The sequence below is a fragment of the Protomyctophum parallelum genome, assembly GCF_964188405.1.
Source record: "Protomyctophum parallelum genome assembly, chromosome: 5".
NCBI lineage: Eukaryota > Metazoa > Chordata > Actinopteri > Myctophiformes > Myctophidae > Protomyctophum > Protomyctophum parallelum.
Genome location: NC_139702.1, coordinates 41555658 through 41625879, shown reverse-complemented (window position 1 = coordinate 41625879; position 70222 = coordinate 41555658). Strand labels below are relative to the sequence as shown.

Genomic DNA, 70222 nt, shown 5'->3' with positions numbered 1-70222 from the left:
GCCAATTGACAATTTAGGCATTCAGCAGGCACTCTTGTCCAGAGTGCAAAATCGAGTATCAAGTATAGGGTTTGAGATGCAAACGTGGGGATGGACTTGAGGAGGACAGTTGGGAAATGAGATGGCAACGGCCGGGTAGGACTTAATTAAATGAGTTAAAAACATTGTAATGATATACACAGCTACAAATATCATCCAAGCATGCAGTGGTGCCATGTCATCAAAATACAGAATCATCTATTAGCCTCATTGCACTGTTTTGGTTCTTGATCTCTCTCTTTCTTTTCTACTACAGGTTGCTTTCTATGGTATCATTGGAGGATATGGGGTGCAGACCTCCATTGGCGTTGAGTCTCTTGGCACGATATGTTTCATAATGAATGTTGTGGGTGACCTCCTTTAGGTCTTGGAGGTGAGACCTGAGAGACGGATGGAGAGAATATCAATCGGTTATTGTGATAATACAGCTTCATTGTTACCATATATTGTGGGATAAAATTAAAGGGGGTGTAAGTGATATTTTATTTGTTCAGTAACTGGGGGTTTTTTCGGCTTCGGGGGGCGGGGTAAGGAGATCAAGGCAAGAAAATAATGAAAGTTTGAGCCCTTTTACCACAAAAAGTACAGGTAAAGGGTTTTCTTCTGTGTGGGTTCTTAGATAATACGTTTTATTTAAGCTTTTGCCACAAATTGTACAACCAAAGGGTCTCATAGCTTTTCCACAAAACAAAAATTACACATAGTACCTGAGATAAGATACATGGTGTGTGAGCATAGCATCTGCTGTGTACTTGTGCATATACTTAAGGACTTTATTCAAGGTGCTAGGACATGAATTAATTTCACTTGTCAATCCTGTATCTAATAGTCGGATAATTGGAGTTATCTCTCCTGATTGGATGAAATGTGTAACCCAACCTGAAAATGCTGTTAAGGGAAAATATCACTTATACCACTACCACTTTTAAACTACAGTTTTACCTGATCAGGAAATCTCTCAGTTGAGAAAATTCACAATGGTTGGGGTTCTCAACTGCAAAGATAAAACATGAACAAAGAAATCAGGGCGAGAAACTGGCCAAGACACTGAAGGCCTAGATATATTACACCCTTTTACAGATTATTTAAACAATAAATGTCTGTGATAAAGGGAGAGTGACTGTCACCGCTAACGGAAGCCAGGAACCTACCTTCTACAACTCCCCATGGTGTCTTCCTGCCCAGAACTCGTTTGTTGTTCACTTGATACTCTTTGTCACTGCCCACCACAGCAAAGGGCACCGCCTCCTACCAACATTTAAACAAGGTTTGATATACCGTGGAAAATAGTACAATGTCTACTACGGGGTGCAACAACTACATGGGGATCACATATTGCACTGCAAAGCACACACATATTGCATTACAGTAAATAACCATTATGCCCCTTGCACACAGAGTGCATTTTATTCGCAAAGGGGAAAAAATGTAGAGGACATTTAAAATGACTGCACAGCTTTGTGTGTTATGAGCACAGAATGTGCTCAGCTGATTGACTGAGGACGGAATGTGATGTATGATGATGTATGATGATAAGAGCGCCCCTCACTTCACACACACACAAGTGTGATTTTGTAATATAATTGTTTGCCTGATGAAATGCCAAACATCACACCCGTGTGAAGTGAGGGGCACTAATATATTAACCCATTAGATTCTGAAAAAGCTATGTTTCTATGTCCAAAGCATAGCATAATGCTAACACCAAAAGGGGCTCCCGCCAAAAATGGGTTAAAGTCTAACTCATGTTGATTAGGTGATGTAATGGTGATGTAAAACAAACGGTGCCAACACAAACATTAAATGCCATTAACACTAAAGAGACAATATGATGTAAATGTCCCCTTCATTACGTTTTTAAAACAAACATTGAACTAAAAACAAACATTAAACTGTATAGACGCCTGACTGAAACGGGTTAATATATGAGCAATAATTGTGCTCATGCTAGGTGAATAGCATTATGAATATCATAATGCATCATTTAAGGCTGTATGTGGAGGAAATACAATCCCTTACCCTGATCTTGTCATTTTCACTCTTATCTTCCATGTCGTCGTCGAACTCTTTCTGTGGATAATATTCAATACCACCCATTTCCAATTCCTTTCTTACCTAGACAGCACAAAGAAAGTGAGATGTGAGAAATAACAATCTACAGTTGTTTGCAGTTACTTTCAAGGCTTTCCCCTCATAGTCGATTAATTGGTCTGTTTGGCCAAGACTGTTTGGCCAAGACTTTGTTTGATTAGTTTTTTTTTTTTTTTCATTCACATCAACTGTAAACTCTAGATATAACCATTTAATTCTACCAGTCAACATTAGAATGTTCATTTCTCAACCTCACCAACCCGAAAGAAATGTGGTTTCTGCACGATTGTATGCAGCAAACATAATTTCACAGATTTGCTAAATCAACAAATGGATTAATCGACAAATTCTTAAAGGGATATTTCACTTTAAAACAAACTTTGTCATTTCATCATCTACTCAGTCTTATGTGAACACCCCAGGCAGTTTTTAAGTTGCTTGATTCAGTAATTAGATATTTGATATTAATTTTAGCTGCTCCGCCCCCTCCCTATACAAACCCATTATAACTTAAAACTCCCTTTTAACCATGATAGATTCATCAAAAACACCTAAACTTTTTTCTGTTGACTGATAATGTCCTTCTAATACGTGAGAGGGCCGTGGTTTGTCATTTACTGTTTTAATTTATTTTTTATAATTCAGCTAAAATGAATATCAAATATCTAAATACTGAATCAAGCAACTTAAAAACTGCCCAGGGTGTTCACATAAGACTTTTTGAAAGTGAAATATCCCTTTAAGACTATTAATCAACTAATAATTCCTTTAGCCATGCATGGACAGCCCTAGTAACTTTGATGAATTTAAATGGCAACTCTCTAACCCTCTGTTTGAAATCCTGCCTCTCATCAATGGTCATTGTGTCAGCCTTGGCGATGACAGGGATGATGTTGACCGAGTGACTCAAGCGTTTCATGAACTCAAGGTCTAGCTGCCGAAGACTGGAAGAGCATGAGTGTGAGACAGAGAGGCAGAGAAAAAAGAAAGCGCGTAAAACAGTGAAAGTACAATCAAGATAATGCTGTTTCATTTCTTTTAAGTCTTTGGGGATGGTGACATGCCAGCTAGGAAAGATATTCTGCTGAATACAGTGCTGAGTGGTCCTTCCAAAAATATATTGGGTACCCTAAGCTGTAAAGTCTTTATCCATTAATCTGTTCAAATGCAATTTCACACTTGTCTCGAACCAGAATGGAGCTGTTCAAAGCAGTCTTTATTCTGTGTTGGAATACACAGTGGCACACGGCTCAGCAATGATGACAATCTGTTCCAAATTCCAATCAGTGTCCTTCCTCCCAGTGTCCTGGATGTAAATTGATGAGGCTGTGCATGCATACATGTGTGCATCGATGTTTTTGTAAATGGCAAATTATGCTGCTGGATTCGTTTGAATGAATTGCTAAAAACAAGAGCTCCTCTGATCGGGCACTTGAGAATCCTCTGTGTGATTACTTTACTAATCTCCCCAGTGGTTCCCAAAGTGGGGACCGGGGGTGTACAAATGGAACCAAATGGGTCCCTAACGGGTCCATTTGGTTCCATTTGTACACTCTCAGAGTTAAATTAACATTGATTTTACAATATAAATTTGGGGTCCCAGAGATAGAAATGCCATTAAAAGGTGGTCTGTATAATATGCATGTCAAAACTGGGGGTCCTTGAAATTAAACAGGTTGAGAATCAGGCATAAAAAAAATCTTCTCTTATGGGGGTCTCTGGCATATCTCTTCAAATGGGGGTCCGTGGGCTAATTAGTGTCAATTTGGGGGTCCTTGGCATGAAAAGGTTTGGGAACCACTGTCCTATATATATACGATAAGAAGGTTTAACTCACGAGTGTCCAGTGGGTGAGATGAAGTAGAGACAGCAGTGCACTCTGGTGTCAGGGATGCGCCTCTTTCTGGTTATGTTCACCTCCTCCTTGAGAAACTTCTCGTACTGCTCGTTGATGTATTTGGAGATGGGCTCCCAGCTGTGAGAGTATTTAAAAAAGAAAAAGGATTGAAAATTACAAAATCAATAAGAATCAGACTAGAGCAGGGTTTGATTTGCTACGGGAGATGGGGGAAATGCCTCTGCTTTTGATATTCACCTTCTGGTTATCCATTTTACATGTACGGTAGACGGTCTGAAGTTTCATAATGATAATCTTTCATAATCATGTTTGATAATATCACAATTTAACATTCTCACGTCTCAATATTTGCCATTGACAATGAACGGAGAAATGACGTCAGAATTCCACTACATATGACGTAAATGAAACATCAACACATTAAATGGCATTGACATTGAAGGGAAAATTTACATCATATGTAAACGAGCAAATTAGGTAAGAGCTAACCAATCACAGGCAACAGGCATTCTGATTTGTCGACTAAATCAACTGTAGCTTTAGTCAACTAAAATCTTATGATATTTAGTCGACTAAAACTAGACTAAAACATAATTGATTGAACACTAAAACATTCCAGGTGACTAAAATGTGACTGAAACTAAATGAAAACTATTGAAGAGACTCAAACTAAAATCAAAATTTGCTGCCAAAAACAACACTGCATGTAATGTATCACACATAGCCCACCAGTTGTCATTGTTGATCAGGTCGCCAAAGCCTGGAGTATCAATTACTGTCAGCTTCATCTTCACACCACCCTCTTCAATGACTGAAACAAAGCCAATCACAACCCAAAATGTTGCTTTTCAGAATCAGCTTTATTGACATATTATTCGTTTTTGTGCGTAGTTCCCATAGTGTTGTTTTTCCAAGAAGAAAGGAAAGAAGGGGGTGGGGGATGTCAAGGAGATCAAGGCAGAAAACTTTTACCACAAAACGTACAAGTAAAGGGCTTCCCCTCACATCAGACATTTAAGCCTTTGCTACAAAACAGAACTAAGCGTTATAATTTGAAGTTGCATACACTGAAGTACATCCAGTACATGCAACCAGTGGTAAAGGTTTTTACCACAAATTGTACAAGTAAAGGGTTTCTTCTGTGTGGGTCTGAGATATTTACAAACTTTCAGCTTTTACCACAAATTGTACAAGTAAAGGGTTTTCCCTGCATGGGTCCTTGTGTGCTTTCTCACATCTCACAGTTGTGCGACCTCTCCTTTCTGTTTTAAAGTTAAAGTTAATCTCCCGTGGTCAGCACCTCCCTACTCTTGGTGTGCGCTCCTACCATTTTGTTTGCTTTGCTTTCTCACATCTAACATCAATTCATAGCAAGTTGAGCATAAACAAACAGAGATTGAACCACTGGGCACTAAGCTAAGGGTATAATGCCATCATTACGATACAGCCTGAAAATATATAAATAAAAGTTAGATTTCCCTGTAGGTTTGTATTGTTTTTACAAAAAACTAAAGAAAAACTCACCGACAAAAACCCCCGATCTGACGTAAAATCGGGCTTTGATCGGCGAGGTTTTGCTCACTGAATGTGAAAGGAGCTGCGAGAAGATCCAGCGCTGATAAAAGCGCACGCCGACGCCTCCCCGACCATTTCTGAACATCTAGCACATTTGATATTTGACTCTGTCGCCGACTGGATATCATACAGTATGAACTGGGTTGCGACTGCCCCGATAAGGCCTGTATTAGCCTACAGCCAATGAGAGCACACTGCTCACAGCACTGCTGTCTATCTGTCTGTCTGTCGACTGTATAGATGATCAGATATATATACCTATATATAACCTTCATTCCGTCTGTAAATCCCTGTGTCGTAGGCCTACATATTGGTAGCCTATATTAGCTCAATATTGCCGTTACGCATTTGACTTGAATAATGTTGATATAACCGCATTGGAATCAACTTTTGGTCCTCGTGCGCTGTGTGTGTGTGTGTGTGTGTGTGTGTGTGTGTGTGTGTGTGTGTGTGTATAACGTCCTGTCTCGCTATAGCGCTATCACAAACATCGCCCTGTGTAGCCTGGCAGCTATTCCTGTGAGTGTGGCACCGTGCACGCAGAGAGAGAGAGAGATGCGCCCTGTGTGGGTCTCACGCTTGTATCACGGCATCCTGCACATGCATGTCTAAATTAATTGGAATAAAAAAAGAAATGATGTAGCTGCTGCCTATATGTATCGGGTCTGGATCGCATCTTGGTGAACTCTTACAGTGTGTGATCCCTGGTCGGCGATCAATCGTTTAGTGTGAAAGCCACAAAGATATAATGACAGCCGATTTTAAAAAAAGACTCCTGCAGTGTGAAATGCACAACGATCTGATGACTCGCAGACAACTTCAAAACTCCTACACTGTGTTGGGGCCATAAGAGAGTGCCGACACTAGCGTTGACTCCCATTTAACAATGGAATGTGGAAGTGCTCAGTCTATCTCAATGGGATAGTTCCAGCCATAGGAGCAATGTTTGGAACATAGGCACCCGCTTTGTGGCGAGATCAACGAGACAGACAGACAGACAGACAGACAGACAGACAGACAGACAGACAGACAGACAGACAGACAGACAGACAGACAGACAGACAGACAGACAGACAGACAGACACTGACTGACTGACTGACTGCCTGCCTGCCTGCCTGCCTGCCTGACTGACTGACTGACTGACTGACTGAACACCTCCACATTGTCCTCTCATCGACATTACACATAGTTTAATGACCAGAACATTGTACAACCCACATCTCCACATCCAAAAGGCACAATAAATACCCAGGGGTCATTACAGTACAGTACATACAGTACAATTTGTCCTTTAACCATCCAAATTATGTGGAGCAGTGGGCAGCCATTGGGCAGTGCCAGTGGGGAGTATAGTTGGGGAGTTGTGTGCAATATATGGTTGAATAAACATACATTAAAGTAACATTGACACTGTGTGCGTGAAATGAAACTGCCTTCTATCTGCAAAAAAAAAGATAGACCGATAGAAAAAACAGATAGGATAATTCAAGCTTTCCGTACAGCTGCAATGTGGTGAGTTTAACATCATTTATACAATATTAATATATACAATCAGATAGGACTTTTCTGTTTAGATGTATGGGGTGTTCAAGGCCACAAAGTAGTTTTTTGCCACTCAGTAGGCATTCCCAGAAACTTCCCACGGGTACGTCCGGGTACGATGATGTCACGCACATACTCTCTATTTGCCAAGTGCCTTTGGACATACCTGGAATGTGTCCTCTGCATTTACCCATAGGAGCAGTGGCTGCTATTAATACAGTCATACAGTACCCGCCTCGCTCAAGAAGACTTCAACACAGACTGGGCGGACAGAGGGTGGAACTTGCGACCTTCCAATTGTCAGACAGATGGCCTCTGCCCACTCAGCTACGGCCGCCCCAAACAATCAGTGCTCTCAACTGTTCGCTGTGTCATCATTGGAAATGAATGCATGAATGCATACTGACCTGACGAAGATCTATCAAGATCGTTGTCGTTTGTTAAAATAAAGTAATTCTTTACCAAAGGAATGGTGCCCTACCTCCTTCCATCATTAGAAATGCACAGAGCCACTGGAAACTAAGACTGTACTCAATACAGGGGTTTACAGTATAAATATAGCCTACATGTTAATACATACACTAGCATGAATCAAATTAAATATATATATCCATAAATAAATATATGCAGAAAGATCCAAATGAGATGTCATGTCAGTATTGGTTCATTGTGCTCTAGACTGGATATCCTATAGGGAGATTTAGAGTCGGTGGCCTTTAAAATAATTATCACTCCGGGGAAGGTTAATATGCTAAGACAGTTGTTCTTAGTTTCCAATGTCGTTACAACATCCTGTGTGTGTGTGTGTGTGTGTGTGTGTGTGTGTGTGTGTGTGTGTGTGTGTGTGTGTGTGTGTGTGTGTGTGTGTGTGTGTGCGTGCGTGCGTGCGTGTGTCATCAAATGGATCCATATGTTAACCTTATCACTGCCACCTGGTGGATGAAAATGCCAGCGCTTGACTGCCGACCTGGATCTACTTGATTTTAGTGTAATGCATGTCCGTTTTGCCGGTCCACTTTAGATGCTAAATATTTAATGTCAATGCTAGCGAGCTAAAATGAAGCCATCCTTGCTCTAGAAAACGCCAATGTTCCAATTGGGATCACCGGACAATCACAAAAGACCTACGAACATTGCACGTTTTCAAAAACCATGGAGAGCTGCGTAGATATAGTTATTCAGCTTTTCAGTCAGCCTGTATATGTAGTAGAGTGGCTCAGAGCCTCTGCCTGATGGCGTCAAAAGTCTAATATCTCCCCCGGTCCATAGGGATATCACTTTGGTCTAGTGGTTAATATGTTGGACTTTCATGCGGGAGGCCTGAGTTTGAATCCCAGACGTTACATATACAAGAAGTGAACGGCAGTGCGCATGCGCGAAACCGGCCTAGGATCGCTGAAGAAGGAAAGGCCAAGCAAAAAATAAAACAGCGATCCCGTTTGATATCAATAATAAAGCTTATATGACAGAGCGTTCCACCAGGAGCAGTTGGATTTTAATTGGTGGGCACCAGGGCCCACCATGAGCACCAGGGCGGTACTGTATGTAGTGTACTCACAGTGGGCCACTGATTTGATCTCCACAGTCTTAGGGATCTTCTCGTCGCGAGCCCAGCCACCACTCCTCCTGCTGATCTGGGACTTGAACAGTGTGTTCACCAGAGTCGACTTCCCCAGTCCACTGTTACCTGCGAGGGAGGGAGTGTGAGAAGGGAATTATATATGGTACATAGAGGAGAGAAGAGCGAGAGAGAGAGAGAGAGAGAGAGAGAGACCCATTTGTGCGTCATGGACACATTTTTATGGGTCCCTTTGGGCCTATATTTTGTTTCCAACATTGTGTTGTTAATCATTAATTATTTCAAAACATTTAAAAAAAACAAGATCTGATATTTTTACTATAGTTTGGGTCCCGGGCAAACATAAAATTTATTTTTTGGGTTTCGGGCTACAAGGTTTGGGAACCACCATTTTTCTCCCTGGAAATAAAAACGTCTAGGGAACCACTGACTTGGGACTTACCCACTACCATGATGTTGAAGTCAAATCCAGACTTCATGGTCTTCTTCCTCATCTGCTCGATGATGGTGTCGATACCGATATATCCCAGCAGTGTGGATCCACCGCCAGTGCTGTGAGAGCCCCCCTGGCTGAGAGCTGCATTGTGAGCCCCGCTTTGGCCCGGGGCATGAGTCGGAGCATGGCCACCGTGACCCCCGATCAGAACTGGAATGGCACTGGGGATTGGGGCCGCACCCCCAATCCCTGGCCCCTGGGGCGGGAAGGGGCTTGATGGAGACGGAGCCCCCACATGGGGGGGCTTGGCAGGGACGGCCGGTTTGGGTTTTACCTCAGGGGGTACAATATCTGACATGTCTGCAGGGGAGGAAAGGAAACGTTCATTACTACTTCATTACTACAAAATTACGTTGCTTGGATGCTTAAGACTTACTACATCATCATATCTAACAAGATTAACTTAAGAATGTGTTGACCGTGGTCCCCCCTGGGCTTTTTACTTTTCCCCTCTCTTTGCTGAAATTAGAAGATCTACAAGCATGCCTATTTTCGCTGAACTTTTGCCTTAGAAGCAGAATAGGGATGTGTGGGTCGAGGCATTTTATTTTCTGCTATTCTACATTAAAGAGGTAGTATACTAACAGCTCAGTGGCCTTGTGGTTAGAGTTCAATCCCCGGCCGGGTCATACCAAAGACTCTAATAATGGGACCAAATGCCTCCCTGCTTGACACTCAGCATCAAGGGTTGGATTGGGGGTAAATCCCTGCGACATACTAGCGTCATGTCCAGGGGGTGTACTTGTACATCAAGCTGCCTCACGCTACAGAAACAGGAGATATGGGCCTCATGGCTCTGCAAGGCTACTTACTTATACAGCAGAAGGTTTAGAAGAAGGTAACATAGCAGCCATAAGGCTGAATCGTCCAAACAGTGGGTCGGACTCAGGACCCATTTGTGGGTCACAGGCCTTTTTTTTTTTTTTTTTTTTTAAACAAACAAATAAACAAATCTAAAAAAGTCCACGAATGAATGAATAAATGAACAATAAATACATAAATAAAAGATGAATTAGGGTTTGGGAACCACATGGAATATACTGATATTGTGCTTGAGGTAAAACAAATCATTACAGGTCAGTGAGGTCACAGATCTCACAGGGCACTGTGGCAGTCCATGCATCAGCTTAGCCTTGATTCACAATGACAGTAAGTGGCCATACAGCCTATCTGTTCTAACAGCATGTGCACACGCACACGCGCGCGCACACACACACACACACACACACACACACACACACACACACACACACGCGCGCACACACACACACACACACACACACACACACACACACACACACACACACACACAGTTAGTTGCACCCAAGGAGCATAGCCTGGCCCTACATGATAAATCGCCAGATTTACAGAACTAAACCTCTATTGTAATAGACAAAACTGTTGCCATTTCTGAATTCTCAACCATTCCATTCTCTGATTTCTCTGCAGGGCTGAATGAATCCCAGCAGGCAGATCACTCAGCGCCCTTGATTAGATAATAGCTGGCCATCCTGTGCTGTGGCCATGGGGCACTGATGATGAGAAGCTTGTTTCCCAAAGGGTGTCAAGTTAAAATAAGCCTTTACTCCTGCATGCCTAGGTCGCCATACTGACTACAGCATGCGAGTCAGAAAGAAAACCTATGTTCAACATCTATATGCGTCACACACCAGCTAATTAAACCCCCGAACCTATCAAGACGACCCCATTGTCTCTCTCCATCCATCCATGCCGTTATAAACTAGACATCGTTAGCTAGCAGGCTAGCGCGCTATACGCGGCCGTACACACTGCAGTGAGTGAGGAGGATGTTGAACGCACTAACGGAGCCGCCCGACTTACCAATGAATTTAACTAGCAATTGCCTCGGAGCAGAAACGCGTTGTTCGGGGCTCGCTGATATGTCGTAATAATGTAGGATGATAGCGACGGACGTCCGCACGGTGAGGTAATAATAAGATGTGTAGACACACGGGGGTCATGTGATGATGATGCTGTCTCTGGTACCTCTTCTTCTCTCTCTCTCTCTCTCCCACTGATCCAGTCGGAGAGAACCCCCCTTTTCCGTTACCAAGGCGACAAGAGGAGAGGGTCCAGCCGGCGGGGGGATGCAGCGCGCATGCTCAGTCAGTGTGACTTGCTCAAAGGGACATGGTGGCATCTTGGCAATATAGCTTCTATATTATGGATTATTTTAGGAAACGTTTGCGATTTAAATCATGGTTTGCCTGGAAATTCACTAAACTAAACGTATAGCTAGATCATAAAGGATTTTATTTTAATATATATATATTTCTTTTACAAAAGTATCTGTCCAGTGCAAGTCCAAAATGTAGCCTATAGGTCACATTTCTCTATTTCTTAGTCCTATATGTCTTTACTTTATTCTACAATTAATTTATTTAACTATTATGCTGATTTAAGAATTTATTTACTATAGGCTACACTAGGCGTGTGAAACAAGACATGAGGTTCAGTGAATAAAAGCAACGCTTAATAATTTATATATAGGCTTAGTTCAAAAAGCGAAGCAACCGAACAACAGCACTCACATGTTAGCTCCTTATTGTAGTTTCTCCTGTGTTCTTCTCTCGCTTTCTTCGGTGCATGTTTCCTTTGTATTTGTGTTTCTCTGCGGAGCGCCGTTTTTTGTCCCATACACGTCCCTCTTACCCATACTGTACCAACGCATGTTGTTTTATCTCTTTTCAGCATGTCTGTTACTGTTCTGATAAGGAGCTACAGTCTGTGATCAGGCCCCCCTAGCTCTCCGAGTACCTCTCTTTCACACATATGACTTTCCCTGCAGAGTAAATGAGTAAAAACAAAAATATAATAAAAAAAGAGAGAGGAAATTACCCCCAACACGTAGGCAGCCTATATGTTTTCATTTCAAGTGTTAGTGGTCACTGGGAGATAGTGCATGGCAGCAGATCTACAACAAGGTCACAATGTGGCCCTGCATGATCACAACCCGTTGTGAGCTTGTAGACTTCACAAGCTAAATAGACACTCCACATTGTAGAGTCTACAATGTGGAGTGTCTATTTTTGCTGCATGACACCATCACACAACAAAGTAAAATAGAGCTTGAGTGTTTTTTTAGTTTTTTGTTTTTTTTGCAAGTATTCTTGTACTCACCCATCGACACATACACTGATGATCCAGGGTGATACATGGTGACATAATATGGATCCTCCGGGTCCTCTGCGATGTACACCCTGCCTGGCAAAGGATGATGTGGTGTCTTTGATGGAAAGGTAACTGTACTTGTCATCACCTCGTTCACGTTCTGGCAGTCTATGACCTTTGGTTGGAACGGCAATTCAAAGACCCCCTTTGAACCGGTGCCAGCTCCTGTTGTGTTGAACGAGTTGTTGTGCCCCACCGTGGATGGTGGCCAGCTTACGGTGCATTTTTCTAAGGAATATTCTCTTTGTGGCTTTGTGGATCCCTTGTTGTGGTCAGGTGGTGCTGCAGGCAGAGCCATTTGATTCAGTTCCAGGTCACCGGGATTCACACCTTTGAGGTTTGTGTTTTGCGCAGATTGCTCGTAATCAAACGGGTGTTTCTTTGGTACACTGCAAAGTTTTGAAACTTTTCCATTTATTGATGTGTCAGGAGGAGCAGATGCCCGTGTCTGTGAAGCCTCCTGCATTCGATGCTCCACAAGGCCCGGTTTACATTTATTCAATCTAGGTAACCCATACCGAGGAGCTTCAGGTTTGTGATCGCTGTTTTTCGACCGGCTGCCGTAATCCAATGAATTGCAATCTGAATGGCTGACTGCAATCTGGGGGTCGATCTGTGAATTGTGACACTGAGCTCTAGACCAGAATGTAGGTTTCTGGTGGACACCGATGGCCTTAGCGTTTCTTGAGGTGCCAGTCTGTTGAAAATGTTGGGAAGAGGATTCTGTTGGCATGGTATTTGCGAACCCTTCCACCTGACATGCCTCATGGTGATCGCTCTTTGAGAATGTTGATGCCCTACTTCTCTCAGAGTATAAGTCATAATTCCTTCTCCTGGTTTCTGTAGAGGGTGGAAGATTTGACTGGCTCGAAAGTCCTGTGGAAGGGTATACCTTAGGGTCTGTGGATAGATTTGTACTTCTGTTTGTCTGCATGTCAGTACAAGACTGGTGATCGGATACACTTGCGGGTTGGAGCTGAGTGTAATACTTAGGAAAATAGTCTGCAGTCGTTTTTGAGAATCTACGGTTCGACTGAACTGCCAGTTCGTCACTCACTGACTTGGTTTCTCTCTGAGCATGCGTGACTGTAATCCCACCAGACACACAATTACTTTGTCTACCTGTCACTCCATCGGACAGAATTCCACTACTTTGTCGCTCTTTGACATTTAATTTGGCTTTAGACATTGTGCCAGTGTCTCCTTTTCCAACAGGAGGCATTGGTATTGCAGAATTCCCAGTTTTCCTTAAACCAAGCTTGTCTTGTAACACACTGGAAGTCTGATACATATCTCTATTCAGTATATCCTTGGACGATCTTCTCATGTCATGACGAGTAAAGTCCAGTAAAATATTTTGATCGAGAACGTCACACTTTGATTCCTTGGAGAACCACGGGATACCAGACTCGGGCTGAGACTTGGAATCAGAGATAGGAATTGATTTAGCCCTTCTTTCCTGGGCTACAGGAGAGCTCCGTTTTGCTCCCTGGCTATCAAAAGGCAGCATCTGGGACATGGCTGTTGGAGATGGACTTAATCTTGGTGTGGGGACTCTCAGAGCTGGCGATATACTTGTCTTATGCTGTAACAATGGAGATGAGACATTTGACTGTGATACAGGAAGATTTAGATAATTGCCTGGCTTTAGTTTCTGAGTGGGGAGAGAGGGAGAGGAATTTGGCTTTGGGGCAATTGGAATAAAGGAGTTGTTGGTCTTTGTGGAGAGAGATGGAGAGACAGGGTATGGTTTAGGCTTGCTCCGGGGGAGAGTTGCTGCTCTCTCTCCATCGTTTATCAGCTGCCGGTAACGCTCACTTACAGATGCCTGGCCTGGTGTCTTGATTGAAACACATACAGTAGGTCCAGAAGGACGAATTGGAGCAAAAGATCTGGAGCTAAAAGGGAAATGAAGTAAATTGAGCAATATATAATAATATAATAATTATTATATATACTCACTCTCTCACTCACTCACTCACGCACACGCACACACACACACACACACACACACACACACACACACGACATTGTTGAACTTACCTCTCAGCAGCTAACTGCTTTGAATTGTTTTTCTCAAAAACAAGTCCTTGACAATCAAAGGATGGTATTTGAATGACTTTCTTTTTGATGACAGGAGAAGAGAGGGAGTTGGGAAATGGCAAAGGGACGGTTAAATGTTTCTTGGGTTGTGGTGAGGAGTCGGACACAGATACTTGAGGAATCAGAGGTGTAAGATGGTCAGAAACACTCATTGTGTTTTAGTAAGGAAGAAAGTCACCGGAAGGCTGGTGATTAAATTGAGGGAGAGAAAACATGAAGGGAAATCAAATGGTTAGTTGCCAATAACCTTTTATTTTCTTCACGTGTCCACAACCTGGCACATTACGGCAGTTAACATACTTGGAGTGTATGTTAAGTGGTGAACTGATGACCAAAATAAAACATTGAAAAGTGAAAGTGAAGTTAATTCTAATGGATTATAGATTTGTTTTTAAAATGTTCACAACTTAAATTCTAGATCATTTTAAAATAATGAAAATAGTCAATCTACAAGGCGTTGTGAGCTTGTAGATATGCCATCTTCTCCATTTTAGACAGATGTTTGAAAACAGTTTGAATTTATCACATGCCAAAAATAGGAACGGTAGGTTAAAAGTGGTAAAACATAATAATAATAATATGAAAATGTGGCAAAATGAGTACTGACCTGTGATTCCCTGCTCTTTCTCTAGACTGGACCACTGGCCAACTAACCTCACGTCACCAGACTTTCCACCTCGGAGGAAACTGGCAAACTGAGTGAGAGAAGGACAAAGAGCAAGGCACACAGGACCCTGGAACAGTTGGAGCTAGTGGGTACAGAAGCTACATTCTCTCCATTCCTGTGCACTATGGCAGCACTGTTTCACTCACCCACTCGCTGCTTTTGTTATCTTATCTTCATGGGAATCTCTGTCTGTAAACATTCATCACATGAACCCTAGTGTCCCTGTTATGGTCGTGGCATAATAAGCAAACATTGGGTGAGAAATAGCAGACGTATACAAGCTCAAAACGTGTCGTGACAGACCGCTGGGGGAACCCCGGCTAAGGAATTAAAGGGTTTAAGTATTGTTAAATATGCAGATAAATTCTAATGCTTCTATGTGAAATATTTGGTTTTGGTCTGGAATAAGGTGCAGAGAAAGCAATTAAGAAAACGGCAAACTTTTATTCATTTTTATATACAGTATTTTATATGAATATGAAAACAGATTGGTCATTAAGAGTATGATATACTGTATATGCAATTTTCTCACACAACTATCCAGTAAAAACAGTAACAAGAACAAAAAACATACTCGACCGCAGATGCTCGGTTGCTGTTGTAGTATGACGGTTGCCCCAGGGCCCCCTCCAACGAGCTAGCATTGCAGCTGTCATTTCATTGTGCTCACTCACACACACTATAAACGTAAACAGCACAGCGAATGTAAAGTGATTGTCGAGTTACAAAACATCAGTAAAAATTGGACGGCATGAAATCAAATGTGTGTGCATGTAACAAAATTACGACACATTTCTAATGCATGACATCTCCTCCGTGCACCTCACGTGTTCTTTTGCGTACTGTACATTTTCCTCCATCTAGCCGTTGGTTTCATTCAAATTCTTTAAAATACTGGTCTGTAATTCTGTCAGAGAATGTACTGTACCCTTACGAGTCCATTGTGTGCATTCTCACAGTTAAATTAACAATTCAAATTTTACAGTGTAGATTGGCATCCTCAAAAAAAGGTTCCATTTGTATACTGTCCCAGAGTTACAGACCCGTAAGTGTCCATTTGTGCCACTGGTCGAGTCTCTTCATTAATCTCTATCATAAACACCAATGAGGCAAGTCAAATGAAAGTTATGATGGAAGGAGAAGGACAGAACTCCAGTCAGTCAAAATCAGTCACATCAAAACAGTCTTTCCTCTCTCTCTCAAGGTGCTGGCTTCTTCCATCTATCCCACACAGGTGTCTTGGCAACAGAGCCAACCAGATGGCCTGTTATGCACTCCTCATCCTAGTGGTCATATGATGAGGGCATTGCTATCATCATCTGTGCAGTTCACACTGGCCACCAGTGGATGGTGCCGAAACGCCTTGTTGCTCCATTTCGGGGTGTCCTGGTGCCCAGGCTCGAGGAAGTAGAGGCAAGCTCCAAATCCTGTCAGCACCAGAACAGACACCAGCAAATAGAGGGGGACAAACCAGTCCAAGAACAACCACGACATGCTGTCGTAAAAAAAGAAAAGAAAAGAACAGAGGAAAGCAGTGTAGTTAGAAGGTTGGAAAAGCTGGTTGATAAAAAAAGGACCCCCAGAATAAAAAAATATATTGTTCCAGAGACCCCCCCCCCCCCCCCCCCAGAAGGAAATATTTATTTATTATTTAAAAACGTTTGCTGTGAAAGAATATAGACCGGTATTCAAAGATTTGCGCCACGTACATTATCGCGATTTTTCTAAAATAGCAGATCTACAAGCTCGTAGTGCAGCACTCTGTGCCGTGCAATGAGTTTGTAGATCTGCAATTTTTCAATAGCTAAAGTATAACATATAATGCTGAAAACACCAAAAGGGGTTCCCGTCCAGAATGGATTACGGGGAAAGTGAGAAAAAGAAGAAAGGGATAAAGGATGAGAGTATGTTGGTGGGCGGCTGAGATTTTGAATGGAGTAAACTTAGAATTGTTCAAGGCCATTTAAGTCTTGTTCACACTCACTACCAAGTGAGATGAGACTTATACTGGCACTGCTGTATCACAATGTCACATTATCTCAACAATATACGGTATATTCATATGGCATTGATTGTATTAAATCTTTACTCAAAACAATGCAAATGATTTGTTTTTATATATTCTTTTCATTTTTTACATTGTGCCAATTGATTTCATGTGAGGAGGATCTATACTCTTTGAAATATACCATTTTACAATATGCATATTAGTCATGCTACAAACAGCATATATGTAGCGAGTATATATGTAATGTATACCTGTATTGGTAGCGGTTCAGCTGGTCCCTAGATGTGGTTAATCTTACCTAATAAAAGGAGTAGCAGGGGCTTCAATAATTAGAGACCAATTCCAGGCTGTGGCGCTGTCCTGCTGCTGCTGACTGTTGCACAGAGATGGTCAAATCACAGGTGCTCTATCTCAGAAGGCAGTAGTAAGAGACTCGAGCTGCATGCGGGTTCATCATCCAGAGCTCGCTTCTGACGTTCAGAGGAGGGGGTGGGGGTTGCTATGGAAACATCCCTGCTGATGGGAGAGAGAGGGAGGGAAACTTATATAACTATTATCTTTTTTGGGTGGGGGGGGGCTAGCGAGGGCAAGCCCTTCAGATGCCTCTGGATGCTTGCTAGCTGCCTTGCTGCGTAAAATCAATTCCACCCCATTTAACACGGAGGCCATCACACGGTTTATGACATTGAGAGAGGGGGGACAAGTGAGAAGTGCCTCTCACAGCAACTTTCCGTACAGCTGCAACATTTTATGGGGTAACTCCCATCAGTAAAATAATGTATTTTATCTCAGTTTCCAAGACAAGGGCTGCATGCAGTTAAAACCAGAAGAATTTTTTTTTGTATATCATTAAACAAAAAAGCACCTGAATTGAATCTAGAATTTCTACCAAAAGAAAACACTTCTTTGGCTGTTAGGATTTACCTCTCAGCTGTCACTTCACAATCTTGATGTCATCTTTGATATCAAGCTTAGTTTAGACAAATTATGTTCCGTTCTAGCCTGGCTCCAGCCCTGAATAATTCAGACTGAGGTTCAGGCTAGGTTTGTTCTCCAGTCTTCAACTTTCCAAAATTATATACAGTATTTCTGGGCAGCAATCTGGAAGCCGTGAAGGTGAAGGTAAAGGTTTTTGAGGAGTGCTCGCATTTACTTTGCAGACTTCTAAGTGGAACACATTACTGCAATGTTCTCGTCACTTAGCTTTTAAAGTGTATTCAGGGCAGTACCTTTTGAAGTTGAACACAGATACTCTGTGAGGGCTTGACTGGCCATTCCACAGACTAGACCATATATGTCAAACTCAAGGCCCGGGGGCCAAATCAGGCCCGTGAATGAATTATCTTTGGCCCGCAGGATGATATTGAATTAGTATTAGAACTGGCCCTCTGGTAATATTGTAATAATACTACAAGTCCCACAATGCACTACGAGTGCATTGTCACGTATCGAGGGCCCGCAAGCGCAAGCATGCGTCTTCTCTCCACTATTGATCAGCAGTGAAAGTATATCACTTGTGGTCAACTTTCAGCTACCCCTCTACACAAAAATGGCCCGTGTGTTGAAACACAGTCCGGCCCTCGACTTGTACCAATTTCTTTATTTTGGCCCACTGTGTATTTGAGTTTGACATCCCTGGACTAGACTGAAGACTAAACCACTTCGTTCAACCCTAGCATCCCTATATTTGTAGCCATGGTTCATGACTCTCGTATTCATACGAGAGTCATGAAGTAACTGCATCCTGTTTTTGGCGCTCGCTGCATTTACAAGATTTCAAATATAAAGTACTCACAATTTGTCCCACGGGTGTTAGTTAGTAGCAGCTCCAGCGATTAGAATTTCTGCATCCCGTGTTGTTTAATAAAAAGCATTTTTATCCGAGGTGTTATTTTGCCATTGGCTTTCAACTACGCGCCCCTATCGGTCGGGAGGAGGGTGGCACTCGGTGTGTTCGATATAGGTAGGCTGACCGCCCTGCCAATACAGACTAATAGGCGAGTGCGCTCCCGGTGTGCAACTGTGGATTTCCCAAACGAAACTCGTTTGAAAAAAGTAGCCGGGGCGCTCGGACAAAAATGCTTTTATTATTTACACCGGGGTTATAGTATTAAAGGTATATTCAGTGATTTCACTCAAAAAACCTTAGGTTTCGTTTTTGGCTGTGGGACCCAGGCTTTCGTCCAATCAGGATATTGAGTCAAAAACTAAACCTAAGTTTTTGACCCCCAGGGGTTAACTGGGGACAGGGAGGAACTCCTTATATGGCCAGCACACTATAGTAGGGAGGATTATCACAACAAAACAAAAAAATAAGTGATATTTGAATTAAGTGAAATCACTGAATATACCTTTAAAAGGATAGAGACTAAACTGGCGCGAAGCTCCGCCCCCTCCGCTATTCATGTCAGTGGAAGTTGCTCAGTGGCGTTTTGAAGCACCCGGAAGGCTGCCGGAAGTACCGTCTATTCCCGCATTTTTTCGCTGATTCAGCATTTGGACACCAAATTTTGGTGTCCAAATCAAGGACTGTCTAAAGAGGACAGGACGTGAAGACCGTAAGGGTGCCGCCATGTTGCTCACATGGTGCTCCATGGAAGGAAAGAAACATGCTCAGTTGAGACCAAGGAAGCTGAAGGAGGAAGTGATGGCTGCATAAAGCCCATTGCGCATGTTTCTTTCCTTCCATGGAGCAACATGTGAGCAACATGGCGGCGCCCTTACGGTCTTCGCGTCCCGTCCTCTTTAGACAGTCCTTGGTCCAAATGCGGAAGTGTAGCTGGGCTTTAACATTGAGCGCTCGGTTGCACGGGGTTTCCTCGTCAAGAATCCACGGGTCCGCCTGCAGTCCTTCCTCTTACCACTAGGGCCCAGCGCTTCAACATTGGAGTGCCTAGCTGGCCCCTTGGGTTATATACACACAGTTGATAGGCACTTCCGGTCTGGGTTACTTCACAATAAAAGGTTTCATATAATATAATAAAGATCACATTCCAACAATATTCTAGAAATAACAAAAAATCACACCCGTGTGAAGTAAGTGGTGGGGGTCCCCGGGGGGGAGGGGGGTTCCAGACCCATAGGAACGCACCCAGGCTGCCGGCCCGATTCCGGCGAGCCGCCCCGCATCCGAAACGGTTGAGAAATGGCAGTTACCGTGTGGGGGTCCCTCTACTGTACCCTCTACAGTACTGTACTGTACTGTACTGTACTGTACTGTACTGTACTGTACTGTCACACCTGAAATCACCATATATACAGTTAATATGTGCGTGTGTGTTTGTGTGTGTGTGTTAGGTTGCGCACAGGTGGTGAAAAACAACCATGCTGTTTTCGTGCTCATACCTACCTACCTACCCAGCCAGGCAGGCAGGCACCCACACACATACTCACTTAAGGAAGTGGTTTGCACCACTTAAAAAATAGCCAGTCTACAAGCTCACAGGAGTGAAGAGCCAATCGTATCCCTGTGGATAATCTCATCCCCATTAAAAACTACAATTCCAAGATGTTCTCCTTGTTATTTTCCAAGAGGCCACTTACACATTATCAACTTTAGTGAATTGGTATTTTTTGTAATACTGTAATACTAACTCATATACAACACCAGTGAGCAGAATGACTAAACCCGTGAAACAACCCTTTCTTTTAGGTCAGTGAGAACACCACAAGTTCCTTCCTGGTTTCAGCCACATCCCTTTATAGCACCTGTCAATTAACAAAACAGACAGTTTCGCACAAATGGTCTATCGAGCATCAGCCTCTAATCTGACAGGATGTTGACATAAACTCTCCTATCAAACTGGCCCATAAGGCATTTTTTTTAAATGGAGCGGAAATTCAAAATGAAAATTATTTTATCTCTTCTCAGTAGAAAGCAAATAAGAATAAACCTACTTCACAAGACATGTTGAATAAGACATGAGTTAGCAATTTCTGGTTTTACACAAACAAGATTCCGTGTCAGCGGGGAAATCAACTACAGACAGACGGAGAGGGCGTGAATGTATGAATCTCCTTGTGGAGATTTAAAACCTCATACAGTATTTACTGTATGAGTCAGTCTCTACTGTCACTGTTCATTGACTTCCATTGTTGTTGCTGTCCCTCACACCCCCGGAGTGTGTCCCTGGCAGTTCTCTCAACAGTCAAATGGTCACAGATCAGATACTATATGTATTATCAGATCTAGAACGTGAACAAAATAGAAATTTGATTTGGGCCTTGTATGCTTGTAATGTGAACAAGTGTGTTGGTATAGTCTGTCTGTGTGTCCTCTCAAAGGGGTGCCTGTGAAGGGACTTTCTGCAGGAATTCAGAAATGAAGGGGGCAACACATTCAGGCCTGTTCAGGTGGATGTGATGATCGCCATGTACCGTCATTACAGAGTCCTGAGAGAGGGAAGAAAGAAAGAGAGAAGGGGGTCGGTAGACTGAACCTGTGATAGGAGTTTCAGTTTGAATGTATTTCAGCAAATAGCTGGTGTGAGAAACAGTATAAATAGAAGCATTTACTACAGTACAGCTGCATTCGACCAGTGCCATATACTGTAGGTAGGTCACTGACGCAGTTTAGAGGTGTAGATATTTTTGCTGCCTGTGCTGTTGAGCCTTATGGGACTAATTTTGCTTACCTAGCATCTATGAAGTAATCGGTTTACAATGTATAAGTAAGTAATAAGTAAGCAAACATTTTTTAAGGAAGCAAACGAACGCACACACACGTGCACACACACACTTTCATCTTACTTGCACTGCGAGTACCATGTAGTTTAGACAAATTGCATACTCACATTCCGATTCCTAAAGCACTGGAGTAGTTCTGAGGAAAATTTCCTTTGATCTGGCTCACTGAATATTCTGTTGAAGCCTTTGTCTGCACTGGAAAGTCAAAGATATTTGGAACAACTCTAAATATGACGATCGGTACAATGATGATATTGTAGCATAATAAGCATATTATGCTACAAAACAGTATTGGTTAGCAGAGGCAGTGCTAACAGGAAAAACAAAACAGCAGAAAAATGTTCTTCGCATTAGATTCTTAGCCATAGTGGAGTGTAGTACTTTGTATTTTTATTAGCCACATTATTCATGTTGTATTTGTCTGTATCGTTTGAGATTTTAAATTGTAATAAAAGGCATTGCAAATTGCAAACAGTTATGACAAGAGACTAGTAGTAATGCTAGCCACGTGGCTCTACCCCGTAAGTAGGCTACTGTAAATGTATACAGAATCTAAATGATCATCCAAGGCATGGAATATCTTACAGAATGACTAGAATTCTGGCTTTTATCTTTGACTGCATCTCCAGACTTTGTTCCATACTGATGCGTACAATATTTTTCTGAAAGAAAAGAATGAAAACAAGAAAGTAAAACATGCATCCGTTACATAACCTGCTGACAGAATATTAAGTACTTTTGGAGTAAGTAATTGGAGGACAACAGAGATTCTTTCAACAATGACTTACAGAATTGACAAGTAAGTCTCGGGAGAATACGACACCTGTGAAATAAACCACATTTAATGAGTATACTTTAAGTATGTACTTTTTTATATTGTTCGTTTGTTCTTTAGGCTGGAGCACTGAGATCAGCAACAACAGACAAGAAAGAAAAACAGGGGGGAAAAATTACCTCCTTCAACTTGACAGAGGCCTCGCTCTAACAGGATGCGTGCAGACAGTTCTGAGAGAGCTGGGTTTGCTGCCATTATCCTGAAAGAAATTAAATACTTTCTTCAACAAGTTGCTATTAGTCAGTCATTTAAAACTGTTTGAAATAGTCAATCACGACGATTGTACTTTACCTCTCTAATGCCTTCTCATAAGTGTAAACCCTCCCCTTCATCTCTTCTTTCTTTTTTTCAAGCTGCATCATCTCTTCTATTCCTTTTCTCATCACTTGGGGAAATTCTTTCTACAGGTTACAAGACAATTTTTTTTATCATAATTTATCATAGTAGTGGAGGGAATAAGGAATTACCAGACAATCTCATATACATGTTAGGGGAAACATGTCTTAACATGTTCTATTAAGATTTTGATTATTTTTTCTGTGGCTTGCAAAACTATGCAAAAATGTACAACAAATTTTGTGAAAGTACAGAATGGGGCATATGTAGCCCTGGCCATCCCTATTGTCACACTTTGAAATCTTCTGGAAGAACATTGAACAGTCAAACAACTTTGACCGTCATACATTAACATACAAAAATGTATATGTTTATTAGCATAAATATAATGAATTGACATACATAAAATACAAGCATTCCGATCAATTTGTCCAGAGCTGTAACTTTAATTACATATCTCATTCAAACCCTGAATGGTCAAATTAATTGTTTCCAAGGGTAAGATACACACAAAACAATCTGGTTCTTCATTGGTTCTTTGGGATAGTTGAGGTGCTATATCACAATCTGGGTTAGGGTTTATTGTGAAAGGTACAATAAATGTCATATAATCTGGTGTGGAAACTGTTCCGTACCGGATCTGTAGGCAAGAATCCATAGCAGTCCAGTAGTATGAGCTCATCCACCATGTCAGGATACAGAGCACTGAACTGAGGAAGACACAAAATGGACCGTATGATAATGCAACATGAAAACATAATACAAAGAAAGTTCTCTCTGTACAATGCATTGATGTAGATTAACAGCATACATTACCATTCCAGCTATGTCACCACCTGTAACAAAACATTAAAATAAATACATTAAAATGCTAATATTTGTGCCCACAAAAAAAAAGCATTAAACACTTTTGATTCATCGACGCTTCAAAAACCAAGTGTTGTCACTCACCCATACTATGTCCTATCATAGAAAACCTGGTCCAATTGAGACCTGTGAATGTCACGCACGCGCGCCGCACACACACACACACACACACACACACACACACACACACACACACACACACACACACACACACACACACACACACACACACACACACACACACACACACACACACACAGTCACACACAGAACTATGGCTATAGGTTCAGCTTGGCAAAACTTCCCAGAGAGCTGAGAGATGATATATGAAGGATAATCATTTACTAAAAAACATGCATAATTGACACACCATCAACGACTCGCCGTACATCAGCCACATATGCAGGAAGGGAGTACAGAGCTCCAGGAGGACGATGGGATGATTTACCATGACCTGACAAGTCCACTGCTACGTATCTATGCTCTGTATGCACACACAGGAGAAAACATTAGATTATATAGTATAAGTAAACAAATAATAGTTAGACAATAGTTTACTTTTTTACCTCTTTATTCAATTCCACTTCTTGAATGTAAAATAACAGCAAAAGGGACAGAGAAAACATAATTATTCAGAGGACTTGCTAAAATGCTAAATTACCTTCCGGCAGGAGGGGAATGAGAGTGTTGAATGAGCCACAGTTGTCAGCCCAGCCATGCAGGCATAGCACAGGACGGCCACTGTCAGGACCCCAGACCTTGCCTCTTATCTCTCCCCATGGCACTGGCGTAATGAACTCTGAAACTGACCAAATTATACAATCTATCATAAGTTTACAGGTCATCAACAACTGACACACAAAACACAGTAGTAATAGGCCAATAATAATAATATTAACTAGAAAAAGTGCCCTTCTGGGCACAGGTCTCCACCAGGTTATCCACAGATACACTTTTCGGCCAGTTATAGCGCCACCTTGAGGTTGAGTTGAAATTGTTCATGTGGCATTTTGTCCTCGGCCTAGTGGGAATGTGGGTGCACAATTTCACGGAAATCACGCGATGTGTTCATGATTTGCAGCATTTTGTTTGAAACTGAGCACTCCTGTGAACTTTGGAAGCCAATCTTAACCAATCAGGATGGAGTGTGAGAAATCTGAAAGACCGGTTTGGTTGAATGGCTCTAGAGAGACTGTGTACCAATTTGCGTGATGTTTGGACAAAATCTGTAGGTGTGCTGTGCAAAAACTTGTTTTGCACAAAGCGGCCTCCTGGTGGCGCTATAACAGGCCGTTCTGGAAGGTTTGGGGCAGAGGTTCATCGTTGGCATCCAGGGAGTGTGTGTGGAAAATTTGTCATCGAGCGGGTTAACGGTGGCCGAGATGAGCTGCTCACGGACGGACGGACACACACACACACACACACACACACACACACACACACACACACACACACACGGACGGACGGACGGACGGAGTGCAAAACATACTCTCTCCCCATGCCTTCGGCCTGGTGGAGACAATAATCCTCGATGGCCAGAGGCATCATTTCCCCAGGTTGTCTGTGCCTTGTGAATGCGCTATCTCAGGAACACCTTGAGGGAATTTTATGACACTTTATGACACCTTGTCCACTTGGGCACAAGGATGAACTGATTACAAGTAGGTGGTCATGGTCACCGTGACCCCTTTTCCACCGGTTGGGAACCGGTTCAGTTCAGAACCCGTTTTTAGTCCATGAGACCTCCAAAATGGGAACGTTGAGTGGGCAAAACCGTCTATATTAAATTGTTTATAGGATGAAGATAAGTAAATTAATATATGATAACCCTTCCACAGTAGTAGCCTTTTCTTTTTTCTTTTGCATATTTTCCTATATAATGCATAATTTGCATATTTTAATTTTTAATATTTGTAATACAATACATCATTGTCTTTGTAATCACAGTTTCATGGTGATAACAATTTAATATACAGTAGGTTTTGCACGCTCAATTCATAATTAACGTTCCAATTTTGGAGCTCTGGCTCATGGACTAAGAACCAAAAAGAACTGAACCGGTTCCCAACGGTGGAAAAGGGGCCTGTGTGTGACCTCATCTGCCCCAACATCATGGATGCCATTATGTCAGGAATGCATTGAGGGAAATCCATGACATTTGGCACAAATGTCCAGTCCACTTGGACTCAAGGATGAACTTAGTAGTAGGTGGTGGTCAAATATCAAAGGTCAGGGTAATTGTGACATAACATTAAAGTAAAATCTGCACACTGGTTCTTTTGCTACTTAAATATTCAACGTTTCAATCTATTATCCATTATTTATAATGTTGATCTGCCGTTTGCCAATCACCTGGAGATCACCTGGAGATCTCAACTGTGCATGACATCACACTACATTCATTAAAGTCCTGCATGTCTTCGTTCACTACATTATGGATTCAGGGGGTGTAAATGGAAACTGGTTGGCACATAACCGTAATGTCTTATTAGTTTATTATGACATATATGTATGAGCTCATCCTAAGCATGCCAATACAGCCAGAATCATAATAAACTAGAAAAAGTGCCCTTCTGGGCACGAGTCTCTCCACCAGGAGGATAGGAGTGTGTGTGTGTGTGTGTGTGTGTGTGTGTGTGTGTGTGTGTGTGTGTGTGTGTGTTGTTTGGCAAAATGTTTAGGAGTAGTAGTCTCAGAGAGAGACTCGCTGTAAGCACTAGACCAGGGCTAATACATTCCATGAACAATTGAACATACGGTAGCCATCGCTTCTTGACTTGACAGACACTATAGTAATGATGAGTGATGACGACCACATTAACATTGTTCACTGACAGACAGACACAGAAGTGAACTCAACGACGGCGGGATTCATTCAACAGGGCGCTCCCAATATTAATAAGCTCCGGGGTTGTGGATCGGTGGAGAAATAAATACCTGCTTGTTTCACAGTTGTTGATGTCGCCATGTGTCTGGCAGCTTTCAGAGTTGTTTGCATTATCCTGAGTCAGTGCAAGAAAGAAACGCGATGGACCCGATTCCCGAAGGAACTACTGCCAGCATAAACAAAAATAATTTAAACGTTCATATACGTCACTCACTGGAAGTCCCTGTGGACTGTGACCTCCATTGCTCCTCCTTGCCATAAACCACCGCGACCTGATTGGCACATCTACTACATTTATGCGTCTGTAGATGCTCAGATGTTTTACTCTACTTTGAACAAAGTTAAAGATAAAGCCTATTTTTAGCAAAACAAGTTGAAGTGGTGTAAAGTAACTATAGGATACATTTTGAGGTATTTGTACTTTAAATTAGTATTTCCAATTTCCAATACTTTTACTTCTACTCCACTGACCACATCATCTCAGATCAAAATATTTTACTTTTACTCCACTACATTTGAAAACTTTACTTTTATTATTACATAGCCCTATCACAATGTGTCGAGAATAGATGCAACACACATTGTGATCTACTGTGATCTGCTATTTTCAAATGATTATTTGAAAACTTGTGAAATGGGACATTCTGCATGATTACTTTCTACTTCTGGTACTTTAAGTACATTTTACCAATACTTTTGTACTTTCTTTTACTCAAGTACATTTTGAATTCCATGATTTTTAACAGAGTATTTCTAAATTGCAGTATTGATACTTTTACTTAAGTCAAAAATGGGAGTAGTTTTTACACCACCGATCAAAACACATTTCACACTGATCCACTCAGCCGAGTAAGGCTTATGGGGAATAAGTCCATCTCATTTATAAAAACGTGCGTCTCACTATTTCGTTCCATTTCACATTGCAGCCTCAGATCATTTGTCTGCCCACTCCCAGCTCCTCCTGTGATTGCCCTTCTCCAATCTCTCTCTCTCTCTTACTTGACCTTATCCATCTCTGTTCACACTTCACAGAGCAGAGAGCACCCACATAATGCACCCAGAGATTGTTCCCCAAGTCTGAAGGTATCTCTCTGGTTTACCTGGCATTATGTTACAGTAAATACTTAAGTTACAATAATGAACAGGTGCACAAACAATAACAACACTTCTTGCGAATGCCAAAAAACAGCTGGTTTATTACAGTTAGAGCTCACTTGAGCATGTATGAAGTCTAGCATAAATACAAAGGTTCAAGATTTTTCACATTACCTTTACCATTACCTTCTCTTCGGAGAACTAATGTAATGATCTCACATGAGCTAAAATCAGTGCTTAAAATGTAATTTTAATTAAGTAGTAGATTTGTAGGAGCACAGCACCCTGGTGGCAGTACTTGGCTGACCACACAACCACAACATCCTGGGTTCGACTATTGGCTCGACCTGTGATGTACAGTATATGGTATCTCCTCTGTCCCCACCTAGTAGCTCTTCATGTTATCTGAATGAAAGCAAAGATTCCACAAAAAGAGGCAAGGAGACACTGTCAAGTGGATGTATGTGTTAGAGAGGTAGTTGGTCAAATACATGTTGAAGTGTTTGTTTGTGTGTGTGTGTGTGTGTGTGTGTGTGTGTGTGTGTGTGTGTGTGTGTGTGTGTGTGTGTGTGTGTGTGTGTGTGTGTGTGTGCGTGTGTGTGTGTGTGTGTGTGTGTGTGTGTGCGTGTGTGTGTGTGTGTGTGTGTGTGTGTGTGTGTGTGTGTGTGTGTTATAACTTGGCTAAAGTGGTGTCTCTTGCAGAACTGTGTGACTGTAACAGGAGGAACTCGGAGACGAAGGGGGCGACACATTCAGGTCTATTTAGGTGGATGTGATGATCGCCTTGCACTGTTATCACAGTATCCTGAGAGAGAGAGAGAGAGAGAGAGAGAGAGAGGTGATAAATACCATAACTGGCATTTTCCTTGAGAAAACTAAAAGTAAATCAGACAAAAGTTTTTCCATTAACTAATAGGGGTAGAAGAGCAACATATAGAACCTCTCAATAGTCGTTGAGAGGTTAAGTATATTCCTTCGAGCCACCGATTTGGACTAAGTGCCAATTAGTCCCAATAAAAGTGATTTAGAAACACAGACCAGGCTTTCCTCCGACATGGAAAGTCTGGTGACGGGGTGGGGTTAAGTCAAAATATTTAGTACTGCCATTGTGATGTCGAGGTTGCTTAGTTAGCTGTCATCTACTGTATGTCATAGTCTGTCTACAATGCAAAACCAAACACCTTACCGTGATTCAAAAATACCATACAGTACACACAACTAAACTAAAACTAGTAAAGGTGTACTGTACACAGTATTTGAAATATCTCAGAGGAGGAATGAGGCATAATGTGTTGGCGTACGTACATAATAAAGACACATACAGATTCTCACAAGTTCTCATGCTGACATAATGACTCCAGGATCGTACTCACATTCCGTTCCCTATAACGCTGGAGCAGTGTTGAGAGGTATTTCTTTTGCTCCCCTTCAGCAAATAGTTTCTCAAAGCCGTCATCAGCTCTAAAGACACATTAAGAGATTGTGAATACACCTAGCATGGTATAAATTGGTATGATATGATTCTGCGTATGATAAATGATGTAGTATGTCATAGTAAAAGGGGAGGAGTGTCTTACAGAATGACTAAAAATGGTGCTTGTAGCTGTGATTGCATCTCCAGACTCTGTTCCAGGCTAACACGTACAACGTTTTTCTGAAAACATTAAGAAACATGAAATATACGGAATACATTTAATATGTATGTGTGTGTCACTTGCATAGCATGAACTGAAAACATAGCATGAACAACATTATAAATTAACAAGGAAGACCAGTAGTGGTTTAATAGTTACTTACTAGATTGATTCGAAAATCTCGTGTGAATACAACTCCTACAAATGAAAATCATGTTAAATCCAACAACACAACAGAACAGGGGAAAAACTACGAAACTGAGATCACTGTACTTAGTAGCGTATGCTCTCTGGGCTGTAAAAATAAAAAAGTAAAAAAACACTAAAGGCAAAGAAACTGGCGTACAAACACCACACCTCCTTCAACTTGAGAGATGCCTCGTTCTAGAAGGATGTGCACCGACTGTTCAGAGAGAGCTGGTTGTGCAGCAAATAACCTGAAATAAATCCAATACACAAATGCATTTTGCACTTAACCAATGCTATGAAACACAAGATGATTCATTAATGCCAGACAGACCAATTGTCAATGAACAAAATGGTACTATACCTCTCAACCGCCTTCTCATAAGTGTAGACCTTCTCTTTCTTCTCTTGCTGTTTTTCAAATGTGATCATTTGGTCCATTCCTTGTTTCATTACTTTGGTCAATTCTTTCTAGAAGTAAAGAGAAATAATCAAAGTGCTGTGGCTTGAAGAGGCAGAGATGCCCCTATACAACCTCATACAAATACAATAATATTATATGTGCCACTGAAGCAATGTGTATTTTACATGTAGTAAAATACAGAACATACAGCATTCTTTCAAAACCACTTCTTGACAATTATTTACCATGACATTGACTTTGCAAAGATGCCAGAATCTAGATATATCATATCAGAATTTAATATTTGACTTCATATACATGTATTACAATCTCACTGTGAAAGTAAATTAAATGCTGCAGTACTGTCTCTGTTGGTAAGAATCCATACGAGTCCAAAAGTACAACTGCATCCACCATCTCAGGATATAATGCACTGATCTGTGTAACAACACAAAATGGACCATAATGTCATAGAAAACACAGGTAATTTTACGCTTTGTACATTGTTTTAGTGTGATTATTAGATTAAGCAAGCAAAGCTGATGTAACAATGCTAATTACCATTCCAGCGATGTTACCACCTATAAAGATAAATGATATAATTATTAATTAATTAACAAAATGCTAATACGGTCATTGATCTTTCTGATGTTGTAGTTAGCCACATCAATCCTATAGCATCCCCCAATTCTGCGGGCATGTCATAATAGACGAACATTCAGAGAATACATTCAAATAATAGACCCCACCTGGTCAATGATGTATACAAGTGGTTAAAGATGGAGTGCCGTGATTTTTGTATTTGTATTTTTTCTGTTTTGTGTCTATGGAGTTAACTCTAATAGATATTAGCTCTAATAGAATAAGACCCCAAGGTGTGGTTAAATTATTCAAAAATGTCTTCCCTGTGTATTTTTGGTTTCTTCCTGAAAGCCTTTGAGTCAAAAGGCCCAATTGAAAATACACCATACAAGCTCATAGCACGAGCTTGTAGATCTGCTATTTTTAATCGTGAAAATATGGCGCAAGTTTTTGAATATATATTCTTTCAGAGTGAGCGTTTTTAACTTTGCTTCTGGGAGGTCCCTGGAACAACATATTTTCAGAAGGGGGTCATTGGCCAAATACATATAATTTCTGGGGTCCTTTACATGAAATATTGAGCACCAGTGATATAGAAACATAGGTATTTCAGAAAACTGTCATGATTTAGGAGACATTTTCTAAATTTCAACGTCAGGCCTAAATGGGTTAAAATACATAAATCTGACACTCACCCATGCTGTGTCCTATAATGGTGAATCTTGTCCACTGCAGTGCTACAAAAAAGAGAGAGAAAGGAAAGGTTCTGGGCTGGGGCCATGATACACAAATCATATTGTTTCACGTTCCAGTCTGAGTGAGATGCTCTACGTCAGTGGTTCCCAAACCACTGACCCAAAAGAGAGATTGCCCAGCCGGGACCCAAACTAGTGAAAATAGCAGATCTACAAGCTCACAATGTAGCGGTTTTGTAGCTTGTAGACCGGCTATTGTCCCGACCGACCCAGTGTTGGTATTGGGGGAACCGTACAGTGTACTGCTCCACTTTGAACTGAACGTCAGGGCCAAAAACATGTAGTTCTTGAATTCATCACACACCTTCAATGACTCGTCGCACATCAGCTAAATATGCAGGAAAGGAATAGAAGACCCCTGGAGGGCGATGGGACGACTGCCCATGACCTGGCAGGTCCACTGCTACATATCTATACTCTGTACGCACGGAAAGATAAAGAGACACGGGGTCAGGGGTCATCAATATCTCCGTACACCAGTAGTTTTCAACCAGTGGTCCGGGGACCACCAGTGGTCCTTGACGGGGTTCAACTTCCAGGTGGTCCCCAGATAATTGATGGAGCCAAATGGACCCTTATAGATCTTTAACTGGACCAATTTGGTTTAATTTTACGCTACTAATCTGCATTACTTAATTTACAAGACGTCTACACACAATTGGAGAATGTAGAAGAATTGTTATTTTGATTAACATTTGCCTGTTATCTCTCCTAATGGTAACAATGATCAAATGTGTCCATGGCTGGCAAAACTTGGCCTTGTCATCTGCAAATTTCACATTTTCTTTTTGTAATGTTCTTCTTTGGTCAATAACATATTCTTCAGAATATGTATGACACTTACACTATGGCACATGGAGTCCAACTAGTAATACTGTTTCTAGTAATAATGTTTTATTTGCAATGACCCCCTTACGGGTCCAGATGGTTCCATTTGTACACTCTCAGAGTTACAGACCTATTATCATGGTCATTCAGGGCTAGCTATTTTGTACGTCTGTGGAAAAAATTGAATTTTCACAATTTTCACAACCCAGCATGGTGATGACCCGCTTGCACAGGGTTTAGAGACGTACAATAAAATGCAGTATACTTTGTTTCATCACTTATAAATCACAACTATTATTAATTGAAATGATTAATTACTAGTACATTCATTAAATACAATAAATAGATAAAATATCCCGTTTTAAATGACCTTTTGGCAGAAGGGGAATAAGGGTGTTGAATGTGCCACAGTTGTCAGCCCAACCATGCAGGCACAGCACAGGATGACCGTGGTCAGGACCCCAAACCTTGCCTTTCATCTCTCCCCAAGGCACTGGCATAATGAAATCTGAAACTGGACAGAAACACGCATCCTTAAAAGTACAGGTTAAAACAGTGTTTCCCAAACTTCTTCATGTCAAGGACCCCCAAAATGACACTCATTAGCCCGCGGACCCCCCATTTGAAAATATATGCCAGGGACCCCAACCATAACCTCAAGCACGGAGCAGCGCAGGATTAAGGTTGGCGAGCAAGTTAACGCATGTTCGCCAACCTTAATCCGGTCGCCAACCTTAACCATAGAGAGTAATAAAAAGATAGAGACTGAACCAGTGTGCTATGATTAAAGTACAGTATACTTATCTATTTCTTACCACCATAGTAGACCTAACTGTTGTTAATTAATAATTATGTATTGTTATTGCTGCTATATAGACTCTATATAGCAGTGGTTCCCAAAAGTTTTCATGTCAAGGACAAGGACCCCCAAATTGACACTAATTAGCCCAGAGTCAGACCCCCATTTGAAAAGATAATTCCAGGGACCCCCATAAGAAAAGTTTTTTCGGCTCTAGCAGTGATTCTCAACCCGTTTAATTTCAAGGACCCCTAGTTTGATATGCAACAGGCTACGGACCCCCATTTAATGGCATTCCTATATCAGGGACCCCCAATTTATATTGTAAAATCAATGTTAATTTAACTCTGAGAGTGTACAAATGGAACCATTAGTTACAGACCCATAAGGATCCATTTGGTTCCAAACTATTATTTAGCTGGGGGCCCCCTGGAACTGCCTCAAGGACCCCTGGGGGTCCCCGGACCCCACTTTGGGAACCACTGCTATATATCAGAAAAAACAACAATAACAATCTCTATAGAGGAAACCGAAACCAAAAGCATTGTTACTATATCATAATAGTATGAGATGTATTAAATAAAACAAATATTGAAGTTGTATCTATAGCTGTCACCTGTCACAACAAATGCAGTCCCCTTTCATTCCCACTTGGCCACTTATTTTCTGCAGCCTTCATGGTCATAACAGTAGTAATAAATGCATAGTAATAACAATCAATGTGAGAGGAAGAGAGAGGATGGGACTCTGGGAGACAGAACAAATGGGGGAGAAATACCTGCTTGTTTCATACAAGTTGATGTTACGAGGTTTCGTACGCCTTTCAACGTGTGCATCATTCTTCTGGAAGATATTTCAGCTCCTTAAAAGCTGCACTATTTCATAAAATAGCCTACAATCAATGTCGATATTGTGAAATGATGTGTGAACAAATCCGAACAAAGGACAATGAAAACCGCGACAACCTATGTTGACATATATGTTGACATATAAAAGCGAGGTTCGAACTCGGCTAACCTTTGTTTAGAGATGAAGATTGTCAACTTTTCGTTTTCCGGGTGTTAGAAAACCACGTGCTTCAACCTTTGGACTGTCATTTGCCGGTTGCTGATCCGGTATTGGTTTACAACGGATACGGATACGGTACAGTAGGCGGGCTCTAGACGGCTCAAGGACATAGGGCTAGGCTCTCGGATCAATGCATTGAGAAACAAAAACGAGGCACTAATAAGGCAGTGGTGGAAAGAGTACTCATATTTTGTATTTGAGTAAAAGTATCAATACTGCAATATAGAAATACTCTGTTACAAGTCAAAGTAACAACCGGAATTCAAAATGTAGGCCTACTTGTAAAAGTACAAAAGTACTGGGTCGGGCTCTGACGTCACTGCAGCGCTCTATTGGTATCAAAAATCTACTTTAAACTAAGTACGAGAAGTAGAAAGTAGCCTACTCTTTATTGTAGAATGTGCTATTTCAAGTTTTCAAATGGCCCAAATGTAGGAGTGTTTAGTGTATGTATATATATCTTTTTATAATAATCAAAATCTACAACAAAGTAAAGTCTAGTAACAAAGGTTTTCAAATAAATGTAGGCTACTGGAGTAAAAGTAAAAGTATTGGAAATACTGAAGTGAAGTACAAATACCTCAAAATTGTACTTAAGTACAGTATACTTGAGTAAATGTACTTAGTTACTTACCGGTAGTCCGGTACTTTCCTCCACTGGTACTGTATGTCGAACTTAGAAGCCTCGAGGCAAGGAACTAGTTTGGACACTGGGGGTCGCCAAGCCACTCCTCAGTCCACACAGACAGAGGTCAGACTACCGAGGGCAACATTGCAAGATTCCACTGCTGCCTATCTCCCAAGACAACACACACGCACTGCTCTGGACTGGTGGCGAGTTCTCTGGAGCAGAGCTAGTGGTTGTGGTGGTGGACAAAGTAGGCTGCCCAACCCTATAGGCCTACTCCTGGAGTCATGGTCAAATGACTCACATGCATTAGTCTACGGACCCTCATTTTATGGCATTTCTATCTCTCGGACCCCCAATTTATATTGTAAAATCAATGTTAATGTAACTCTGAAAGTGTACAAATGGAACCAAATGGACCTGTTAGGGTCCATTTGGTTCCATTTGTACACTCTCAGAGTTACAGACCCATAAGGTACGTCCATTTGGTTCCAAACTATAATTTAGCTGGGGACCCCCTGGAACTCCCTAAAGGACCCCTGGGGGGTCCCCGGACCCCACTTTGGGAACCACTGGTCTAGAGCAACTACACAAGCTTCCACCAATTGTGATTGTATAATTACCATGTGCATGCCAAAAACTCTAATTTGGTCTGTCTTCTCAGTGAAGGGGACAAAACTCTGCATGGAACTCTCAATCTGCACTATATATAGTAGATGTGTTTAACAGAGGACTCAGAGGTGCTGACTGGATTATTGGATTTGATTATGCTGCTTTTGTTTCACAGTCAAAGTGTTGGGTCTTATTTTGATTATAATTCCTTGTATTTGTGAATTAGCATTTATGCTATAACAATCAAACAATTAATTTGGTTTAGTCCAATTGTGACGCCCATGTCAAATAAAAAAAAACATAACCTAAAAGTACAATATTTGTCTTTGAAAGGTAGTGTGGTGAAAGTCAATTATATAGAAAACACAATTGCACAAGTAAAGTAGGCTACATATACGCAAGAAATGTACTTAAGGACAGTACTCTAGTAAATGTACTTCAGTAGGCTACTGTCCAACGCAACACTGCAACGACACACTTGTGATTATACAGTAACCGCACGAGTGCACGCACGTCCTCCTCGCATTACAGACATGCATGACCTCACAGAGTTCAACAGGGTCCATTGTGCCATGAGGACACTGGCAAAATGAACTACAAAACTGTCGCAGTAGAGTTGTATTATAATATAATATAATTATATATTTTATAAAAATATATCATGTCAAAAGGTTTGTAAATGTGTTTGTTTGACCAATAGTGGGCATTGTATATTTTATCATTGGAAAGCCTTCCGTCTCTTTTTACAAAGATATCCCAATTAATTAATGATCATTTGTGGCATGTGCATTGTGCAGGACAGCTGATGTGTTGGGGAGGGTAAAGAGTGTGTTGAGTTTTGATCGACTTGATTGGCACCTGAATGATTGACAACTCAGTAGGCCTACGTGCAGATCTACCAAGGTTACTGTGAGCCACGTTGGCTCACTTGGCTGACCTGCGTGAATCCTTGTGGTGGAATGGAATGCATGCCGATTCCCACCACATCATTGTGTGACCATGCAGGCGTTGCATGTGGTCTGGCTGTCTGGCATGTGACTAGCATGAGGAGGAGGAGGTGCGTATTATTATTATATATGGCTCTTCACTTCAGCTCCTCTGCTGGGGCTCCTGATTGTTATTGTTTAAATCCTGTTTATTCTTTGTGACTGATAGGGAGTTGGTTGCTCTGTGGAGAGAGATTATGGCAATTTTTGGACTTCATATTATGATGTCAGTCACCTATCAGTGCAAGTGGTTCTTCACTAACTTTTACATATCAAGGACCTCCTCCAATTTGATATACAGTAGAGTAGATTGTCGCCAGGCAGAACAGGGATACGCCCGTCCTGTATGTATATAGTCTCTCTGTTTAAAAGGTCTTATTCCTACTCTCAATGAATTGAGCCTCGATTTAAGCTAATTCGCACATAGGAATGCACTCAAGACTATGGCTTACTGGTCCAGGATATTTAGCTCCAGCTCGCTAACGATCTTTAATCATAAGGCCACACCCGTTCTCATTAATAAGCACAATATAAGAACAACCCTTTGACTTATATTAATGCCTGCTAACACCTTATTTCAATGACCGCTACCCTAATTATTAATTAATTATTCACCTTTCAATTCATTACTCACTCTTTTCCAAGTAGCTGCATTCTTGCGCAACTCTGCAGACTGTCTTTACAGCATGTTTCCCCCTTTCTCATGGAGAGGCCTGTTAAAATTAACCCTTCACCTGCCACCAGGCCTAAATGGTCCCGAGCAATGCAAACTCAGCAACCTCGTTGACACTGATAGGGAGTTGGTTGCTCTTTGCATTTTTGGACTTCATATGATGTCAGTCACCTATCAGTGCAAGTGGTTCTTCACTAACCTTTACATTTCAAGGACCTCTTCCAATTTGATATACAGTAGATTGGTTTAGACTAGAGTGACTCTAAACCAATTATCCAGAGTTATGGGGGACCCCCATAACTCTGGAACTCATAATGGCACCAAATGGACCCTTCCATCTGTAAAGGTTCCCATATAACTATCACTATTATAACTATTTAGCTGGGGACCCCCTGAAGGACCCCAGGGGGTCCCCAGACCCCACTTTGAGAACCAAAGCAGTGCACTTGGAGGACATCAGTCGTGACCAGATTGGGGAAACGTTTCAGCCCAGTCTGACCTGCATTGACTTCCATTATAAAACTAAAGTAAAAAAAAACATATATTGGCATGCACAAGAAATTTGGTGCTGATCAGTTCAATGGTTTGTGAGATTAGAACAGTCACATACACAGACCCGCACAAATGAAAATCTCAGAACTTTCCATTTAGAAGTTTTGTATTAGAAGGTAATGTCAGTAGGATAAGGAAGAAAGTTAATTGTTAATTAGTCTGGTATATAGCTGCTGAGGTCAGAACTGGACTGGCCATTGTGGACATGCGTTCTCTCATTCTCCCTCTCTCTCACACACTTGCACGCACACACACACACACACACACACACACACAAAGGGGATGGACAAGTTAAATGTAGATGTGTGGTACGTGTGATTGAAATTTGAATGTGTCACGTGAACGTGATTGACGGGTTGGAGTGAAAGTGGTGAGATAAGGGTATAAAAGGGCAGGGTTGGGGAGGTTGAGGTCATTAATCGAGTAGTTTGGACTTTGATATTTTTCATACAGGATATTTTACCCATCCGCTGGTACGTACCGATTAACAGAGTTTTAGAAATGTTGTCTTGTGCAGCACATAGTTTCAATCATCACTGACTGAACTTGAAAATAGCATACTGAAAGACAGGAATTCTATAATAATAATAATAATAATAATAATAATCCTTCTACCCTAATGGACAGGGGCTAAGCAATAAGCATAATAATACAATAATAATAACAATAACAACAACAACCCCAAATGTATTATATTCTATTAACATACTCTACCATACAGATTGGACATAATTAGATTTTATTCATAAAACAAAAAATACAACTAAATCTAGAAAGCCAAAGCATCACTTTGGTAGAAATCATAACTATTAAAACCCAATCCAAGCCAAGGAATGACAGGTTACGTTTTAAGCACCCTGTGCCAGGACGTAATTGTTTCATCTTGTTTCATCTGCGTTTCTATTGTAATGTACTGTCATGGATTGTGTTTTAATTGCTATAGTTGAAAAGGTTAGAATCAATGGTAAAGGTTTTTGATTGATTGATTACTTTATTAACAGTTTGCAAAAAAGGTAAAATTTAACAAATTGAACGGATGCTATTAAAGAATAAGACAAAAAGCCCAGTGCTTATTTCCATTGAGGTCCTGTGTATTCAATTCATTGAGACATTTAAAGACAAACTCTGTGAGTTTATGAATGGCTTGTGAGATTAAGTAGTTAATTATGCAATGCTATACCTTGAAATCCGTCTTCATATTATGAATGATGTAAGAATGACGACGACAGCTAATGTAATCTAACATATCCTCTTTCTAGCAATGAATATTTCTGACCAGACACCTGGTCCTAAACTGCTGTTATATTGCTGTCCTCAAATGCCCTGCCCTCTACTCCCCTCCAAGCCATTATCTCCACCCTGACGTGACATGCAGTCACTTTCAATGCTCATATGGGATATGCGTTTATACAATGTGTAAAAAAAAGTATGTAATGACATAATTTATATAACTGTACACTCTTTGCATATTTTCTTTTTCCTTTCAATTGTAGGAATAGTGTTAGACTTAATACCCACCCTCGCAAAAACAAAATTATTATTATTTTAGTCATTCAAAATAAAGGTAATTTAGTTTAGTCCTTGCTCAATGTGCTCATTATTTTTGTCACTGTACATTTGCATATAATGTGACATTTTGTCCTCTGCATTTACCCAGCCTAAATATTAGGAGCACCCAGGGAGCAGTTAGGGGTTATAAATGCAGTGTTGCCATGTCTGCTTATTATACACAGCTTTGGGCTTCTTCTTTCATAGACCTAGTTGTTTATTTGTCTCACAATCTGTGTGTGTGAATCTTCCATATGTATCACTATTCATCCTCTCCTCAGCTCATATGGCTGACTTTGATGCGGTTCTGAAGTGCTGGGGCGCTGTGGAGGCAGACTACAACACATATGGAGGCCTAGTGCTGACAGGGTTAGTAAATATGAGATGATAACACTACAACAAATCTGGAAAACAATATTGACACATGGGCCAACCTTACTATGAAACACATTTGTTGAATCTACCCATGGATAGATGTTGGCCAAATCTAAACAGACCTAATCTTTGTCTCTCATTAATGTTTTCTCCGTTCCTTAGTCTGTTCGCAGAGCACCCAGACACCCTGAAATATTTCCCCAAGTTCGCAGGCATCGCCCAGGCTGACCTAGCAGGCAATGCAGCTGTTTCTGCCCATGGTGCCACTGTGCTGAAGAAGCTTGGGGATCTGCTCAAGGCCAAAGGCAGCCACGCTGATATCCTCAAACCCCTTGCCACCACCCATGCCAATACCCACAAGATTCCGCTAGATAACTTCAAGGTGAGTTTACTTCTTGCTTAATGAACCTGAGTAGATGTTGCCTCAGTGATTAATAATTAACCAATGCGTCACGAAGCAACGCGTTTTGAGCTCTTTTGCCGCTTTTGAATTTGAATCCTGAAAAGTAACAGTTTTGGACATAATGAGGTTTCCACCCGACAGAGACGAATCAGACCATATATAATTGCCTACACACACACACACAGTAGGCATATACACATAATTATAGTACATATAGTATGTATGTAAATATAGTATATTATTCGACATGGTGTAACATCAGTTTAAGTTAAACTGATCCCCTGCTTTCTCTTTTCAGTTGATCACTGAGATCATTGCTAAGTTGATGGGTGAGAAGGCAGGACTGGATGCAGCTGGGCAGACGGCCCTCAGAAATGTGATGGGTATAGTCATTGCTGACATGGACGTTACCTACAAAGAGCTGGGCTTTGCCGGCTAAACCTCTGGCCTTGATAGCCAAAGAGGTTGATGAGGAAAGACAAAAGCTGGAAGAGATATCATCCACTGCAAGTGCTGCTATATGAGAATTGTAAAGGTTATAAAGGGGAGATCTAACACATTGTCTTGGTAGTGTTGAATTTAAAGTAATTATTACAATAAACGCCAGTACCTTGCCTTCTTCAGTCTAATCAAAAGGGCATATGATGTAATCAATGTGTACAAGTTATATAACCAATTAACATTTCCATCTGTCGCAGTGCTCTGCAGAGTATTCATTCAATTTTAAATCATGATCTATCCAAGTTGAGTTTGCATAACTTAAAAGCACTATATGATCCATAATAATTTGCCCACATGATTTAATTATTATTTATTTTAATTATATTATTTAGTCATATGTTTGACTCAATATGATTGCGTCATTGAGTCAGTGCTTGTGCGTCTTTGTTTATATTATGCACACAAGCACATTCATAAACACACAAAGAAAGTCTGTTTTGGTATTTTTCTAATTGGTCTTACAGGGTTATAAATCAGTGCTGCTGGGCAGACTATATATAGTATAGTACATCTCCAGCTATAAGTCCAAGCATTCTCAAACTCTCAATACATACAGTACATGATACACCCACTTTTACAACCCTGTCGTCATTCAAAAAAAGGTTCCTTGCCATGGCCGTTATCTGACTCTGTGATGAAGCCAGGCGTATTCTCATAACTAGCTATGACATTTTCATATGGGACAATTCTCTGGCGCTGTCCCTTCTTTCCTCCATTCTAAATTTGACTGTGGACGTGACCCTCTGCAGCTGCACTAAGCATCTTTTGGCAGGGCAGTCACTGGTCCTTCCCACATTCAAATCACAGTTAAATCCATGTTAATTTAAGTCTTGATAAATCACTGTGTACAGTAAATAGCCTCCATGGTGTTCTCAGAGTTGGATTATTACTTTATTTCGCTTATTGAATCACTATAAGACAACAGTATAACAAGAGCCTATTTGGTCAATAAGGCCCCTTGAATAATACATTTTCCATATTCCTTAGCCAGAACAGTCCTTGCTGGGGAATTCCCACCCCATTACCTCACGTTACAACTTACACAAGCTCCTTGAGCTCATATCAAAAGTTGGAACATCCAAATAAAAAGTAGTACTTGAAAAGGTTGGATACCAGTGATTGTTCCAACGATAACAGAACTATTATTAGGGTGTTGCTGTGTCTCTCTGTGCCTGAAATGATGCCAGGCGTTCTAGGATTAGTCACCCTCTGGGCAGAGCATGACAGCATTTATAACCCTCTAGCTTCATTTTCCTTCTCCCTCAAGCAAAGCACTGACAGTGAATGCTAACTGATGTCTGGTTTCACCAGTCATATATATTACTGTAGGCATTGTTCAAGTATAACAGAGTAGGACATATTGTATTTAATATTTAACAGATTTGTGCACTCAGCTGAAAACTAAGCTCAAGAAAACCTTCTCAATGATCCTGTGGACAATAACTATCATGATTAGGGATCTATGGCAGCAACCAAACCTCCATGCTGTCAAAGGTTGACACAAAAACCAATTCAGACCTGTCAAAAAGCATTTTCCACTGGTTGTTATTTGGACTGGTGACTGGAAAGGGCAATGGTGGACTGGTCCGAGATGCACATATTAAAAATGTATGGTCTACTTTGACAAGAAACCACATCTAAAAATATAGATTTGAAAACAATTCTCCTGGGTCGATGTCTGAGGGTACTTTGCAGCAGGACAAGTGAGAGAGGTAGAGTGCAGTTGTCATTGGAACCAGGCCGGCTGCCACTTTCAGAATAGTGAGCAGCCTATCCGCTGCATTGCTGATACCGCCTGGTGTCGTCTGGAAAGGAAAACTAATTTGAAGTTATCTGCTCTGCTCTGTCATTCAGTGGATAAAACATAAAACAACACTGTCCATATAAAAATATTGTGTGGACTGCACTCGTGCTTTTGGACAGTGTTGACTACATTGCTTGTGTTTTGATCACATCTAGTACCTCTGCATACAGTAGGGGACAATGGTGTGAAGCAGCCATGTTTCTGACCTTCTCCAGGCGCTCTGGAGGGACTGAATCATTTCGAGCTAGTGGAAAGTGAGTGGAAGGCACATTATCAGACAAGGATTAAATCAATTGCTTGCCATTTTATCCCAATCAATCACCAACTACTTTTGCTGCCCACCAGCAAAAGTGAGAGAGAAAGTCAGCAAGTAAATTTGAGATTTACATTACTTACCGTTAGTAACCATGAAACAGACTTTCCCAAGGAAATATCCAGGATCCAAGTACTTAAGGGAACCTTCTGCTGACAGGCAACTATGTAAAAAAACAAAAACTGTATGGTCATAAGCATCAAACACCAAGAGTACCCTGATCTGTAAAATTACTGACTATAAATATGTGCAGGAAAGACAGATATTTGAACATGGACAAACAGGTCCCTTTTCCGTAAGAGAGTGAAATAAGATTCATTAACACGTTGAATCCATATGACGAGTATACCTGTCCAAGACGTACCCGACGCTGGGTACAGATGACGAGCAGGCTCGTCTTAAGGCATTTGATATCACTATAGCATTGCCTCGCCGTGTTTCATTTTTTTAACCGCTCCGGTTGCTATGCACGGTTGCCAGGTCCCCGCCCGCACTGGTGTTTTTTCTCAATAGCCATTAGCCTTTGTTTTAGCCCGCGCCTTTGCAGGCTTTTTTCTCTGAAACTAATGCGGTGTCCGTGGTGTTGACCAAAACGGCGATGTTCAGAGGGCTTTTCTGATTATCCAGTGAGCGAGGATTGGCCTTAGTTTAGCTTGGTAGCATTAACGCTAGTACTAGTATTCAAGATGGAAGCCAAAACCTGAAAACACCCGGCACCCATGCACCACCACTTTGTCCACCCACACTGGACTCAATTTGTTAAACATTTGTTTAAACCTCAGGATCACACTGAGGGAGAGCTTCTCAAGTTCAATCAACTTATTACAAAATAAACTTTAAAGGCTACCATACAATCAAAGTTTAATTGATAAAACGTTGTTTCAATGTATTATGTATATTATTGAGACATTTAGACCCAAGTAGCCCTGCCTGAACCCATTAAGACCTGAGGCCAATTCTACAAATGTCTTCTAAATGGGTAGTTCTTCTCACACTTTCAAAGATTTTTCAGAAATGTTCAAAAATAGCAGATGTAGGCTCGTAGCCTGACAGTGTGTTGCAGGTTCTTAATCCCGATGGCCTTTGCTGCGTGTCACTCGCCATATATATAGCAGATGTACAAGCTCATAGTGAGCTTATAATATTTGCCATTTTTGAATAGCCAACGCTAATAGATCTAAAATGACAGATGCTGATTGGCAACAGACAACACAGGTATGAATAGCGTGTGGAGGACAGATCAAACTTTTTGATGGGGACAATACCCTGACAACAGCTCTTACCTGAGCTCCGAGGTCAGGTTGATGATGAAGACCACCAGGTCAATCCTTGGTGTGCCGTCAGATTCGTGCTTAATGCTTAATGGCAGCTTCTTTAACAGTCTCCTGGTTGGCATAACAGACGGAGCATGACATGAGGATTAATGTGTAATGGCAGCTTCTTTACCAGTCTCCTGGTTGGCATTACAGACATGAGGATTATTAGCAGCAGCCTGTAATTATCCCATTTAGACCCGAGGTCGATTCTACAAATGCTTTCTAAATCCTTTTCTGAAAAAGCTCACGTCAAACATTTCCATGTCAAGGACCCCCAAATATATATGTAATTGTCCACCGACCCCCATCTGAAAATATGTTGTTCCAGGGACCTTCCAGAAGCTTGAGTTAAAAATGTTCGCTATGAAAGAATATATATTCAAGGGTTTGTGCCACATTTTCACGATTTAAAAAAAATAGCGTAGTGCGGCACTCGGTGCCACGCTATGAGCTTGATGAGCTGATATGGAAACAAAGACAATGCAAACAATTGAGGTCTCGACTCTCGAGCAGACTCAGGCAGTTATAGCCTTTATTTAGCAGGGTGCAAGTAAAAGAAAAAAGAGACATTTCGAATTTATCTAGAACATCTTCATCAGGTCATAACTTATATCGGGTTTGTGACCCACAACAAACCAAAAACGTTATGGGCAAGTGCCTTCGAGACCTTAGTAGTGTCAACCTTGGTTAATTCACATACCGTCATCATGGTTAATATTATATTTTTGGGTTAAAACAAAGTTATTGGTCAAAAGGTTAAAGCACTATATTGTAACAGTAACAGTCACTATAGAGTGTTTGTTCAGTACAGTAGGGGTCATCTCTGCATCTCTCCAGCTCTTTAATAAACAGAAGTACATTTTCAGGTAGGTAGCCAATCTTTAGCCAATCAGGAGAAAGATTATCAGACATTAATCCGCTTCGATTTCGTAATGTTCCACTTCCAAATTGTCTGCTCATTTCTCCGTGTCATCACTACAACTTTCACTTGTTTAATATTATCTGATGCGCATTCTCTCTCCTGATTGGATAACATTGTTATCCTGACCTGAAAATAACAGATGCATCATCGCTCTATTATTACTCAGTGGTGGAAAAAGTGCTCAAATGTTTTACTTACGTAAACAATGTACTCTGTCCAAATTGCATTGTGAGCGTGTAGATCTGCTCTTTTCAAACGGATGAAATATAGTGCTGAAGTGCTTAATGTATGTTTTGAAATAATAATCAAAATCTACAAAGTAGAAATGTTTTCAAATAATTATATTGGAGTAAAAGTACAATATTTGGATCTGAGATGTAGACAGAAGACAGTAGAAGTAAAAGTATTGGAAATTGGAAATACTCAAGTAAATTACAAATACCTAAAAACTGTACTTAAGTACAGTATTTAAGTAAATGTACTTAGTTACATATTACTAATACCCACACGTTGACGCAGAGATGCGGCTCCCTCTCCACCATGACGACAGCCAGGTCCTGCTGAAACTCCTCTTCCCACTCTACCAGCTAAAAGGCCAGAATTCACAATTTACTTGAGTAGTAGTACAAAAGTAGAAAATACTAATTGTGCAGAATGTCCCATTTCACAAGTTTTCAAATGTATAAAAAGTATACCTGTAAAATAAACATATTTTGAAAATAGCATATCTACAAGCTCACAATGCGTCGATCATGTGACGCATTCAATGTGAGCTTGTATACGGTATATAGGGCTGAACTTGAAGTGGTTAATGTTTTGTAATAATAATCAAAATCTACAAAGTAACTAATTAAAGTTATAGTAGAGTAAAAATACAGAAAATGGAAATGCTCCAGTAAAATAAAAATACATCAAAATTATAAGCAATAATATGTCAAAATATTAAATGAACATTTTTTTTATTTTTTTGTAAATGAGCTTGTAGATCTGATACTGTCTATGAGTGCATTTCAAGGACCGTAATTCACCACTTTTCAACCTATCTTCATATAATTGGTCGTCAGTCATTAATGATCATGATAAAATGACACAATGTTTTTCTACTCTGGCCCCTTTTCCACCGGTTGGTTCCCAATGAGAACCAGTTCAGTTCTTTTTGGTTTTTAGTCCATGAGCCAGAGCTCCAAAATTGAAACGTTAATTATGAATTGAGTGGGAAAAACCATACCTATTATTATCACCATGAAATTTCCCCAATTGAGTACTTACACGAAGACAATGATTTATTGTATTACAAATTTTACATTTTAAAATATGCAAATGAGGCATTATGTAGGAAAATATGCAAAATAGTCGAAAATATGATAAAGCTACTACTGTGGAAGGGTTATCATGTATTAATTTACTTGTATTGATCCTATAAACAATTTAATATAGGGTATAGTTTTCCCACCAATTTTGGAGCTCTGGCTCATGGACTAAAATCCTAAAAGAACTGAACCGGTTCCCATTGGGAACCAACCGGTGGAAAAGGGGTCTCTGTGTCTCATAGGAGGGCTGTGGGCAGTTCAGAAACCCTTCCACCACCAGTGACATCATCGATGGGGAATGCAAGCTATAGAAACTGCAGGCTTTCTATTCCTGAAAAGATGCAATGCGAAAATGGAAGCCATCTTCTCACAATACAATAAAAAATCAAGCGATGATGTCACTGGTGGACGGGTTTCTGAACTGCCCACAACCCTCCTGAGACACAGAGTAGGAAGAAATGGTGCCATTTTATCTTGAACATTAGTTAGGACCAATTATTAATATGAAGATATATTGAAATTAAAAACTAAAACACATCAATAAAATAAATATTAGCATGCATTCATTCAGCAGTGGCTGGCAGTGGTTTTCAACCAGTAGTCCGGGGACCACCAGTGGTCCTTGAGGGGGTTCCAGGTGGTCCCCAGCTAAATGGAGAGTTGGCAACCAAATGGACCCTTAAAGATCTTTAAGTCTTGAGAGTGTAAAAGAAAATCATTTGTGATCAAGAGTTAAACATAAATTATTGTTAAAACATCTGCATTACTTAATTTGAAGTCTACAGAATTACATGTTACAATGTATCTCTCCTAACAGCCAGGTGGCTTAGTAAATTAATAGATACAGCATGGAATTGTGGACAAAGTCTTTATCCAACAAAATAGTCTTTTAGTTTTAGGTCTGAGAGGCTAAATCTCATGGTGGTCCGTGGCTCAAATGCTGAATAAATAATGGACCTTGATATGAAAAGGGTTGAAAAACCACTGGTTTATATTAGCCCAAGATTTAGACTCTCGTAGACGTCAGAGCCTGGTAGACGTATTTATCAATTCTGACGTCATATCTCTACGTCAGAATCGATAAATACGTCTACGAGTGTCTAAATCTTAGGCTAGGTGCCAATGCAAAATGCAAAACCAAACCAGAAAAATACAAACCATAGCGGTGGCCTCATTTAGTCCGGGTAATGTCCTGAATGGTGTCAGAACTGACATGTTGTCAGACGTAGATAATAAGATGAATGTAAACTAATGATTTTTGTCTTATTAAAAACAGCCAACGAAAAGTTAAACGTTAGCATGAGAAGCTACACTGTTCCTGCGCTCATTTTCAAACGTACCTCTGACGTCAAGACCAGTACTACCAGTGTTGCCAGATTGTGTGAGCGAAATACGCAACCAGCAAGTCCATGAACAAGCAGAAAAACGAGCCCAAAGTTGCTTATAATAAGCGGCCATGGCAACACTGGTCAAGACGTGACTGTTTTTTCTCTACATTTGCCACTTTGCAAGCATCTACAAGTGGTAAGCTACTGCCATCTAGTGGCTGGCCTGAGCGATGTACTGCAGAACACTAGGACAGTGGTTTTCAACCTCTTTCATATCAAGGACCATTAGTATTCGGCATTTAAGCCACCACCAAGTTCCAACCCACATTTAGCCTCCGAGACCAAAATGTATATTTTGTTATCGTTGGATAGGATTTTGTCCTCAATTCCATGCTGTATTGATGTACCATAAAAGATATAACGGGCAAATGTTTTGATCAAAATAACAATTCTTCCATATCAAGTAATGCAGATGTTTAACAATAATTTAAATAATACTAAAAGGGTATCTTTTCAAAGACACCCTTTTGGCCAGCACCAAACTTTTGATTTGCATTTTTCTAAAAACTCTTGTGAAAAATGCATAAAGTATTAAAACCAAAAGGACCATTTGGTTTCATCTTACTCTCTCAATAGTTACAAATCTATAAGGGTCCATGTCATTTAGCTGGGGCCTGGGGACCACCTGGAGGCTGGAAGCCCCTCAAGGACCACTGGTTGAAAACCACTGCACTAGAACATTGAATTTCTAAAAATGTTTTCAACGGTTTGTGTAGAAAGTCATAACTAAAAGCAAAGCATTATGTATCCGGGTCCAAAGACGCATCCCAATAAAGACACCCATTCATATAAATGGAAGCAGAAGCTTTTATTCACTTCATATTAGATGGCACAGCAAAATACAGATCCCCCCAAAACATCCAACATGTATCACAGCAAAAGAGGAAAACAAGTCAGTTTATTGGGCTTTAACTAAATAAAAACCGGTACAGAAAATGCATGTGCACGTCAAATACTTCAAGTCCAGTATTGGAGAAACTTGGATTTCAGCCCAGGTCAAGTATGTCGCATCACTCTTAATCATAATTTATAGACATAATCAATGCTGGGTGCCATATTTTCAATAAGGAGGGCAGACTTCCCCTAGAAGATGAGAATGGTAAGGCCTGAAGGCAGATTTCTAAGTACAAATGCCTTGTTCAGGGTGTTTTCACATCAATGAGTCTATGTATGTAAATTATTATCCACAGCTAGTCAACCCTTTATTAGAAACTGACATCATATTTCCAAATGGAACACAGAGGAAAAATAGTATTAACAATGAAGGTCTCACTAATGATAAAAAAAGAAAATTCATAAGTAAAATAAAACACAAACTTAAAAGTAGGTCTTGTGTTTCTTCACACCCCATCCTTACCAATAACCCAGTGGTTCTCAAAGTGGGGTCCAGGGACACTCAGGATTACTTGAGGGGGTTCCAAATGGACCCTTACAGGGCCGCAACTCGCGTACTAATCGAACCAAATGGACCCATTTGGCTCCATTTGTACAAGTTATACTCGAGAAATAAAGGGGGGGAGGGGAAAGTCTGAGAACCACTGCCATAATTCAATGAAGTGTACACAAGATGGTTTAGAGAATAAAAGAACTGCTTCCTGGTCATAACAGCATTACAAGATCTTAAGTCACCTCGGTTCATATTCATTGCCATACATAAATCTTTTCTTTGCATGTGACCTTTTTCCGACAATGAGCTCATCAGTCCCCGGTTCCAGATCCTACCCTATCCCCATAATGTAAATGTATACATACGTATATGCCCCATTTTGAACGTGACCACATACAGTACTGACACGCACGCATGCACGCCCACACACACACACACACACACACACACACACACACACACACACACTCCTGGACTCATCCTGCTCCTTCAACTAAACAATATATCCAAATCCAATCTTTCGATCGTTTCTCTCGCTCATATCTCCCCAGACTCTCTCTCTTCAGAGCTGGAGTGTCTATCTCTCTCGAGTGAGAGGGATCTCTCTCGTTCCCTGCCCTTGGCCATGTCCGGGGAGGTGGACCTCTCCCTGTCTCCAAACTCCACTCTCCCTGTCTCCTCTCGCCGTCCTTCTCCTCCGCTCTCCCTCCCTCCGCTCTCTCTCCATCTCTCCTGGGAAAGGGAGCGTTCTCCGTCACGGGTGTTAGATGATCTGTCTCTGGAGGACCTGTGCAAAAGAATGAACACACACACACAAAAAAAAGATCACATATACATGGGAGACAATCACTCCAGCATATTGACAATGATGCGTTCCTAGTAAAGACAGCCCTCGCAATACTATTCTTTTAACAGTAGTCATTACGCAGAAAATTAGCCAACACCACAGATAATCAATTGAGAAATCTTAGGGTTTGATTGCCTGATTATGCATAATGGCAAATACACCCTTCCAAAACACAATAGAGATACCCAAGCCTTATATACCGAATATAACTAGAATGTGGCACTGATCTCTGTAAAGGCGACTGGTAAAGCATGAACTTCAGCAACATAAAGGAAAAGAATTGATCTCAGATCAATTCATACCGTAATCTAAGTCAAGATGAATTCTACATAACAGCCAGGGGATTTTCAGACAACAGCCACCAGTGAGACAGCCTCACCTCTTAGTCCTCTTACTACTATTCCTGTGAGAGTGAGAGCGTGAGCGATGACTGTCTTTGTGTCGGTGCTTCCTCTCCCTGTCCCGGTCACGCTCACCCCCCTCTTCTCTGGAGCGAGAGGAGTGGTGGCGCCTTGAATGATGGGAAGACGAGCTGCCTCCATCCCTGGGATAGTTACATGGAATGACAGGAACACATTAGATGACAAGGAGTATGGTCCCCATTCGCTAAACTTTGGTTCCCACATAATTTGTATTTATGTATTTTTTTGTGCATAGATTTAGGTGGACGTACATCCAAACTCAGAGGCTCAGAGGCAGACTTGCCTCAAACATTGCATATCTGCCCGGCACCCCGAGCTCCTATTTTTAAAGAAATCCCGGCGCCGATTGTGTTAACATTGTACAATGCCAATCTACACTGTTGTACAAGTCTTCACAGTTCATTTGGTTACATTGTTTTTCCTGGCCAGTCACAGTTTGTCTTAGAGCTGCTATGTAAAGGCTTATAACACTTATAACATTGGAATGAACTGAAGAATATTAATGCAAGGCCAATATAATTAATTCATGTTAGTTTACAATTTATTTAATATTTGCGTGATTATTTATAAAATACAATTTATATAATATTTGATGTAACATTAAAGCACTTCATAAATAAAAAATGAGTTCATAATATGTATCTGACTGCTTGTATTAACTGATACAAGTATAGCCATGGGCAGTAATATAAAAGATAATTGATAAATCGTAGAATCAAGGTAATTGTGAGCAGGGTTTCTGCTAGGCATTTTCTGGGCCAGCCAACGTGACCAGTAAGATTGTATTTCTACAGCCAAATGATACATTATACTGCCATAATGTAATAAACGTCAAGTGCCTGTGCAGTGAATCATCCAGCAGACTTGTTACACCTCGTTACTGTGCAGTAACGTAAACAGTGTTTCTTTCCACTTACCAAAGATGCTGTGCTGTTTCTGCGTTTAGTTTCCTAAAGCATATCTACAACATCATGAAAGGCTATCACTTGCCAAAAATAACAAAGTAGTCGGGACAGACGAGTGATTTTAGGTTTCATGTTGGGTCTTTGCATATTGTTCAGTCTTAATATATAGGCTATAGCCATGAGATTCTTTGTTTTATTACCGTTACGTTCATGAGGCCAAGGAAGTCAACTTGCCTGCAATGCGTCACCAAGTTATTCCACCACTTTGCTCTACCATTGACGGTCTCTATTGCTTGTGTATTATCCACGACAATAAGAAGCCCTTTCAAGTTTGTTTAATTAGTCAATTGGGTCCGGGTCAGACCCAATTGCCTCGGGGTCCCGGTCTGTTTATATACCGGGATATCCGACAAGAAACTTACTGAGCACTGAAAATTCAGGAGAGAAACTCATGGTGTGCTTTGTAACTTGCATTTCATTCTTTATCTCGAATGAAACCACACTGATTCACCAGTCAATTTATGCTCATAAAAAAACGTAAAGATCAAAACATTCAAAGGAAGTAGGCATACCTATATCGCTCTCCACTTCTTGATCTTGACCTGAGAAGCAAACAGACAGAGTTTCATTTACAGCATTCTGATGACACGAGATACTTTTTGGTGTGAATATGGTTGTCGTCATAACAGTTACTCACCTCCTTCGTTCTCTCTGACTCTCCCTTGTTTCTCTCTGACTCTCCCACTCTCGCTCTCTTTCACGCTCTCGTTCTCTCTCGCTCTCCCTCTCTCGTTCACGCTCCAACTCCCATTCCTTTTCTCGCTCTTCTTCCTTGTCACGTTCCTCCCTTCTTCTCATTCGCATTCTCTCTTGTTTCTCAACAACTGCTTTCTGTTAAATGAAAATAACAAACCTAATTAAACATTTTAACATGTAACCATGTAGCTTTAGTTGAGCTGAATAAAATTATGCCTTCTGAAATCTTTTTTTTTATTTTATTTTAATACTATACAGAACCCCAAGAGGTGTTCCCGTCCAGAAGGGTTAGAACACCAAAGGGGTTGCCGCCCAGAATGGGTTAAGTAGACAATATTTAGAAACACATTTAGCCTCTCAGGCATGTTATTTTGCATACGGACAGTCACGTGTAGGTATAAACATATGGTTTACCCGTAGCCTGTCAAGCTTTTCACGGATTTCGATGAAGCCCAGGTGCAGTTTGCCTCCAAAGTGGTCGGCCAGACGGCGGTCGTTGTCGTGGAGACCCAGGTAGGCTGAGCATACCTCACACACCCTCAGCTTCTGTTGCTGGAAGCTGGAGGCTGGCATGGAATTCCTGTACACATCCTATAGTAATGGAAAACATTTGTTTTCTATTTTCTTTTACACATTTGCATTTTGAACTGTCCTTGGTTCCCTGCTGAAGGTAAGAGCATCGTACCGAACCTTTTACCAATGGCACGTGAAAATGATGAATTATTGTGAATTAAATTCATCATTACTAAACTTAACATAATTTCCTTGTTTCTGTTTTGTAAAACGTTTTTGCTTTATTCTCAGAGGAGACAGCGACAGAGAGACATCTCTAGCTGAAATCAAACCAGACCACAGTACATACATAAACATTTCCAGAGATATGAACTTCATATTTTTGTGACTATAACTATTTCAGCAAACTGCTTAAGGACTGAATCGTGTTTGCCTTGGTTGACAGCTTTTTATTAAGACTTTTCTTTAGAACATGGGTCTCTCACCTCTGCCTCTTTCTTCATGGCACGGGTCTTCTCGACCTGCTCCAGAACTAGCTGGGCCTCATCCACATTACCCTCACCACCAAGCTGTTCTGCCCTCGCCAACAGCTTCCCAATCTCCTCGTTCAACTCGTGGACACGCTCAGCCTGATTGTGATACGGAGCAAAAAAGAAAAGAAAGACAAAAAGGTTAAAAAAATAAAGCAACAGAGGTAGTAATTTTAAATGTTCGCTTTTCTGCGTGTTATTATGCCAATTTGATTTAGCTGTATCCTCCTGTATTGGTTACTGTCTAGGGATGGGCATGAAAGGTTCAACTAGCTGAACAGCCGGTGTTGAACAGGTGTCGACTACCAGTTTACAATAAATGGTCTTATTGGTGTTAGAAATTCTGATCATGAGTCTGCTAGCCCTTTGGCAATCAGCATTCCACCTTTAGAGGATTACAGCACAACAAGAGAAAGCAAAGAGAAATAACCTTTTCTTAAAAGCAATTCATTTCACCTGATGAAAAGTAAAACGCATACAAGAGGCTCAGTGTTCTTGCCAAGCAGTAACTGGCCACAGCTGCAAATGCCTCGGTTCCAGGCGAGTTGTCTACTATGGGGCAGGTGTTCAACAAATAGGCCTGTCACCTGAACATGGTCACCATTGTATTTTAGGACAGTCCTATATACCGTAAGCGTATATGGCCAGTCTAAAACAAATGAGAAAATATCAGTCTGATTGATATTTTCTCATTTGTCTTACTTAATGCCTGTTTTTTAGATTAGGTTAAGCCAGATCTGTAGATCTGCTGCTATGAATAATTGTGAAAACGTGTGAAATTCTTTGAATATATACTGTATATATATTCTTTCACAGCAAACGTTTTTTTTTTTTTTTTTTTTTTAACTTCCGACGGAGCATTAGTCTGACATGCGGGAACAACGGTCGGACTAGCGCTCGAACATGCGCTGCTCCCGTGCTTGTGGTGATGGTTAGGTTAGGGTTTGAGGTAAGTTGTCGACTGTCGGAAACAATAATAGTATCGGCACTAAAGCCTGTACCCCTTTGAACAACATATTTTCAGATGGGGGTCGGTGGCCAATTACATATAATTTTTGGGGTCCTTGAGCACCACTGACATAGTGACAAAAACATAGGTTTTTCTGAAAACTTATGATTTAGAAGACCTTTGTAGAATCTGGTCTCAGGTCTGTGTGATTTGGTAAAATGGAGGTGGCTAAAAATAAATTTAGTTTGGAAATGTTCTGTGTTGCTAATGTTATTTTTTAGCATCACTGGCTTGGTCATTTACTTTTCTAGAAATCTAAAAGGCTTTGATTGTGATATAGATATTGTTGCCTATCCTCGACACGTTTCTCTTTGGCACCCAATTCTTTACACATGCACACCTGTGATGTGACAATAAGTTGATTCTGAGGCTGACAAGTCGACTTGATTTTAAAATGTACTTTATTACTACTGAAAAACTAAAAACTAAAAAGATACATAAAGACCTTTTAACACCCCATAGCTCACCTTTGCTGCGACTTCAGCACTGATCTCATCCTGTGTTTCAGCAAGTCTCTTCTTGGCCAACTCAGTCCTACGGTCACAGTCAGCAATGAAAGACTGAAGATGCTCTGCAGCCTGTGCAAAAACATCAAAGCCAGGAAATGTTCAAAAGTGAAATTGTACACACTCGTGTTTCCAATACGAAAGAGTCAACATTATGTCATACCTAGTGTCATACCTGTCAAACAAGAAAAAAACAAACGAGTGCACCAATACACAGATTCTGTGTGAGAATGACAGAAACATAACTCACATCCAGCTCAAAGAAGTACTCTTGTTGCTTGGAGGCAATCTCAAAGTCAGCTCTAAGGGCCAGGTCATGTACTTTCACACATTCCCCCAAGTCCATTCTCTGTAGGAAACAAAACAAAGATCAATACATCAATATGGGGTGAAACTGAAATATCCATTAAAGATAAGTGTCAAGTCAAGTGATTGCAGTTTCTATGTGTTTGTAATAATAATCTTTATTGTCCCAAAGGATATTCATCTTCACTGTCTGTTCAAACACCCACATCAAAACACATAGCACATAACACCAAGACAACATGAGGTCCCCCCCCCACTGTATACAGAACCATCCTATCGATGGGGCAGTTTGTTTAATGCCGTGATGGCTGAGGGGACAAAACTCTTACTAAAACAGACCTTTTTTCCATGGAAAGATTCTGTATCTTTGTCAAAATGTAATGCATTAAAAAAGCGATACAGGGGATGATCAGTGTCATTTAATATATAAAGTGCTATGCTAAGACCTTAATGTTCATATCAGAAAGTGTGGCTTTAGGGAGTCTGATGATCTTAAGCAATACTGAAAAGTTTGTTTCTGTTGGGAACTTGGGCATGGTGTAGAAACATGTGGAACAGCACAACAGCTACAGGTTGAATAATGCTTTTGTACAATAATAAACAGAAGATGAGGGCCCCGGCAAGAGATAATGATTTTAACTTTAACAGTCTTTGCTGAAAACATGAATGGATAGATGTAATAACTATGTTAAAAGTGAGTCCAAGATGTGTGAAACTGAGGAGTGTCCAGTGCGGGTTGTTTCAATGACCAGTTATTTTGTTTTGTCCACATTCAACTCTAGATAGTTGTCAGTGCACCACTGTGTAAAATGAGAAATGGTGTTTGGATAGTCCGTAATAGTTATTTTAGTATTTAAAGTATGTGATGTTAGTGGGGTGAGGGGCTAATACTGTCATTTGTGTATAGTGTGTAGAGGAAAGGACTGAGACACAACCTTGAACAACACCCCTGTGTTGGTGATAACGGTTGATGATAATAGGGTGGCCAGACGTCCAGTTTCACGCCGGACAGTCCGGTTTTAGACCCACCTGTCCTCCTCCCACCTCAACCTCTAGCCGGACACATAATTGTCAGTTTTTTGGTGATATACAGTGCTTGTGTCAAAACTGTCATTTACGTCGTCTCTGTATTAAAATCTCTGCAGTGCTGCTCAGCTCCGCAGCGAGCCAGCCACACTCCCACTGTGTTAAAAAGAGAGAGGAGACGTTCAGAGTGTTGCTTTGTCCGCTTAATTATAAGCGACTTTGGCCTTGTTTTATAAAATAGCCTACTAAGCCTAGTCAGGCTTCTTTTGGGCTTGTTTTCATAGACATGGTTGCTTTTTTCTCTTCCAAAACCTGGCAACACTGCCAGTGGGATGGTCGGTTTGTTTGTTGTGGAATGTGTGCTCTCACAATCACTTTAGTATAGTTAATGCAGAGATAAATAAACCAAATATGCCGAAATGAAAAACTACATTCAATGAGCAATGGAGCAAGGAACTCGACATCATAAAGAAAGGGAGGCTAAAGCACTGTGAACATATAGGCTACTGGCTTCATTCTATGTCCCAGACTGATGACCATAAGACTGTATAAAAAACCCACAAGAAAGAGATTAAACATAAAACATATCTAAACATGAAATAAAATTAATTGATTATAAAAGGAATAACCTTTGTGGTACCCTATAATTTAAAAAGGTTAATTTAATTAGCAAATATATGTTCTCTGTGGACATAATGCTGGAGATGATGGTGGTGAAAATCAGGTGTGTGCAATAGTAGTAGTAATAGTAATAATAATAATAATATCTGGGATTTTTTTATAACGCTTTTCTAAACACTGTGTCTGTCTGTTTTGGGGGGGGGGGGGGGGGGGGGCTGGGGAACGAGCCCCGCAAAAGTGTCCTCTTTTCTGAGGTCTTGCAGGTGGCCACCCTAGATGAGAATGATGAACCTACTGTACAGTTTGTGGTCCATTACTCAAAACAGAGTTGCTGTCAGAAGTGGGTACAAGCTGTGGGTCTCGAAGTGATACTCACAGTGCCTGACAGAATGTCATGAGGACATGAATCCAAAAGGTGACTCTTGCAGACCCGCTCATCTGAGAATTTGATTCTCTGTCGCATGGTGTCTCCTATAAAAAAAATAAGACAGGAAAAAATGTACTATGCATGACAAACATTGCTAAAAGCACAAAAAATGCTCTTTATAAAAGGAGGTGCACGCAATTTCGATGCAGACTTAAAGTTACCACCAACAAATAACACATTCTGTAACAGATAAAAGTGCAAAGTGATGTTCCTGGCCTGACATATCAACACAAAACGACAGCAGCTGGAAACAAACAATGGGCCGCAGGTAAGTCATGAGAGTAAAATATGCAAAACATCTTAATGTTCTTCTCGGGCATTCCAGCCATGCAGACAGTCAATGTTTACTGTCTGGTAAATGAGTTTAGTTAGTTGACGTCGCTCATCATAACAGACAACAGGTAGCTAGCCGAGTGGCTAAGTTAGCCATGGGGCTAGGTTCACACAGAGGCTAGGTTAGCAAAGCATGCCTCATCATTAGTCGGTCTGGCAAGCTAACGCTAGCTGCTAATAAGGCTAGCCTTCAAATACCAACGCGGCGGTTGGAGAAGGATCATAATCGCGGTTGTCATCAACAGCGCCCGCCAGCCAGCCAGTCCCGGGGCTTACCGTCTCTCCCCGTCCCCATGAGCTGGTCCAGCATCGCTCTCATCTGGGCCTGGGCCGACATGTTCTCCCCGGTGTTTATCCACGATGCTCCTCGGCAACACACGCAGGCCTCTCTGGTCCTCCTCCTCCACCGCGGACAACTTTTAACCGAGAGGAGCCCCCAATTAAGTTCCCTCGAAAACACCAGCCAGTATCCACTCGAGAAAATGTTCTGCTTGGTTTATTATCCCTCTAAGTGTTTTATGTGTAGATGTATGTGATGAATAGAGGCACGTTTAGTATCTAAACGAGTCTAACGTTGTTTTCCAAAAGTGTGGCTGGATGATGTGGATCCACCTCGTCTTCGGTCTCAGTTACAAACTGCTCGTGTGGCGAGACTGCGAGTTGAGACACACAGAGACAGACATTGGTTGGAAAATAGTTTTTGTATTAAAATAAATAAGTCGGTTGTACTGTGGGTGAAAATGTTGAGCACAGCATATTCTATACTTCTGGCGGTTTGACCTAGAAGTTGGCAAGTTTTAATATTCCCTTTCTTTCTTCTCTCTCGACTTCCTATCTTTTTGGTACGCGTCGTAAAGCTAGCCGCGCTTCTGCGCCTGGAGGAAGTGCGGCAGTTTTTCTCGCGCACGGGGTACCTTTTTTTGCCTGCTTATATTTGTTTAAGGTAATGGTTTTCATCAACCATTTTGATACCACTGAGGGTCCATTATTTATTCTGCATTTGAGCCACGGACCATTTGATGAGGTTTAGTCTCTCTGCAGACCAAAAACGAAATAATTATTTGTTTTTGTCCACAATTCCATGCTTTGATATTGTTATAATTTAGGAGAGATAACCGTGAGCAAAAATAACAATTCTACATTTTCTAATTGTGTAGACTTCTTGCAAATTAAGTAATTCAGATGTTTAACAATAAAGATCTATAAGGGTCCATTTGGTTACCAACTCTCCATCATTTAGCTGGGGACCCCCTGGAATCCTCTCAAGGACCACTGGTGGTCCCCGGACCACTGGTTGAAAACCACTGGTGTAAGGTTAACACATTTTACATCTTTGCTCATCGAGATATACTTAACTCGAATGCCCTACCCTGACCCACTATCTATAATACATTTTACATTTAAAAAATGTATGTGTTGTGCTGTAAATTGTGATGTCACCAGACCAGTCCATAAACAACAAAGCCTCCATAAAGGAAAATAAAGGTACGGTCGCCCCTTTTCCATCTCGCCCCACTACTCTACCTAGCTGTAAATAACAAACATAATTCATGTTGGTGATTATATCATATATAAAAGGTATTATCATATTAATCATATCATATTACTAGCCAGCCATGGTTCACATGTACGCTCGTCATGGCGGAACGTCCCTGTTTTGGGCAACTTGATACATTTGCAAAGTTAATGTCTCCATAATAAATGTTCAAATCTGAAATATAAAGTGCTCACCCAGGAGCCACGTATATTATAATTTTGCACGGGCTGGTATTATCACCCGTGCATTCCGTATTCTTCAATAAAACAAATTTAATCCTATCGATGGCCATTTTCTAAAACCGTTGTAATGAATCAGACATAGGCCTAAGTATCAGAGTGCAATACACGTCCCAACCGCGAGGGGTGCGCAGTTAACGCATATGGCGAAAAAAACTGAGAAATTGGCCGGCGGTCGGACACAAATGCTTTTTATTGAACAATACGGAATGAACGGCTGCTAATATCTGCTCAAGAAAAATTCTAACATCCGTGGCTCTGGGGGTGAGTACTTTATATCAGAAATATGAACGTTTATGTTGACATTAACGTGTAATGTAGCAAGGTGCGCAAAACAGGACGAAGTAGCATCATGACTATGACTATTATGCTTCAGGGCAAAAAATTACCGCATGTTCTTCGCATGATTGGCAGGCGAGGAAGTGTAGCCATCATCAATCCCAATTATTATTATTTTGTTTTGAAAGTAATAACCCGGTTATTTATTGACTGAACTGCTGTTTTGATGAATTATATATTTTATCGGTAGTATAGATGAGTCATGCTAATACGACCATTCAGCCATATATTTTATTATTTTGTTTTGTTGTTTAGGGCACGCCCATACAGTCAGACAGTCATCCACAAAGTAGAGCCACCCCCAACCTATGCCCCCAACCCAACCCAAACACACTCACACCCTGATCCCGCCCCTACTGGAAAAATGGCGACAGCGATATTGCGGCTCTCACGCCGACTTGCCACGAAAAATGTGGGATTGAGCCGTAGCGGTGGCTCCAAAACGTCGAATTTAAGCAGTGGAGTTCCATGTCGGACTGCGGTGTCAACGACCTCGGGCGCAATCCTACCGAAACCGGATAAAGTAAGTGTTTTTCGTTCTGTTGACGATCGGACCCAGTTTAAAGCTGTTCATTTCTGTTTTATGATTGACACGAGCAGTAACTAATCGGGGTGGATGATACGTTCTAGAAAATGATTCGGTAGCCAATCAACGTGTGTTTGTTTTACGCAAAGGCAACCTCAAGGAAGTAGTACTGTACGTGTTCGAGAAAAATGTTGAAATTTCATGTACTAAATCAAATGTACACTGCATTCATTGTCTGCCCGTGATGCCAGTAATTTAGTAAACAATCTAATCTAGATACTATAATAGCCATAAACTATTTACTATTAGCAAAGATAACGATTGGCAACAAACTGTACTGAGACTTCAAATCGCTCTGATGTTGTAATGTTGAAACCCTGTTCTTAAAATAGAATCTATGTCTTAGACGATTCATTAAAGCCAACACGAGCATGTCCCCCTCAAAGCCAAATAATAATTATTTTATAATGACAAGAGAAGAGGAGGCTGTAGGCCTATCTATCGAGATTTGACTGCGTTTCTGTGAGCCCGTGTGGTGGTAATATCATACCATCCACATACCAGTCGATACCCTAATTCTTAAGAGGAACACCGACTATTAAAACTTGAGTTACATTACATAAAATGTATGAATAGCTCATGCATTTCCAATTAATTATATCAATGTTAAGTTAAAACTCCCCCGATAATGCTAATTATTTACAGTTTTATATGGAGTTGTCCCCTCTATATGAAGAGAGCTATTCAACGTTTTATTTGGGAAACGCAAGACGTCAAAAGTCAGTCCTACTATTTGTCACACATGTTACCACAGTGAAATTTGTTCTCCACATTTACCCATCTCTTGGAGCGGTGAGCCGCAGCCGTGCCGCGTTCAGAAATAATTTGTAGTTGATCTGAGTCTGACCCTCCCAATCCAACCCTTGATGCTGAGTGCCAGGCAGGCAGGCATTTTTCCCATTTGTACAGTCTTTGGTTTGGGATGACCCGGCCAGTGATCGAACCCCGACCTCCCAGTTTCAAGGCGGACACTAAGTCCACTGTCTGGTACAGAGGCAAAGTCGATGTTCACACACATGTAAATCTTTGTACAAGTACAAATGATTCTAGTTTGCTGAATGATCGATCAGTGGATTTTCCTATGAAAATGTATTATATAGATTGTAACTAAACAGCTCCTTGTCTCCCCCAGTTTATATCCCATTCCAGCTTAATATAGCCATTTCCCCACTTGTTTTTCAGATATCCTTTGGCCTCATCCGAATGACAGCAGTGGTCGTGCCTTTCCTTTACGTTGGAACACTTATCAGCAAGAACTTTGCTGCCCTACTGGAAGAGCACGACATCTTTGTTCCAGAGGATGATGATGACGACGACTGAATTAACGTTAGTAAATGAGGAGAAAGGACAGCGTGAATGTCATTACAGATGCACAATTCTAACATTCAAACATAAGCTCTTATACAACATTCTTTTTATTTGTAATTTTAACCTATTTGTAAAGCATGTGTGACTGTGAACTTCATTATAGAAATGGATAAAAATGAAAATTGCAATGATGACAATTCGACAGATGTTAACTGAAATCTATTTGCCTATGTAGGGTCTGTTCAATCATGACTTGGGGCATGGATGGTAGTGCCAGGAAGGAGTGAAGGAGATCGAATGATGATTGAATGCAACATCACTGTGACCACTGTGTCCATCCAGCTCGTCCGTCCCTCATTCACACCTTTTTTAAATAGATTCCATATCATATTTATGTGAGGCTATCATGGCTATCAGTCAGGCCTTCACTCTTGTTTGCATGTGCCTGTCAAGGTTAATAAAGTCTATAAATATTAAAGAAAATCGTAAGCATTTTCATTCTTTGGTAGTCCTGTTCTCGTGTTGAATCTTCATTGAGGCAGCAATTGCAGTGGTGTGCTGAAGCAAATGTCCAAGAGTAAATGTAGTCCCAGTCATATTCTGCCAGAGCCATGACAAGTCATGTAAGTTATTGTTATTGTAACAGGCTAACAGTCATAGCAGGTGTCCCCACCAATCAGGTGTCTCTTGTCCCTTCCTGCAGTGCAGCATTGGCCAGTCTCAGATGTTCTTTGAGGGAGCTTGTTTCCAATTGGCTGCGGCCCTTCACCTCGTTTAGTTCCACATATGCTGTTTTATAGCGCTCATACGCTGCTTCCTTCTCCTAGTAGAGATTAATAGGACATGGCAAACGTCAAAAGTACGGGAGACATGCTAACTAGACTGTTGTATAATACAGTAGTTATACACATTTGTGATCATTGTTTGTATGTTTTACAATATTGTCCTTACAAATAGCCCAAATAGAAAAAGACAGAAGCATCAGACAGTAAGTACCTTAATGAGGGATTGAACCTCAGACCGTAGACAGCTAATTTCCTTTTGAAGATATTCCACCTCCTTTTCTTTTGCTCTTAACTGAACCTGAAACAGAAATATACCTTCTTACTATTATTTCACACATGCACTTGCAGAGATGAGGGTTTTTGTCTACGGGGAGTACAACAGGGTACATAAAATGCTATTTATTTAGTTGATGGGGGTCCCCCAGGGCTCTGTGCCCTCCTTTCTTCCCCCTCTCTACGCCAAACCTCTTTGCCGCAAATAGCCGATAAACACTCTCGCAACGTGTCAGAGCAAGGTGACGCGTGAGCTTTTAGATATGCTATTTTTGCTGACTGTTCGCCCCTGAATAGGTTTCATCATTCATGTAGTTAAATTGATTGCCTCTGCTACCATTGCATGATTGCACAACGAAGACCTAAAGAACATTGGAGTGAGCTGGCAGGAAGCAAAGGCCCAGAACAGAAGAGTGTGAGATGGAGAGCTCTGGTGACTGCCTGCCACTCAACGGGGGAAAGAGGATTAAGTCACATTGCACAGGGATCATATCCTGTCACAAAAGCTTAAATTAATTCATGTATTTCCGGCAGTAGATGGCAGTATGTTCTGCCCCAGAATGTGTCCAATCAGAGGTTGGTTGATGACGCAAATGTGGTCCCTGGGAATGAAGAAGGAGACATTGCCAAAAGATAAAATCAAAAAGAACCGTTATTGCCACAGGGAGTGTAATGTGCATGGGCATGACCTGCAATATGAATGACCTGGTTAATTTATTTGTGTTAGGGTGCATGAGGCTCCGACCACGCAATCGTCAGAGAACTGTTTACTTGGAAGCTAAATAAAAGTATTCCTTGATGAGTTGGAGTTAATTGTAAGAGAATATTAGAGCGGATCATAATGTTCTCTTAATTGACACGTTTACACGAGGCATTTTTATTCTGATTGAGCTGTCATTCTGAATATTAGTGGAATATTCCGGATCTTGTAAATTTCCTCCCAAATTGTTTTAAAGCTCTTCTGCATCAATTCGGTATTTATGAGAATCACAGATCCTGACATGAAGTTGACAATGTACCACACAACTATTTCAGGTCACTCATTTGTTTTTAAAATACCTCTGTGTCTGGCGCACTACGCTCGGTGCTTCCGAGGGCAGATAAATCTGACTTCTGTCCTGTGACCAGGAGACGCATTCGACTGATTTCCTCAGCGAGTTTGGCCCTGAGATCCTAAAAGAAGATGAAAATTATATAATATTATATAGAAACATTGGAGTTTACTGATACTGATGCTCTCTCTCTCTCTCTCTCTCTCTCTCTCTCTCCCCAACCTGGTTCTCTTTGTGGAGCTGGTCCATCTCCCTCTGCTTGGAACCCAGTTCCATCTCTTTGCGTCTGCCACTCTGCTCTCTCACATTAAGCTCCAGGCACTTCTGAGAGTAGTGTTCAGACAGAACATCCAGCTCACTGTGTAAGGAGTCAGCCTGCAGGGGCCTGACACACAGACATTATGGGCTGTCTTATCATGTGACACATGTCACACAAGTCAAGAGGTCATGGAACATCTAAAGCCTTCGGCAAGATGGAGAATACACAGTACAATCCTAAATGGACCCTCATGGGACCCTCATTGTTACATTTCTACATTCAGAGTTACAAATGGATATGTTAACACGGAGGATTTGACCGTATAGGTGGAAGTTTTTGAATAATCTTACCGTTGTCCTCTGTATGTTTTGTCCATGTGTGAACCCCCTACTGCCGTCCTACTGGTCATCTCTTCTCTGTGAAGCTGTTTTAGTGCCTCCATAGCTATAGTGCAGTGAATTAAAATAGTATGAAGAAAAACAAAAACAAGGTGGCATATGGGTACCGTATAGATAGAAAGTGAAGCTGTACAGCATGTTAATGGTAAAGGGACCTTCATGCTAGCCATTGCCAGCTAATAGGGTTGTTGTAGAAAATCTTCTGGTTCTGTAGGTGTACGTGTGTAGTACATTTACACCACCTAAACCAGAACCATTGCCACTTTTGTCAAAGTTAGATGTATAAGGTCAGTTTTTCTATAGAATAAATTATTTGTGGCTACATTAATTTAGCTGTACTCAGTATATATATTTAAATTAGTAGTACCACATCACTCAAATTAATTCAGGTCTAAAGGTCAGCTTTAGACACAAACACACATACACACTAAAGGCATCCTTTGTCATGACAGCCTTCTAGTCTAGGTACTGCATGTTCTGACCCATGGAGCTGCATTTTTAGAACCTCACTGCACTCTGTTATTACTGTCAGGCATGCGTGATTTGGAATCCCACCAACGCTCCAGGATCCCACCGCCGTTCCAGGATCCAGGACCCGCCTTACCGTGTGTCTGATTGGCTCCCGGGCAGGAATAGTTTTACTGAGGTTAGGTTTAGGCATAGTTTTACTGAGGTTAGGTTTAGGGTTAGGTTTAGGCATAGTTTTACTGAGGTTAGGGTTAGGTTTAAGCATAGTTGCAAAAACGAGAACTGTCAATCACAGCGACTACTGGCCAATCACAGCAGGGTTTTCTGGAGCGAGGGTGGGACTCCAAATCACGCGCCAGGCATATTACCTTTGGAAGCAGCCTCGCTCTCCTCCTGTAGCAGCCGGTCCTTCTCTCTCTCCAGCTCCCTGATCTCCCTGCCGTGTTTCTCCTGCAGCTCCTCCAGTGTTTTGTGATGAGCCGACACCATGGCTTCCAGTTTGGCCCTACAAGGAGCCCCAGGGCCGCATGGACTGTCCACCTCAATCCCCATGGCAACCCGGTCCTTTTTGATGCTCTCCACCTGCAGCCTCAGGGACAGGGCCTGCAGCCGGACACAGAAAACATGGTGGAAGAAGAGAGAGAGTAGATGAAGAGTGAGGAAGAGGAGTAAGAAGAAAGGGAAAGGAGGCTGTCTAGAGATTTGTTATTGCTCCATATGTGTATGTACTGTATATGCACTGATGTATCACCACATATTGGTATCGGCAGTTTTTTTGCCGTTATCGGTCAATATCGATATCTGCAAATAAAATCCATCAACATAAACATTAACACACCTCTGTTCCAATCGGCAGTAGCCGTTATTTATCTGTTTATCTGGCTATGTTGGTGTGTTGGTTATGTATGTGCAGCATACCAAGCTGTAGTTATTTCTTATTTCAGGCACAAAAGCCTGAAACAATTAACCTGACGCTGCCAGATCCAAGAAGCTTGCTACACAAATTTGTTTCACAGCTTATTGGGATCTGGGATCGCGGAAGCAAATTCGATGACGGGGCTGTTCCTTTTTTTCAAGATACATGATTGGATGGGACCGTCTGTCTATCACTGTGTGGGCGTGCAAACACAACCAATCATATTGACGTGTCTATATAGCTTCACATCCGGTTTCGCACATATCCCGCCCTTAGCTCACGCTGATTGGCTCGAACCGGGAGCGGTTCGGTGTTAGCTGAACTCCCTGAGAGGTCCCAGATGGTTGTGGTGTTGGGGAACATGGTTACCCAATACCGCCCCCATCTGGCAAAGTCAGGTTATGAAACAATAACACCAAAAACTAAATAAACAAATATCTGTATCGGTATCCGTATCGGCTAAATTTATATGTCACACATCGGTATCTGCCAAGAATTTCCATATCGGTGCATCCCTAATATATATATATATATACAATATACAAACAATTTTTGTGGTTTTATACATTTAGATGGAGTACATTCTTGATGTAAATGTTCTCCATTTCGGCGTTTCCTACCTCCTTTTGAAGGGCTTCGGCTGTGCTTGATTTATTGGTTTGGGCACCATTCACAAATGGAAGAGCCTCTTTGGAGATAGATTCATTAGCTTGGGAACCAATCACACAAGAGATGTCCAGCTCTGGGCTTGCTCTTGATTGAATAGCAGATTGGCAGCCAATGGGAGGCTGGAATGTGTCTTGATCGCTTGATTGATGCGTCTGAGCTCCAATGAGAGACGGCACAGGGATGTCCCTATCATGAGATATCCTCTCCAGTTCTGCCCACTTCTCGTTGACCTCTGAGTCTATGGTGTCAATTACAGGCACAGGGACACTTCCCTTCTTCAGCTCAACCGAGTCCCACCTGCTGCCCATCTCACTGTATGGGACGCCCTCTTCAAACCACTTATTCCTCTGTTCCAATCGCTTTACTTGCTCTCTGTCCCAGCCCTCCCCGGCTTCTCTCTGACTGGCTGGATATAAGCCAGATGGTGTTCTGTCCAGGTCGAGGTCTACAGAGCCATCTTGGTAGTGGTCAGCATGATCACGAGAGTTAGCAGAACGAGTAGGTTTATAGCTGGAGTCTTTGCGGGTGAGCCGAGAGGGAGGTTGGCATGGCGACACGGGGTTCTCTTTCTCACGGCCGGTATCTGATTGGCTGGGGTTGGAATCAGGGGAAAGACAAGAGGATAATGTTACCCATCGTAGCCGTAATAATAGACTGTGTCCAGTACACAGTGGACCACATCATATTGTCTGCATTTCTTCACTATGTTCTGGAATTCAGAAAATGATCTTTGCAACATCTGTTCTCCACATTTGGCCAGTGGGTTTTGAGTACATTCCGTTATCCAAAAAGACATACAAAAGCGTCAATTACTGATGCTACATCTAACATTCCCTCACATGTCTATGAAATTATAGCAAGCATATGATATTATATATACATCACACATGATATATTCTGTAACTGTTGGCAATACTGACAGCATTTGATATAATTTGCTTTGTATAGGCTCATTTACAAAGCAATTTTTTCCTTTTCACTTTCAAAGTTAAAACACTGAGGACTTTACTCTGTAGGCTATATTAGTAAGACCTCTACTTCAACAATCTCATTTTCTCCAAAGTGCTTCTTGGAAGAGTGAAACTCGGCACCCTTTTTCAGCAGGATGTGCTCCTTGGAAGTAAAGGCAGACTCACAGTTTTGTTGCTGTATTGAATTGCTGTCATTTAAACCACTGTTCTCAACATCGGTTCAGAGGACCACCATGGGTCCAAGTGGACCGCTACGGGTCCATTTGGTTCAGAGAGTTAAATTAACGCTGATGATTTTACAGTGTAGATTGGGGTCCCAGAGATATAAATAAATAAAAATAAATCACACTTGTGTGAAGTGAGGGGCGCCTGACTTATAGAAGCCTGCACATATATTATATGGCAGGGTCACTTTCATTCATTGCAGATTTACTGCCACAACAATATACATTACAATACATGAATGCTGCAGTGTGTAAAACAAAACCAGTCACAATATTTATATCGCCGCACATGGCGTCACATTACTTTCACTGCTTTAACATTAAAAGTCCATAGACTTTGGCTGCCATATGATGTCATTTCAAACGGCCTCTCAGAAAAAGACTATATCAAGCCGGGGGTCCTTGAAATTCAAAAGTTTGAGAATCACTGGTTTAAACACAGCATGTACTGTAACAGTAGTGCAAACAGAGTACACGCGGCAAGCACAGCACACTGTCTTCAGACTCACTGTGTGTTCGTCTGAATGACCTGCTTCAGTAGCTTCACCCAGTTCCGTCGCAGTTTAGAGGTAGTGGCAGAGAGACTGAACACTGTTCTCTTTGTCTGGAGGAGATGAAACGATAAGAGGAAAGAAAAGAACGTTCACAATTAAGTCGAATTTATGGGCTTCGGTGAAAAATGTCAATTGAAATATATATTGTTTTACTGTGATCGGTGTCTGTCTTCAGAGCGTTCAACTGAACAAATGTGGGGTATTTTTGTAGAGACGCAACACTTATTTGCCAGAGCAGAAATTTGACCATAATTAAGGAAGGAAGTGAATAGGCAAAGCATGTGACTGCTGTGTTTGGCTGTCTACTGTCTGTTACAGTCTGTGTAGTGTGTGGAGAGCAGGGGTGCCCTACACACTTTTTAGACTTTAGAGCTAGTTTCAAAATGAGTGTGTGTGTGTGTGTGTGTGTGTGTGTGTGTGTGTGTGTGTGTGTGTGTGTGTGTGTGTGTGTGTGTGTGTGTGTGTGTGTGTGTGTGCATGTGTGTGTGTGTGTGTGTGTGTGTGTGTGTGTGCATGTGTGTGCATAAATACATGTATTTGCAAGCCATAGTTCTTCTCGATATCACATTCGGACACATTAACACAGGATGTTAGATCAATCTCTCCGTCCAGGTCATCTGACTGCAACACAATGAAAGGAATAAAAGATTACACAACTAAGATGAACATGCTTTGAAAAGGCACACATATAAATTGAACACTTGGCATGAATCTCCCATAGTGTATAATGCTGCAATAGTTTATTGGGTGGTGTATTTCAAGGGGTTTAGGTCATGACCCGAACATTAAAATGGGCACCAAAATTGTTGAAATATTATACATACACTGTACAAATACAAACATTACTGGCTGTGCTATCCACAAAGCCTTCAACATTCCTGTGAGGTTCCTGTAGGCCTATATAGCAAAGAACATATTTGATTTTGCTTTGTTTTTAGAATCTTACCTCTGCCTCAGAGTCTCTGTAAAACCTCAATGAAGTATCACCCAAGACAAACCAGTGTTTCCTCCACTGTTAAACACACAGAGGAAGCCATTTTGACCACTTTCATTTAAAGCTCAACAGTATTCGTTAAGAGTTATTCACTTATTGTAAACGCAAACATCTTCTTACCTTGCCATTTCCATCGAGTCTGGACATCCATCCCTTAAGATGAAAAAGATCCAGACAGAACAAAACAGTAGTCACAGCTGTGAACTGTACAGGAAACTGAACCGAACTGTTTCTGTTACAAGTGTCCTAACTGATGTTGAATTTCCTTCTTCTGAGACAGAGTGACAGTGGTGGAAAGTAACATGTACTCAAGTACTGTACTTAAGAACAATTTTCAGGTACTTTTACTTTACTGGAGTATTTCCAAATTTCATTACTTTTACTTTTACTCCACTACATCTCAGAGGCAAATATGGTACTTTTACTCCACTACAATTATTTGAAAACATTAGTTACTAGTTACTTTGTATATTTTGATTATTATTACAAAACATACATTTTTACACATCCAAAGTTGTATCACTTAAGTTTTCAAAGTTAAAATATTAAAAAAAACTATAAGTGAAAAGTACAAACATACACAGTAAGCTGGATTTTGTTTTACAATTTGAATGGATTTTCTAATTGAACATACGGTATGTAGGAGTAGTTAGACGCCAAACCTTTGAGGAGAATACAGTATAGAAATAGTGTAGGATATCTTGAGTGCATGAGCTTGCTGATGCTGTGGCAAGCCCATCAAAAATATTACTATTTATCTCACACAGAAGTAGGTCTACATTTGAGACAGTGACCTACCCTATAACCCTATAACGTCTCAAGCATCTGGTGGCTGTGTTTTTAGTTTTTATTTGCTAAAAAGTGGGTTTATGTCTGTTATGTGATCATTACATTACATCATCATCCGGTGAACTTTTTAGACCATCCCACAAGTTCTCTTCTTGACATTAAAATGCTGAGCTTGCAGCGTTGATTATAGTGTGTGATACATCCTAGAATCTATTAATAAGCATGATGCATCAACGTGAACATTCTGCCCTGAAAACTATAGTGCTAACTAATAGCTTTTCCTTCAAGGTGCTTCTAGTTGGGCCCTGCCTGAGGTGAGAGAACTGAACTAAATGTCAGGGAGCTTATAAAGTATTCATATATGAATAAGTCATTTCTTTCTTAATTGTTTTATGAATGGGAGAACTCTCACCGTTTGGCTATCTTCTGGTAGACCCCGCTCCTTTCCTCTTGTTGATCTGTGCTTTCCACTTTTATCTGAACCCTAGTATGGAATATGAGGGCAGATTGTGTTTATTTTTACTCTGCCAAATTGTAGCCATGTTTCATATATTCTTTCTTTTTACAGTACCTGTGAGTGAAGAGATGTTGTTGACTGCCTTCGAGACATTCCATCATCTGAGTCACGATATTTCTCCCGCCTGTCTCTCCCTCTCTCTCTGCCTCTCCCTCGCTCGTCTGGCTCAACTCTTGAACTGGAAATATATGTTTCATCTTGACATCTTAAAAGAAAGAGAAAGAATGAATGTAGGAGCATATAAGCTTAAAATGCAGACAAAAATGGCAGCAGCATTGTTCTATGCATCTTTCCTGCTAAAATTAACCTTCAC

At 41.0% G+C, this 70222-nt stretch overlaps 7 protein-coding genes across 10 annotated transcripts in view; 2 read left to right on the top strand and 5 right to left on the bottom strand.

Annotated features, from left to right (window-relative positions):
• septin3 (septin 3) overlaps positions 1-14874 on the bottom strand; it is a 178817-nt gene extending 163943 nt beyond the window's left edge. The window contains exons 1-11 of one of the 4 annotated variants that reach the window (XR_014569220.1): positions 14417-14874; positions 12323-14271; positions 9128-9481; positions 8665-8793; positions 4718-4799; positions 3968-4105; positions 2957-3074; positions 2059-2154; positions 1191-1287; positions 982-1033; positions 1-419 (exon numbers count right to left, since the gene is read on the bottom strand). The exon at positions 1-419 is cut by the window's left edge and continues 918 nt beyond it. Coding sequence is in view for 3 of the 4 variants with exons in the window: in XM_083764856.1 (XP_083620982.1) it covers positions 290-419; positions 982-1033; positions 1191-1287; positions 2059-2154; positions 2957-3074; positions 3968-4105; positions 4718-4799; positions 8665-8793; positions 9128-9481; positions 12323-13892 (2766 nt within the window). In the remaining variant the exon portion in view is untranslated. Of the gene's footprint in view, positions 420-981; positions 1034-1190; positions 1288-2058; positions 2155-2956; positions 3075-3967; positions 4106-4717; positions 4800-8664; positions 8794-9127; positions 9482-10255; positions 10353-11733; positions 11890-12322; positions 14272-14416 lie in introns of those variants that run through there. The other 3 variants (XM_083764856.1, XM_083764857.1, XM_083764858.1) reach the window with 3 other exon arrangements.
• A 6116-nt stretch (positions 14875-20990) lies between these two features.
• On the bottom strand, positions 20991-34076 carry serhl (serine hydrolase like). Its single transcript, XM_083764486.1, has 24 exons — positions 33823-34076; positions 32616-32759; positions 31722-31835; positions 31358-31399; positions 30642-30661; positions 30444-30518; positions 30042-30148; positions 29849-29928; positions 29655-29689; positions 29435-29511; positions 29231-29318; positions 28535-28662; positions 26813-26877; positions 24537-24680; positions 24246-24359; positions 23960-24001; positions 23825-23844; positions 23644-23718; positions 22964-23073; positions 22792-22871; positions 22626-22660; positions 22423-22499; positions 21945-22032; positions 20991-21543 (listed from the first exon to the last, which is right to left on the bottom strand). The coding sequence occupies exons 1-24, from the start codon at positions 33881-33883 to the stop codon at positions 21430-21432; spliced, it is 1935 nt and encodes a 644-aa protein (XP_083620612.1). The 5' UTR covers positions 33884-34076; the 3' UTR covers positions 20991-21429.
• Positions 34077-37907: 3831 nt separating this feature from the next.
• Positions 37908-40510, top strand: mb (myoglobin). Its single transcript, XM_083764868.1, has 4 exons — positions 37908-38036; positions 39393-39480; positions 39649-39868; positions 40188-40510. Exons 2-4 carry the CDS (start codon positions 39398-39400, stop codon positions 40326-40328), a joined length of 444 nt encoding a protein of 147 aa, XP_083620994.1. The 5' UTR covers positions 37908-38036; positions 39393-39397; the 3' UTR covers positions 40329-40510.
• A 138-nt stretch (positions 40511-40648) lies between these two features.
• pane1 (proliferation associated nuclear element) lies at positions 40649-47385 on the bottom strand. The gene is made up of 6 exons (XM_083764866.1): positions 47214-47385; positions 45253-45332; positions 43791-43892; positions 42591-42670; positions 42353-42438; positions 40649-42195 (listed from the first exon to the last, which is right to left on the bottom strand). The coding sequence occupies exons 1-6, from the start codon at positions 47268-47270 to the stop codon at positions 42028-42030; spliced, it is 573 nt and encodes a 190-aa protein (XP_083620992.1). The 5' UTR covers positions 47271-47385; the 3' UTR covers positions 40649-42027.
• An 847-nt stretch (positions 47386-48232) lies between these two features.
• Positions 48233-57899, bottom strand: LOC310858655 (putative RNA-binding protein Luc7-like 1). The gene is made up of 10 exons (XM_083764863.1): positions 57308-57899; positions 56648-56742; positions 54569-54667; positions 54280-54390; positions 52759-52902; positions 52175-52351; positions 51702-51895; positions 51577-51606; positions 50057-50221; positions 48233-49617 (listed from the first exon to the last, which is right to left on the bottom strand). Exons 1-10 carry the CDS (start codon positions 57366-57368, stop codon positions 49368-49370), a joined length of 1326 nt encoding a protein of 441 aa, XP_083620989.1. The 5' UTR covers positions 57369-57899; the 3' UTR covers positions 48233-49367.
• A 1586-nt stretch (positions 57900-59485) lies between these two features.
• On the top strand, positions 59486-61523 carry LOC310858661 (essential MCU regulator, mitochondrial-like). Its single transcript, XM_083764869.1, has 3 exons — positions 59486-59669; positions 60915-61058; positions 61276-61523. Exons 1-2 carry the CDS (start codon positions 59511-59513, stop codon positions 61050-61052), a joined length of 297 nt encoding a protein of 98 aa, XP_083620995.1. The 5' UTR covers positions 59486-59510; the 3' UTR covers positions 61053-61058; positions 61276-61523.
• Positions 61524-61667: 144 nt separating this feature from the next.
• Positions 61668-69993, bottom strand: LOC310858653 (TRIO and F-actin-binding protein-like). The gene is made up of 13 exons (XM_083764861.1): positions 69964-69993; positions 69805-69876; positions 68724-68756; positions 68556-68621; positions 68141-68230; positions 67565-67659; positions 65812-66451; positions 64644-64878; positions 63760-63853; positions 63373-63535; positions 63158-63271; positions 62037-62123; positions 61668-61863 (listed from the first exon to the last, which is right to left on the bottom strand). The coding sequence occupies exons 3-13, from the start codon at positions 68748-68750 to the stop codon at positions 61717-61719; spliced, it is 1758 nt and encodes a 585-aa protein (XP_083620987.1). The 5' UTR covers positions 68751-68756; positions 69805-69876; positions 69964-69993; the 3' UTR covers positions 61668-61716.
• Between the last annotated feature and the right edge of the window lie 229 nt (positions 69994-70222).

What these genes read in the sequence shown, in the direction of transcription:
- LOC310858655 (XM_083764863.1), bottom strand. Translation starts at nt 57,368, where the DNA reads ATGTCGGCCCAGGCCCAGATGAGAGCGATGCTGGACCAGCTCATGGGG. An exon ending in AGTCAGAGAGAACGAAGGAG is followed by an intron (nt 51,607 to 51,701) that starts GTGAGTAACTGT and finishes TTTGCTTCTCAG; the next exon opens with GTCAAGATCAAGAAGTGGAG. An exon ending in AGTAGTAAGAGGACTAAGAG is followed by an intron (nt 49,618 to 50,056) that starts GTGAGGCTGTCT and finishes TCTTTTGCACAG; the next exon opens with GTCCTCCAGAGACAGATCAT.
- LOC310858653 (XM_083764861.1), bottom strand. Translation starts at nt 68,750, where the DNA reads ATGTCCAGACTCGATGGAAATGGCAAG. An exon ending in ACAGAGACTCTGAGGCAGAG is followed by an intron (nt 68,231 to 68,555) that starts GTAAGATTCTAA and finishes ATTGTGTTGCAG; the next exon opens with TCAGATGACCTGGACGGAGA. An exon ending in ACTATGGCTTGCAAATACAT is followed by an intron (nt 67,660 to 68,140) that starts GTATTTATGCAC and finishes CATCTCCTCCAG; the next exon opens with ACAAAGAGAACAGTGTTCAG.
- LOC310858661 (XM_083764869.1), top strand. Translation starts at nt 59,511, where the DNA reads ATGGCGACAGCGATATTGCGGCTCTCACGCCGACTTGCCACGAAAAAT. An exon ending in TCCTACCGAAACCGGATAAA is followed by an intron (nt 59,670 to 60,914) that starts GTAAGTGTTTTT and finishes CTTGTTTTTCAG; the next exon opens with ATATCCTTTGGCCTCATCCG.
- pane1 (XM_083764866.1), bottom strand. Translation starts at nt 47,270, where the DNA reads ATGTCAGTTCTGACACCATTCAGGACATTACCCGGACTAAATGAGGCC. An exon ending in TAAATGAGGCCACCGCTATG is followed by an intron (nt 45,333 to 47,213) that starts GTTTGTATTTTT and finishes CTGGCCTTTTAG; the next exon opens with CTGGTAGAGTGGGAAGAGGA. An exon ending in CCGCATCTCTGCGTCAACGT is followed by an intron (nt 43,893 to 45,252) that starts GTGGGTATTAGT and finishes TATGCCAACCAG; the next exon opens with GAGACTGTTAAAGAAGCTGC.
- serhl (XM_083764486.1), bottom strand. Translation starts at nt 33,883, where the DNA reads ATGATGCACACGTTGAAAGGCGTACGAAACCTCGTAACATCAACTTGT. An exon ending in GATTCTTGCCTACAGATCCG is followed by an intron (nt 23,074 to 23,643) that starts GTACGGAACAGT and finishes TGTAACCTGTAG; the next exon opens with AAAGAATTTCCCCAAGTGAT. An exon ending in CCTCTGTCAAGTTGAAGGAG is followed by an intron (nt 22,661 to 22,791) that starts GTAATTTTTCCC and finishes TTTATTTCACAG; the next exon opens with GTGTCGTATTCTCCCGAGAC.
- mb (XM_083764868.1), top strand. Translation starts at nt 39,398, where the DNA reads ATGGCTGACTTTGATGCGGTTCTGAAGTGCTGGGGCGCTGTGGAGGCA. An exon ending in GGAGGCCTAGTGCTGACAGG is followed by an intron (nt 39,481 to 39,648) that starts GTTAGTAAATAT and finishes TCCGTTCCTTAG; the next exon opens with TCTGTTCGCAGAGCACCCAG. An exon ending in TTCCGCTAGATAACTTCAAG is followed by an intron (nt 39,869 to 40,187) that starts GTGAGTTTACTT and finishes TTCTCTTTTCAG; the next exon opens with TTGATCACTGAGATCATTGC.